Below are 72,089 nucleotides of genomic sequence, written 5' to 3'. Positions count from 1 at the left end.
GTTGTAAAAACGTCCCCTTTGCTTAGTCAGACGAGTGCCAAGAAGCTTTTACAAAAGTTATAACCGCATTTCTCAGTGATAAATGTTTCGTGCACTTTGATCCTAACAAATTCGTAGTGTGACAAGTTAACGCTTCTTCTTACGGAATCGGCGCAGTGGTTTCTCCCAGAATTAGTGATAAAGAAACGCCTATTGCTTTAGCATCAAATGCGCTGTCCAAAGCTCAGTGTAACTATTTACAAATTGAGAAAGAGGCTTTGGCTACTGTGTATGGTGTCACTAAATTCCACCACTGGTTGTATGGCAAATAATCCTACTTAGTAAAGGATCACAAGGCTTTGCAGTCCTTGTTTCATGTGACGAAACTGGTTCCTGTACAGACTGCCCAAAAATTGCAACGGTGGGCTTAGTTGTCTAAATACCAGAATGAGATTGTGTATCGTCTGATGCCTCAACACGGTAATACTGACGCATTTTCAAGTCTTGCAATTGGCCCTGACACAGACATTGACGCTTCCGTTGCATCTGCTCAGGATTCTGCATTGCTACAATCGTTTCCTCTGTACTATAGGACGATTGCACAGGCCACGAAAGGTGATCAGTCCGCTCCGCCACAAAGATTCTCTGCTTGGCCTAACAAGCTATCACGACGGCAACGTGTGCACATAGACTTTGCGGGATCTTTTTCGAACACTCGTTGGTTAATTGTGATAGACTCTTCTAGGAAGCATCCTTTTAATTAACTTTTCATAACTGGGATTCAAAGTCAGGTAAAACTTTTTTAAAGACATCATGTTTACGCCAGTGACAGTTAAACTTTTTATTTCCAATATTGCAATTTCGGCCTGATGCCATTATGAAGTGCAGACGTTTTGGCTTTAAGCCATGTCAACTTTATACACGCTGACGCATTTAAAGGTCGATGTCATTTGCTGTTATATACAATCGTTACCCTGCTAAGTAGACATGTGTGCTCGCACTACTTAGCAGCGTTACGAATGTATATAACAGCAAATGAGAACTGCCTATAAATCTGTCAGCGTGTATAAAGTTGACATGGCTTAAAGCCAAAACATCTGTACTTGATAATGTCCTAAGGCCTAAATGGCGATGTTGGAAATAAAAAGTTTAACAGTCACTGGCGTAAACATGTCTTTCAAAATAGTTTCATTTTGTTATGCCACTGAACTCGATGACGCCACATAGCATAGTTCAGGTGTTGTCCTCTATTTTTTGCCTCCAACGTTTGCGTGAAGTCATAGTGTCGGACAACGGCCCTCAGTTCACGTCAGATGAATTTGAAATATTCTGTGAACGCAATGGCATACAGCATCTATCTGTGCACCGTTCCATCCATAGTCAAACGGCGAAGCCGAACGTTTTGTCGGAACCGTCAAGCAGCAGATGGCTTAACTTCGCACCGCACACACCAGGGATCAAACATTGCAACTGTTTCTCGCCTCCTGACGTTAGCATCCGCATGATGGTCCATCGCCGGTGGCATTGCTTCACGGCCGCCGCCAGTGGACACTGCTCCACCTGCTGCGCCCTCCTCAGCATACTGCGCCGAAGAAAGGCCGCAAGTATATCGCCGCACCTCATGATATTGTGTTTTTCAGGATATATTTCGCGGCAGCAGACGGTGGGCGCCAGGCGAGATCCTTGTCGACTTGGCGCACTCATGTATCTCATTTCAGGCCCAGACGGACTGCAGCGCCGACATCGTAATCAAATGCACCACTATTATAGGTACGGTGATACGTCTGCGTGTCTCCCTTCAGATTCACGGATCCCGAGGACTGCACAGCCACAGAAGCCGCCAGAGGGTGTCATCACGACACCGCGCGAAGACCCCATGGAGACGGAGCATTCGCCTCCTCCGCCTCCTCTCGTCCTACCGATGGTGTTGTATCCGCCCTTGCCGTAGCAACCGACGCCTTCTACATCTTTTTATGGACCTCAGGAGGTGGACACATACCCGTCTGGTCGTTTTCTGGTGGACGTTTCCTCCAGAGCGAAGGCCGGATTGCGGTTACGACTGGAAGCCTGACGCCTCCTGCAGCCAGAGCTTCCAGATCCTTATATTAGATTAGATTAGTTTTTCATTCCATAGATTCGTGCTGAGGAGATCCTCGTGGATGTGGAACATGTCATTTTTTTTTACCTGAAATAACAATCCTAATAGTATGAATATACACTCCTGGAAATGGAAAAAAGAACACATTGACACCGGTGTGTCAGACCCACCATACTTGCTCCGGACACTGCGAGAGGGCTGTACAAGCAATGATCACACGCACGGCACAGCGGACACACCAGGAACCGCGGTGTTGGCCGTCGAATGGCGCTAGCTGCGCAGCATTTGTGCACCGCCGCCGTCAGTGTCAGCCAGTTTGCCGTGGCATACGGAGCTCCATCGCAGTCTTTAACACTGGTAGCATGCCGCGACAGCGTGGACGTGAACCGTATGTGCAGTTGACGGACTTTGAGCGAGGGCGTATAGTGGGCATGCGGGAGACCGGGTGGACGTACCGCCGAATTGCTCAACACGTGGGGCGTGAGGTCTCCACAGTACATCGATGTTGTCGCCAGTGGTCGGCGGAAGGTGCACGTGCCCGTCGACCTGGGACCAGACCGCAGCGACGCACGGATGCACGCCAAGACCGTAGGATCCTACGCAGTGCCGTAGGGGACCGCACCGCCACTTCCCCGCAAATTAGGGACACTGTTGCTCCTGGGGTATCGGCGAGGACCATTCGCAACCGTCTCCATGAAGCTGGGCTACGGTCCCGCACACCGTTAGGCCGTCTTCCGCTCACGCCCCAACATCGTGCAGCCCGCCTCCAGTGGTGTCGCGACAGGCGTGAATGGAGGGACGAATGGAGACGTGTCGTCTTCAGCGATGAGAGTCGCTTCTGCCTTGGTGCCAATGATGGTCGTATGCGTGTTTGGCGCCGTGCAGATGAGCGCCACAATCAGGACTGCATACGACCGAGGCACACAGGGCCAACACCCGGCATCATGGTGTGGGGAGCGATCTGCTACACTGGCCGTACACCACTGGTGATCGTCGAGGGGACACTGAATAGTGCACGGTACATCCAAACCGTCATCGAACCCATCGTTCTACCATTCCTAGACCGGCAAGGGAACTTGCTGTTCCAACAGGACAATGCACGTCCGCATGTATCCCGTGCCACCCAACGTGCTCTAGAAGGTGTAAGTCAACTACCCTGGCCAGCAAGATCTCCGGATCTGTCCCCCATTGAGCATGTTTGGGACTGGATGAAGCGTCGTCTCACGCGGTCTGCACGTCCAGCACGAACGCTGGTCCAACTGAGGCGCCAGGTGGAAATGGCATGGCAAGCCGTTCCACAGGACTACATCCAGCATCTCTACGATCGTCTCCATGGGAGAATAGCAGCCTGCATTGCTGCGAAGGTGGATATACACTGTACTAGTGCCGACATTGTGCATGCTCTGTTGCCTGTGTCTATGTGCCTGTGGTTCTGTCAGTGTGATCATGTGATGTATCTGACCCCAGGAATGTGTCAATAAAGTTTCCCCTTCCTGGGACAATGAATTCACGGTGTTCTTATTTCAATTTCCAGGAGTGTATAAAATACATCATTTGTTTTTATCAAAAAATTCGTCAATGGAGTAGAAGGAGTTGGCCACTAGTAAGTCTTTCAGGCTCCTTTTAAACTGATCTTTATTTGTAACTAAATTTTTTATGTTTACTGGCAAATTATTGAAGATGAGTGTTCCTGAGTAGTGGACCCCTTTTTGAACTAAAGTGCTTTTAAGTCCTTGTGCAGATCATTTTTGTACCTGGTATTGTATGTATGAACTGAGCTGTTTGTTGGAAAAAGAGATATATTATTTAGGACAAATTTCATTAATGAGTAAATATACTGAGAGGCAGTAGTTAGTATACCCAGTTTTTTGAAGAGGTTTCTACAGGACGTCCGTGAATTTACTCCACAAATAATACGTATTACACGCTTTTGGACTCTGAAAACTTTTGTTTGACTTGAAGAGTTACCCCAAAATATTATACCATACGACATTATGGAATGAAAGTAGGCAAAGTATACAAACTTTTTCATTTTTATGGCGCCTATGTCTGCTAACACTCGAATTGCAAATACAGATTTGTTAAGGCGTTTCTGCAGTTCTGTGGTGTGCTATTCCCAACTGAATTTATTATCAAGTTGTAATCCCGGGAATTTAAGACTGTCAACCTCTTCTATCTGCTCTTCTTCGTATTTTATGCATATGCTGGGTGGAAACCTCTTACAGGTTCTGAATTGCATATAGTGAGTCTTATCGAAGTTTAATGTCAGTGAGTTGGCTTTAAACCATTTATTAATATCCATGAAAATATCATTAGCAGATCTTTCTAGAACTACACTTGACATACTATTTATTGCAATACTTGTGTCATCTGCAAACAAAACGGACTCTGCTTCTGGCGGTGTAACTGATGAGAGATCGTTAATGTACACAAGAAAAAGCAATGGCCCTAAGATGGATCCTTGTGAGACACCACATGTAATTTCTTCTCATTCTGATAATGACTGATGACTTAATTCACTAGTCCCTTGCACTGACATCCTTTGTTTCCTGTCGGTGAGGTATGACTTGAACCATTTTGCAGCACTGCCTGTGACACCATAGAATTCTAATTTACTTAAAAGGATGTTGTGGTTCACACAATCAAATGCCTTTGACAAATCACAGAAAATACCTGCTGCTTGTAATTTGTTGTTTAATGCATTAAGTACATTTTCACTATAGGTGTAAATAGCCGTCTCGATATCAGAACCCTTTAGAAATCCAAACTGTGTTCTTGATAATATGTTATTTGTGGTCAGATGGTTGAGCAGCTGCCTGTACATTACTTTTTCTAAAATTTTTGAGAATGCTGGCAAAAGTGAAATCGGTCTGTAGTTTGATGGTATCTCTTTATCCCCTTTCTTGAACAGAGGCTTAACATCTGCATATTTTAGCCAGTCAGGAAATGTTACAGTTATAATTGACTTGTTACAAAAGTAACTTAGAATTGTACTACTCACAAGAACATGCCTTAATTAACTTTGTTGATATTTCATCGTACCCACTAGAATGCTTTGTTTTTTAAGATTTTATTATGGAAGTTATTTTTTTTTTTGGTGAAGTGAGTGATATATTCATGTACTTGAAGCTATGTGTGAAGGCTAGTTTCAGATATTCAAGGGCATTATTTACTGATCCTGAAAGTCCCATTCTCTCAGTGACGGATATAAAGTACTTGTTAAATAGATTTGCCACATTATGCCCATCAGTTACTAATGTGTCATCTACCCTTAGTGCTATTTGCTCCTGTTCCTTTCTGGTTCTACCAGTCTGCTCTTTCACTATATCCCATATTGTTTTTATTTTGTTCCATGACATTGCTATCTTCTTCTAGTAGTGCATTTGTTTGGACTCTGAATTACTTTTTTAAATGTTTTACAGTACTCCTTGTATTTAGCTAAATCATCAGCTTTGGAGCTATTCTTGGTCGACAGATACATTTTCATTTTTGTCTTACAGGAACTCTTTATTCCTTCTGTAGTCCATGGTGTTATTATAGACTTCTGTTTAATTTGAGTAACTTTTAGAGGAAAACAGTTTTCAAACATGGTACTGACATTTTTCATGAATGTGTTATATTTTTCATTCATGTCATGAGCACTATAAAAATCTTTCCAGTTCATATCTTTGAGCAGTTTTCTAAAACACTCAATTTTTGGTTGATTGACTACTCTCCTGTACCCAGATTTAGCAGTCTTGATAATCTGCTTTGAATTTACATCTAAAACAAGGAGCTGCATGTCATGATCTGATAGTCCATTTATAACAGGTTTTATGATATGATTTTGTTCCTTTGATTTGTCTATACAAATGTTATCAATGGCTATCCTTGAGGCTTTAGTGATCCTAATTGGAAAGTTTACAGTGTGAGTTAGATTGAAAGACAACATTACTAACTGCAGTAAATGTTTACTGGAAGATTGCATTAGAAAATCTGTATTAAAGTCACCAGCAATCAAAATTTCTTTGTTTCTTCCTGTTAAATAACCCAAAAGAGCTTCTAGATGATCTAAGAATAGATTATAATTTCCTGCAGGTGCTCGGCAAATAGTTATTATTATATAAGATCTGTTATGGAACTCTACTTCTGTTGCACATGCTTCTAGATGCTGCTCTAAACAGAATTTATTAATGTCAATGTTCTTGAATTTATGGCAGTTTTTGATAAATGTGGCAACTCCTCCTCCATCCATATCTACTCTGCAGAAGTAGGAAGCTAGCTGAAATCCTGAAATGTCTAACATATCTATATCAGTGGTCACTTGATGTTCAGAGAGGCAGATTATGTCAATTTGGTTAGATGAATTCATTTCATCGATAGAAATGAGTAGTTCATCAACTTTATTTCTAAGTCCCGGAATGTTCAGGTGTTATAAAGGTAACTGATACTGCATACTAATGGGATTGTAACTGCTTTGGCGAAGATGAACTGGCAGTTTCTGATTACTTTCTGTTAAACACTGTTTAAATGGAGGCTGTATGATAAAATCTAACTCCTGTTCATCTGTTTTCTCAAACTGAGTGTGTCTGCCAATCTCTCATAAAACTTGTTTTGTTTCCCCCTTCCCTATCCTAAAAAAGGCATCCCTCTGACACCTAAGGCCACTGGTATTTTACCACTTGTGCCATCCCCCCTTAAGTTTTCTCAGAGCATCCACACTCCTGTCTCCTTCGCCGTTTTCGAGCTCCCTATACGACGGTCCGTTGCGCAGTGGGGGGGGGGGGGGGGGTTGAAGAGAGATTAATATTACGGAAGTAAAGTCAAGCGCCCGCACGCCAGTCCGAAACGAGAGAGGGCTGTGAAGCAGACGTCAACCAACTGCCCTACTGCATATTGACCACCCGTCTCCCGTACGACAACTTGACGGCAGCGCCCTCTATGCTAAGAGGACATAAGCACCATGTGACTGGCCGCGGCACACTTCTACAGCAGCATCAAAATTAGGCACTTCAAGACCAGCGACTTAGGAATTGTATATACTGAAGAACATGGTTTCTTTTGTCCGCTTACGACACATCTGTTTAACACCAAGTTAAGTATTGTAATCATTTCTTTTTTTGTAATAAAATTCATTAAAATGAGTTGCTTGAATTGTTGTCTAGCGGCCGGCCGCGGTGGTCTCGCGGTTCTAGGCGCGCAGTCCGGAACCACGCGACTGCTACGGTCGCAGGTTCGAATCCTGCCTCGGGCATGGATGTGAGTGATGTCCTTAGGTTAGTTAGGTTTAACTAGTTGTAAGTGCTAGGGGTCTGATGACCTAAGATGTTAAGTCCCATAGTGCTCAGAGCCATTTGAACCATTTTTTTTTTGTTGTCTAGCGATCCGAGAAGCAGGTTTCCTAGACACCACATCTTTGACAACTACGCAGGATTCAATAGAAACGACCCCTTTCTTTGGGGCGTTGATTCCCAAACAATTGGCAGTCGAAAACAACAGTATTAGTGTGATGCCGGCCGTTATGGCCGAGCGGTTCTAGGATATTCGGTCCAGAACCTCGCTCCTGCTACTGTCGCAGGTTCGAATCCTGCCTCGGGCACGGATGTGTGTGATGTCCTTAGGTTAGTTAGGTTCAAGTAGTTCTACGTCTAGGGGACTAATGACCTCAGGTGTTAAATCCCATAGTGCTCAGTGTGTGATGATCAATAGGACGACGTTGTTGGCTAGCTTTAGTACTGCTGACGCTTTTGCGTCAGTACAGAGAGAGTCTGTAGTCACGATTGATCCAAATCTCAATCTTCTGCACCCTAAAAGGAAACAATTACAGCGTTTCGAAAAATTATCTTTTGTGTTGCACTGGGAAATTTTAATGTTTTAGTATTAAAGTTTTCGCCCATGAAGAATTAGTATTTGATTACAGTACAGTCACAAATGAGAGACACCAAACTTAGCACTTCCGACATGGAAAAGAAATTAGGACATCATACAGCAATGTATGTACCACACCCTGGTTGAATTCCAGTAAGTTTGTGTGTAATATTGACCTAGCCCGACGTGTATTCCAACATATTTGCTGCGAATCTCACATTCAGATTGAGGTCTATGTAGAATTTAGAGCGTACCTGTATCAGTACGCAAGTGGTTACATGCAGGTGGCTAGATGGCGACTGGGGTAAACCTGAGATTTTTCAGATCTCTGTTGTTGGAGAAAGACTTTAGGCAAAGGTAGTATAAGGACAAGTCAAACGAAAACGAGACTTGACAAAGAAGTAAAACTTCTACTATTTCAAAGGTAATCTTCGTAACTGTTAACAGATTTGGAAGAAAGACGATCAATATCTTAATAGAAAAATGTTTGCGGTTGGCCCTTCGAGGCATGCACCTTCTCGTCCGAAGCACATCAACGGTTATTAACGTCGTTCTTCAGATCGCCAAAGTACGAAAACTCATGTGAAGAGGTCAGGGTTGTATGGAAGATGCTCCACTCTCCATTCGAGTTTCATATATTTGCTGCCCTGAAGAAGGGAGTTTCTGACTGTCGATTCGCCTTGGACGAAGAGGTGCACTGGTAGGTACAAATACAGACACAAAGCGGGTTCAAATGGCTCTGAGCACTATGAGACCTAACATCTGAGGTCATCAGTCCCCTAAAACTTAGAACTACTTAAACCTAACTAACCTAAGGACATCACACGCAGCCATGCCCGAGGCAGGATTCGAACCTGCGACCGTAGCGGTCGCGCGGTTCCAGACTGAAGCGCCTAGAACAGCACAAACCGGGCATCGGGACAACTTGTTAGTGCATGTTACCTACATTTAGGATAAAGTAAGAACGGATGCACAAATCTATTGTTCTCTTTTTATTGACAGGTCCTTAATCTATTGTTCTGCTCAGTGTATTATGACCTTCTGGGTGTAATACATCCTTTTGATTGACCGGCCCTTAGCCTATGGTTCAGTTAAGTGGTTTTCCATGTAACCCTTACTCCTTCCACCCTATCAGAAAGTCGAAAACACTTATGATATCAAATTGACTAATTAATTAAACTGATCGACAAAAATAGCTCAATTGGGCCACTTCCGGTATTCACGAGCAACTTCAGGTTGTTCGAAGCGCCCCCCTCTCCCCCTTCCTTACCATTGTACCAGTTTGATTCACTAATTAATTAAATCGATGTATCTCAGCTTTTCTTCTCTTCCTCCCCCTTCTGTAAATATTGATTTATCGATTGCAGTGCATGGAATATTGTTTAAACAATTCAGGCAATGTATGCAATATTGTTTATTTAAAAAATTAACGGGATACTAGGTGGTGTATGTAATATATTTTATTTTAAGACTTTGTCAGAAAATCGATCGCAATGTGTGGGATACTTAAACAGTTGTGGCGCATTGTCCATTTACATCGCGTAAGAAAACACCTAATGAGCCCATCACAAAGCGCTAAAACATATCTGATAAACATTCTCCACTCTCGCCACCTGTGCAGGCCGCCCAGTACACACGGCCCAGGACCCGTGACGGCTGTCGGCGGCTCTACAGCTACGTGAACTACCGTGCTAATAACCGAACACAAGAACCTCTTTGACATTCATACCAGAGAAATTCCTGCCGCCGTCTCCCTGCTGTCTCAATAGGTCTGTATGCATGAACCTACCTGTCGGATACCAGAGCACGCGAGAGATGCCTTCCTTCCAAAGCAAATACCTGGATTATTTCGGCAAAGAAACACTGCTGAAGTTAATAAATAATTAATTTCCCATCACATGATCGTCATGTAGGGTATATAAGTCAGATGCGGTAGCTATTTCACACACACAAATTGGTGATGTCACAAAGCTACTAGCAGGCTGACTCAAAATACACATAAAGAAAAGATCGTTGCATAGAGAGAGAGAGAGAGAGAGAGAGAGAGAGAGAGAGAGAGCTGTTTTTTGCTTTGCAGATGACATAGGAACTAGTCTGGGATGTTACATTCCGCCATTGGCTGTAAGCTGCATCAGCCTTCCTGGCGCCCTTTCTTGTGCTGCATTACACGAACTGCTTCAAAAGTTATTAAATCTGGTGTCGCGTACCACATCTTGAAGATGTCATAAATGTTTCTTCAGAAGACGTGCCGTGGGAAATATTAGTTAAAGTTTAATATAGGTTTAAACAGTTTGCTTCTCACAGTTTAAAACTGATCGAAATAAAAAAGATCGATACTGCACAGTATTCTGGGTGCATAAACAACATTGTGGTTTTTTGACGAGAAATTAAATTAAATTATCCTAAATTGTTATTATTTGACGTCACCATTATAAACGGTAAGGTATGAAATGATAGTGGGAATTTCTAAATTCACCGTTATAGGGTTCCCAATCACTACAGTTCTGCTAAGTGTATTTACTTTTTTAAAGCGCTATAAAATTCCCATGTTTACTGATTCTCTCCACTACACCATGAGGAAGAAGGAGGGAGGAAAGGGTCTATCACGTGATTGAATATTAGCGACAACAAAAACTACCTATGCAAGACAGGGTCCACTGTCATATATTGATAAGCACTAAACACGAAAACTCCTAAACCATGATCCAATCCATAGTAATAAGTTGTCATGGTTGCATGGCAGAGATAGCTATCAATTGCGAATTAGGGTTTTACAGCACCATAGAATTCCTAGACTGATTCTTTCCGCTACATTCAGAGGAAGGAAGGCCTACTTTATGATAGGATAGAGACAACAGCAAATACTACTGCAAGATCGAGTCCACGGCGATGTATAGAGAGCACTAAACACGTCACACACTTAAACCACGATTCAATCCGTACTAATAAGTTTTCGTTGCTATATGTCAGATTGCTATCGATCGTGAATTTGACATCGATACTAGGTTTTTAAAGCGCTATATATCTCCTAAATTGTACTTGGAGCTACATTCGGAAGTAGGAAGGACAGGTTAGTGACATGACACCAACAAATACCACTGCAGCACAGGGTCCACTGCAACGTACTGAGAAGCACTAAACACGACACACTTAAACCACGGTCCAATCCGTAACAGTAGGGTAGGTGCCTGAGATCGCAAAAGCTCTCGCATATTGCTCGCAATTACCTCCTAGACGTCCACATACAGCGCGCCATTCCCATCATACACCACCGGCGTCGACGTTCAGAGGTCGATGAAAACCATCGCCGCAATCGCAGATTGGAGTGGTATGAATCGGATTTTATCAATACGTCCAGAGCAAACATCCATCATTTTGAATCTTCTCTCGTGCAACACACGCAAGTATTGATAAAATCCGATTCCTACCACTCCAGTCATCGCCAGATGCCCTTCATGGCTGGGGTTGATGCGCTATGGCAGACACGCGCATCCGCTTCTGTCGCGCTCAAACGGCACACTGGTCACTTCGCCAGCCATGTCTGCCGTGGGGAAGGTCAGACAGGTCGGCGCATTCTTTGTACCAGCCACAGGCTGATCAGATACGTTACTTCCGGCTGCCGACTCCTCATGACCATAGCTGCAGCCAGCCGTGGTGCACTGAAAAACAAACAAGTGCAGCTTGGACGTATACAATAGCTCTGAACAATATCAGCCCGACATTGACCCCTCAGTTTAAAAACTCGGCCTCACCCAGTCGGAGGCAGCGATGTTGTTGATCATACAACACGGACTTCTTTCGAGAAATGCCGATTTGCCCCTTTTACACATGTCGTTTTCGAGGACAGAGGAAATCGAGGCATTCATGCCTTTTGACCTCGCCGAAATATCCTTACTTTTTGTGAAAATAATGTAACAGTGAGAGGTATGTTACATTTCCTCTAAGTATTTTCTCGTCAGGTAGAAAAAAATAATTCCATGTCTGTTACATCACGCATTACACGACTAGAAAATTAAACTCATTTTTGGCTCATGATGGAGTGCTACCTCTGTCATAAGACGCCTCCTCACATTCGCACTCTCTCTTAAGATAACCAAATGCCTCACCACATACAAAGTCTCTTACGGAGAGATGGCGGAAGTCTCGCAGTTATATCTTTGTAAATCCTTATCTCTCATCTTTTTCCGTCTCAATGAAATTTTGCACACGTGCATACACGGAACCAATATGGTTGCAATGATTTTTACACAACTTTAAATAAATTTATGCTGTCTGAGAATTCTGAATTTTTTTGTTACGTTGGTATTTTAAGGTACACTTTTCACTATTTACAGGCAAATTTGTAATTTTTTTATATGGTAACGTATTCTCCACTATCAAATGTTCAATTAAGTGCAGGAAATACCAAAAATTAGTTACATGTGGTGACTTTAATATAAATTTTGTATATGATGGGGCAAGAAAAAGGCTCTTGGTAGATCTCATAAATTCGTATGATCTGATGCAGTCTTTTCCAACTAGGGTGCAGGGGAACAATAGCACAGCCATAAACAATATTTTTATTTATTCTTCATTACTAGATCGGGAATTCTGTCAGTAAAAGAGTGAATGGCCTTTCAGATCATGAAGCACAAGTTACACTGAAAGGCTTTTGTACTCAAACAAATGTCACATATAATTACCAACTAAGTAGGAAAGTTAATCCAACAGCATGAGAGAGTTTTTGAAACCTCGCCAGGGAACAAAAGTGGCAGGATGTTTATAGTGCCAATAACATAGATGTTAAATATAATGCTTTCCTTGACAGAATTCTCATTCTCTTTGAGAGTTGTTTTCCATTAGAAAGTTCTAAACGGGGTGCTAGCAGTAACAGATGGCCCGTGTGGCTTACTAGTAGGATAAGGATATCGTGTACATTAAAGTGGAAATTATATCAGAAGTAGTCACAATCAAACTGCAGTAGCCCATTACAAACAGTATTGTAAGGTGCTTAAAAATGTTAGCTGGAAGGCAAATAGTACAAGATACGCAAATAGAATAGGTAATTCACAGGATAAAATTAAAACCATATGTCATTTGTGAAGGAAGTGTCTGCTCAACTGCACAAGGTTGACGATATAAAGTGAGTTCGTAGTAAAAATATCTGTTATTGGTCAATCAGATATGTGTACAGTATTTAACGATAGTTTTCTGAGTATTGCTGGTGAATTGAATAAAAATTTACTTTCTACAGGGAATCATTGAATTTATTTGTTCATTATTAGGATCAAAATTATTATTAGTGGTCGGTACGCACTGATTGTCTGTAAATGGAGGATTGTCATCATTACACTGAGTGTTGCAAATATTATCGGTCAAATTATTCGAGTCGGCTATTTCACTCATTGCACATCGCGATATACTGTTAAGTTTTTCGCGGCATCTTCACTAATCAAAATAAAGCACAAATGAAACAAGGATAATGCAAAAATGCAACAAACACAATTTCAACAAAGAGCAACAAATTGCCGATGATCTGTGAAAGAAACTGTGACAAATTAGTAAATGCGTTGCGCCAGATGCAAACTACGTTTAAGTAAATTAGAGCAGATATATGACTACTTCTCAAGATTCACAAAGAAATACGATCCTGGCAGGATGTCGCCAAGTGTAACCTCTCCACAGAAATATTAAAAAAAAATGAACCAAGTGTAACCTCCCCAGAAAAATATTTTATTAAATAAAAATGAACCAGATGTAACCTCCCCCTCGGAAATTTGGCAGCGATGGTGAGTCAATTGGACTTGCCATGAGCAACAAATTTTTCCTAATTATTTAAGTTTACAGTCACAGAATATATATATATATATATATATATATATATATATATATATATATATATATATATATATATATATATATATAAGTGCAGAACATGAAATGAAATACCGAGCGAGGTGGCGCAGTGGTTAGCACACTGGACTCGCATTCGGGAGGACGACGGTTCAATCCCGTCTCCGGCCATCCTGATTTAGGTTTTCCGTGATTTCCCTAAATCGTTTCAGGCAAATGCCGGGATGGTTCCTTTGAAAGGGCACGGCCGATTTCCTTCCCAATCCTTCCCTAACCCGAGCTTGCGCTCCGTCTCTAATGACCTCGTTGTCGACGGGACGTTAAACACTAACCACCACCATGAAATGAAATGAAATATAGCGCACATGCACTGAGTACAGAACATATCAAGCAATGACAAAATGTAACAACAATGAGTACAAAACATATTAACAAATGGCAAAAGTGCACACGCACTGTAGTTCAGAATATATCAGCAAATCACAAAACGTATACACAATGAATACAAATCAAAAGTGCACACGCACTGTAGTGTTTTTTTACTATTTTACAAGTACTAGGATAGGAAAGGGAAGGATTGCATCATGGTTGTAGCACATTAGGTTGCACGCAGCTGCACTGAAAGTCCATATCTTTCTACAGAAGCACAACGCCAAGTGAGACAATCTGAAGTTCTTTTCCCTGAAGTATTTATCAGTGTAGCCAAGACACTGAAACGTCGTAGTAATATTCCATGTTATCATTTTAGTAGTACATTAGGTACACCAAACAGTGGGACCATAACATCTCCATCGCTCAAGGTGGACAGCATGTCGTGTCAACACCACGTTCTTGTAAGGTACACCAACGTAGAATCAGTGCAAAAACCCAATATAGTGCTCCATGAGCATGAGGATATACAGGACAAACGGATATTGCAGTAATTCCGGGTAATTAGGTTAGAAGGTGAAAGACATTAAGTCACATACTAGTCTTCGTTGAGAATTACACTAGTCTATCAACTAATTTGAGTAATTCATGGCACTCATCGCCCAGTTATTGAACATTTCTGTACCATGTATGAAGTATTACAGAATAATGTTCATAAGTTAACTGTTTACAGAGAACATTGGCACTCATTGACCAGTTACAAACCATCAGAAGTCATCATTCAAAACAGTAGTTAATGAGTGTAGCATCAAGCTACTGGTATTCATTTATATAGCATGAAAGTGACAAAATATAAATTTAAGATATAAGAAACAGTGGCATTCATTGGCTAGCTAGTATTGAATATTAGAAAACATTTTTCATCATTCAAGTGACATATGCCATATTTAAAAATAATTATTGGCACTCAGTGGCCAGTTACAAATAATCAGAAGAAATCAGTGAAAACAGGAGTTAGAGTGTAGAGCATGCATGCATTATTACAAAATATTATTCACTATACGCAGAACTCATCATTTAAGTGACATAAGACATAATTAAAATGTAACATACTGTAACTATTAATCAAGTCTGTGATTGAAAAAAAAATCATTCAGGATTACTCATAACTCTTTTAAATTGGTATCATTATTTGGGACTTGTAATACATTGTTTTTGTGCTGGCAATGCATTGCGTTGGGATCGATAATTAATTTCTGGGGCATAACAATATTTGCTTTTGACTTATTGCTGCAAATGAGAGTATATGTGATCACATTCATGAATGACACAGGTTTAATGACCAACTGCTTATAGCACATTAATTTCATGAATAATTTCTCCTGCAAAAAATACAAAATATATTATTAAACTGAAAGAAGAAACGCATATTATGCTGAAAAGTAATGAACTTCGATTTAACAGGTAATGAAATATGTATTAAATATATATGTTCTCTAGCTGTCCTTTCCAAAACTTTCAGTCATCATACCATGCGACATAAGACATACTGTCAAAACGAACTGCAACAAATACTTAAATAACTACATAGCATTAACACATAAACTTCAACATTATCCTCGTCTGCAAAGAAAAACTTCATTATCATTACTATCATCACCTGCAAAGAAAAACTTCATTATCCATATCAACATAATTCCATCATTATCACCACCTGTAAAGAAAAACTTCATTATACATAGTAGCATATTCATCACTATTCATCATCATTCATTATCATCTGCAAAAAAAAGTCACTTCATTATTCATTATACAACTATTCATAGTATAGAGTTCCTTATTTCTAGCATATTTCACCACTAAAACTAAGATGTGTAGGTCTGTCTGACAGCCTGCATCAATCGCCTCGTATTCTGAAAGAAAAAATTGGTTAAGACTGCTATCACACGATGTGTATAGTAAATTCTTGTTAATGCTTGTTAATTCTGATCCATTTATTCTTCGTGGCGAGGTATTGCATCTTCTTTCGTTCATTCCGAAGGTGAAATTCCCATTTCTGTTTAATTTATTTCTTTTACACGTTATTTCTTACTGAAAATGATGAACAATGATTAATGTCTTGAATTTAAATCATATACCCATTAAATAAAAGCTGGTTTGTAGTGATATAATTAAGCATACAGCATAGGATGACAGAAAACGTAATATGTCAAAAAAAACATAGACAGTGTTCAGATGCAAAAAGTACACAGAGTATCACAATGTAGCAGCAAAAAAAATGTAAAATAGTCACGATGTTGAGATATGATAAGGCAAAATGTCAAAGTCAACTGGTGTTTGCTATATCTTAAATATTTCATAGTGCATACAAACAAAACAGGAAAACAATCATATATACATGAAGAATAGAAAAGGTGCACGGTCTGATGTATAACGACAAGAAAAGCGACCTGCTAACCTTACCTTGCCGGGCACTTGCCAAGAAAAAAAATACGATAATGATAAGTAAGTGTTCATGTGAATATAATTGCATAAGTGGTCATAAAAAAAATCAGGAAATAGCATTACAGTGTGATAAATCATAAAGTATGTTCATTCAATAAAGGGTTTGATGTTGGAGATATGGTGATTGCCTTTGGTTGTTCTGGTTCTCAGAGTTTCGACGTGTACTACATTGGGGTGAGGAATGCTGCGAATTCGATATGGACCTCCATATAGAAGCTCAAATTTACTACATCTATTAGACAAATAATGTGTGCGTATTAATATCTTCTGTCCAATGTGAAAGTCACGGCGTGTACAAACCTGTTTTTGCTGTCTTCTCCGGCGCTCTGCGGCACGTTTGATGTTGTTCAGCGCAATGTCAATTTCATGGTGTCGTAGTCGACGAGATGCAGGAAAGGTTACTAATTCTTTAATTTTGCCAGGTGGTTCAACATTTTTCAGTATAACAGACGGAGATAGCATAGTAGATTCATTTGGTATGGAATTAATTACTTCCTGGAATGAGAGTATGTGTGTGCCCCAATCAATATGTCTTTCATGGCAGTATATTCTACACAGTTTTCCAATTTCTTTCATTAATCGTTCACAAGGGTTCGAAGAAGCATGGTACCTGGATATATAGATCGGAGAAGTGTAACATACGTCTCCATGTAGCAGATCGAAACTGTGGTCCATTGTCGGAAATTACTTTCAATACGTGCCCTACATGAAACAGAAAATGTTTTACAAATGCTTTTAAAACAGTTTTAGCAGTAGCTTTGCGTAACGGAGTGAAGGTAACAAATTTTGAAGTGCATACAACAGCGACAAAGATGTAGCAGAAACCTCTATTAGTTCTGGGAATCGGACGAAAAATGTCTACAGCGGCCATGTGTCTCAATTTAACAGGTACAATGGGATGTAATAGAGGATTATGTGAAGTCGTATCTGACTTAGCTTTCTGGCAGATTTTACATGACGCTAAAACCCGTTGAATACGTTTCTCCATGTTGGTAAAATAACAGTTCTGTCTCAGTATAAGAAAACATTTTCTGGCTCCGTAATGTGCGTAACTTAAATGAGTATACCAGATAAATTTGTTAACAAGTTCGTCAGGAATGCATAATAACCAATTGTTGCTGTCAGGGTGAGAGCGGTGAAACAATGTTATTGCGTACAGTGTAATGGTGTCTAATGGTAACATTATTCCTATCTTGCCAAAGGTGTTTAATTTATTTCCATACGTTGTCTTTACTTTGCTCTTGTGCTATGTCTTGTAAAGACGACGAAATGAAATTTTCTAATGCAACTTGTTGAATGTACATGACGCTGAAATTTGCTTTGCAGAAGTTGGTTGCGATGTCTTGCTGATTATTGCTGAGAGAACGGGACAGTGCGTCTGCTACAATATTTTGTGTACCAGGAATGTGAACAATTGTAAAATTAAATTCTTGTAAATAAAGTTTCCATCTGCTTAATCTGTCGTGTGTAAATGTAGCGGAAAGTAAAAACTGTATCGCTCTATGGTCTGTGTAAACGGTCGTATGTCTTCCATAAAGGAAATGCCGAAATCTCGTAAATGCCCAAACAACACATAGTGTTTCAAGTTCTGTAACAGAATAATTGCGTTCAGCAGGTGACAGAATGCGACTCGCAAGGGCTATGTTTTTAATTACTGTAGTGCCATCTTCTTCAACTTCCTAAAATTGTGTACGCCTAAAGCGGTGTTAGAACTATCGGTCGCAATGGAAAAATTTCTAGTAAGATCTGGGTGTGATAAAAGTGGTGCATTCAACAAAGCATGTTTCAAATAACATTCTCGTGAACAAGATTCTGCGTGTCAAAAGTGTCGTTTACGTTACTGGAAGATGCAACCTGTACTGCATCTAGTCAAATTCTGTCTGACGTGCTATTATTTTTGGGAGGATGCTGTGGCATTCCACTATTTGTACTGTTCTGTTATTTCTTCCTGACGTATTACATTCGGAATGATATCTACTGTCTGGTTCATTCATGATAATTTATTGTTGCGGATGATTTTGCTGCTTGTAAGGCCGACTGTTGTTAAACGTACGCTGAAAATTGTGCTCATTACATTTACGTCTGTCATGATAGTCATTTCTATATGGCGCATTGCGATAGGAATTGAAATGGTGTGTTTTCTGTACGTACTTATTTCCTTGTTGCTGTGAATTTCTATTTGTTGGGGCCGACGCTATACCCGTACGCGGCGAAACATTAAAGCTTGGTTGACCTTGTACATTACATTGTTGGTTAGGTATGCTAACCGGTTGGTTTCGTTGCTGTTGTTGGCAAAAAACTCTATTGTTACCAAAATGTGATTCCTGTTGCTGATAATTTTGACTATACTGATAATTAAAATTTTGTCTGTCATTAAAGTTCTGGTGGTTGTCGTTCCTGAACCGTCTATTACCTTTGCTATTGAAATTGCGTGGCTGATCGTAATTGCTGTACGTTTATTGACCTTGATTATTATACGAAAAGTTTTTGTTTATAAAGGAATAATCCGATTGCAGCACTTCCAAAAGTTGTAACAGATTTCTGAATGCCGAAATATTTTCTTCCTGCTGACCCGTTAAAAGTGACACTCTTAAAGATCGTGGTAATTTAGAAATACATAACTGAATAAGCTCAGATTCACTGTATGGTTCACTTAAGTACTGGTTTTGTTGGACCACGTGTTCAAAAAACTGCGTGCAGTGGACAAATTTGAATTCTCATAATTCGGTAAACTAATTAATTGATCCTTGATTCCTCGCTGTGTCGTCTTCGACCAATACGCTGACAGAAAAGCATTCTGAAATCCTTCTACCGAGTAGCATTGTCTCGCGATCAGTCTCATACGAGTTGCCGGTTCGCCTTCCAAAAAACTGCAAATAAATTCAAGTTTATGTGTTACGGGCCAAGTCGGTGGAAAAGCAAAGCTAAATTGTTGTATCCAATACAATGGGTGAATCTGTGTTCTGTCATTTTTAAATACTTGAAATTTTCTCACGGATAGAAAATGTTTGTAATCAGAATTATCGTCTCTGTACGTCTGAACAGGTTCAGGATTGTATGAGAATCTATTTGCCTGTGATTGTTCGGAATCTAAGTCACGTACTCTCTGTAAATTACCTAAATTATACTGGCTGTCTGAGTGTGACAAATGTTCGGAATGTGCCGTATGCTGTGACGTGTTATTGACCGAAACATTTTTCATCTCTGTCACTTCTTGCTGTAAAGTTGACAATTTTCTACGTAACGTATTATTGGACGAATCTATCTCACTGATCGTCTGCTGTAAATTTTGGAATTGAGGTGTTTGATTAAACGAACTCGGTGAAGTATCGTCTGATTTGCTGTCGTTATTACTTTCAATAACGTCAATACGACTGGCCAATTCATCATATTTTTCAGTCAGTATTTTTACCTGATCATCGTTTTTAGTGTCACAAGCATTAATTTGTTTTTGTATTTTACGTGTGGTTTCGTTCAATTTTTTAACGTCTGCTTTGATGACATCGGAATCCTATATTAGTTCTAATTGTTCAAGTCTGTCGGTCACTGTCTGAAAGTCTACTGTGTGTGTATATGTTTTTGATTTAAGATCGGATATTTCATCACGCAATTCGGTTTTCAACTGTTTGATGGTATTAATTTCCCGAATGAGATTTTCACTCTGCAGCGGAGTGTGCGCTGATATGAAACTTCCTGGCAGATTAAAACTGTGTGCTCGACCGAGACTCGAACTCGGGACCTTTGCCTTTCGCGGGCAAGTGCTCTACCAACTGAGCTACCGAAGCACGACTCACGCCCGGTACTCGCAGCTTTACTTCTGCCAGTACCTCGTCTCCTACTGTTGCACTTGCCCGCGAAAGGCAAAGGTCCCGAGTTCGAGTCTCGGTCGGGCACACAGTTTTAATCTGCCAGGAAGTTTCAGTATTAATTTCGTCTGATACTGTAGCAATATTGTTGTCTACGTATGTTTTTGCTTTCGTAAACAATTTACGCTTATATTCCTGTCTCTGTGCAGTAATTGTTTCCATGACTTGTCGTTTTACTTTATTTTGTTCCTGTATGAATTTACGGTAATGCGTTTCATTGTTTTGTAGTTGGTGACTAAAACGTTCGTTAATTTGACTGTTCTGTTGGTCAAATTTCGCGTCTACTTTTGCATCCAGTGTGCGCGAAAGTTCTGCTGACATTAATTTAAACTCGTCGCGTAACTGTGTTGCGTTTTCAGAGCATTGTTTAGCGACTGCACTAATTTAAAAAAAAAGGCTCTGAGCACTATGGGACTCAACTGCTGAGGTCATTAGTCCCCTAGAACTTAGAACTAGTTAAACCTAACTAACCTAAGGACAACACAAACATCCATGCCCGAGGCAGGATTCGAACGTGCGACAGTAGCGGTCTTGCGGTTCCAGACTGCAGCGCCTTTAACCGCACGGCCACTTCGGCCGGCTGAACTAATTTCGTCTCTAAGTGATTCAGTTGTAGCTGCTTGCATATTCCTTAATTCTTGAGCAACAGATCTGATTTCTTCACTACTTTTCCTAGCACAAGCCTTAATTTCTGTGGTGTCACCGCCAGACACCACACTTGCTAGGTGGTAGCTTAAATCGGCCGCGGTCCATTAGTACATGTCGGACCCGCGTGTCGACACTGTCAGTGATCAGATCGAGCGCCACCACACGGCAGGTCTCGAGAGACTTACTAGCACTCGCCCCAGTTGTACGACGACGTTGCTAGCGACTACACTGACGAAGCCTTTCTCTCATTTGCCGAGAGACAGTTAGAATAGCCTTCAGCTAAGTCCATGGCTACGACCTAGCAAGGCGCCATTTGTACCGTTGCATGTATCTCAAGATAGTCTCACTTGTATCATCAAGAATGCTGTATAGCAAAGGACAATATAAGAGTTAAGTGTTCTAGTAGCTACGTTCTTTTCTTTATCACATTCATTACGAATCCTGTTCCAGACTTAACGCCAGACGGCGTGAGTTGACGCGTGCCCTTTCGGCTACTTCACTGTGGACTGGCTGCCTTAACAGTCCACTACAATTTCCTCACGTAATTGTTCTTTAGTATCATGACATTGCGCGGCAATGGCTGTAATCTGTTCACGAAGCTGTCTGTTCTGTTCACTAAGTTGTTGTTTGAGATTTTCATTATTTTCACTAAGTTGTTTGTGATTGCTGTCTTGCTTATCATTCGACTGTTGAAGACTTTCACTACGTCGTTTGAAATTTTCACTCTGTTGTAGCAATACTGCCGTAATTTGATCCAAGCCAATATTACCTACTCTGTTCTCTGTGCTATGTGATGGTGTATGTGCATTTGTCACGTTTTCTGTAACCATTTGGTCATTCTGTAATTCTTGAAAGGGTTTGCCAAACGGATGTGCACTGTTAGTCACTACCTCGGAATCAAATAAATCTGCCGTACTTTGAGTACACTGTTCATTTTCGTTAGAAAAATTTATCTGTTCACAATTCAAATTTTGCAAATCGGGTAACGTTCATTGTAACAGAACGTCCCGCGTCTTCAATTGTCGTTAAATTAACAGAGGACACAATTGAATTTATTTGTTCATCATTAGGATTAAAATTATTACTAGTGGTCGGTACGCACTGATTGTCTGTAATGGAGAATTGTCATCATTACACTGCGTGTCGCCAATATTATCGGTAAATTATTTGAGTCGGCTATTTCACTCATTGCACATCGCGATATACTGTTAACAGTTTTTCGCCGCATTTTCACTAATCAAAATTAAGCACAAATGAAACAATGATAATGCAAAAATGCAACAAACACAATTACAACAAAGAGCAACAAATTGCCGATGATCTGTGAAAGAAACTGTGACAAATTAGTAAATGCTTTGCGCCAGATGCAAACTACGTTTAAGTAAATAAGAGCAGATACATGACTACTTCTCAGAAGATTCACAATGAAATACGATCCTGGCAGGATGTCGCCAAGTGTAACCTCCCCACAGAAATATTTAAAAAAATATGATGCAAGTGTAACCTCCCCACAAAAATATTTTATTAAATAAAAATGAACCAGATGAAACCTCCCCCCGGAAATAAGAATTAAATGAATTTTAAATATTGTAACCTCTGAACAAAATTGATTCCCATTTATAGTCTCCGTGCAGAAATGCATTCACATTTAATGTAACCACAAAATTCTTTTCTCATTTAATGTTAAGTTCGAAACAGAAAAATTCCTAAACACCAAAATAATTAAAAAAAAATTCAGTAACCTGGTAAATTTTATGACGACAGCAGCGCTGCGCCACCGCCCTGTATTCTGATTAAAAGCAAAAATTCTTACCTGAATAAAAACTGCAAATATATCTGCTCTTACATAAAAAAATTTCGGCACAGCTCCATGCAATGCTGGCCTATGCTTTGTGATTCATAAAAGGAAAGATAATCCATTGAATAAAATCTTTAAATTGAAATGAATGCTTTTTTTAAAAAAATTACTTGATATTATAAAAATTATTATTGGGGCATTTTTTAAAAGAAATTGAATGACAGTTGACATACATTATTAGATATGCGCAAGGCTGCTTCTTTACCTTCTACAATAATACTCATCGTCCAGAGTCCCGACCAGAGCAGACTGCACACAAGCGCAGACATGCGCCGACAACCGCCGACTACTGCCGAATCACGTAGACTACTGCACACTAATGCAGACTGATGCCGACTAGCGACAAGCAACAACTAACTACATACTGCTCTCTGGTCAGAGACTCTCCTAAGTCTTGCCTGTTGCAGGCAGCACATACATCGCATACCTCTTACAATATAACTTTCTTGGCAAATGCCTTTCTGAGATTGATATCTGAAATACTCCTCTGCGATACAGATAGGGGGGAGATCGAGTCAGCAATTAAATCAGTGAAGACTAAGGACGCTCGTGGTTATGATGGAATGCCTAGTAGAATATTAAAGTTCTGTGCTGCACATGTTAGCCTGTATTTAGCCATATTTGTAATTTTTCCTTTAGGAATGGTCAGTTTCCTGAACGATTAAAGTACTCAGAAGTAAGGCCGTTTTATAAAAAGGGAGTAAGGGATACTGCAGATAATTTTAGACTTATTTCTATGCCATCAGTGTTTACTAAAGTTATAGAAATTGCTGTTTATGTAAAGATAATTCATAATTTTATATCACACGTTTTGCTATTAAATGTACAGTTCGGCTTTAGAAGTCGTTTAACAACTGAATATGGTATACTCGTATTCTCCTTACTCTGTGAGATACTGAATGGTTTAAACAAAATGTTTCGAACGCTAAGCATATTTTTTGATTTAACTAAGGCGTTTGATTGTGTTGATCACAAAATATTGCTCCAGAAGTTGGGCCATTACAGAATACGGGGAGCAGCCCACAATTGGTTCACTTCTTACTTTAACAACAGACACCGGAAGTTCATGATTCACAATTTTGAGAATGGCTGTGATGTGGGGTCTGAGTGGTGTAAGGTCAAGTGGGAGGTACCCCAAGGATCAACGTTGGGGGCATTCCTGTTCCTTATTTATTTAAATGATATGCCCTCTAGAACTACGAGTAACTCTAAAATATTTCTGTTTGCTGATGACACTAGCTTGGTAGCAAAGGATGTTGTGTGCAACATTGGCACGGTTTCAAACAGTGCAGTTCACGGCTTGTAGAAAATATACCAAAGCTAAATCACAGTAAGACCCAGTTTTTATAGTTTCTAACACGCAATTCAACAAAACCTGAAGTTTTAATTTCATAAAAGGGGCCTATGATTAGTGAAACTGAACAGTTCCAATTTGTAGGTGTTCAGATAGATAGTAAATGTCGTGGAAAGCCCATGTTCAGGATCTTGTTCAAAGACTTAATGCTGCCATTTTTACTATTCTAACGGTATCTGAAGTGAGTGATCACTCGACACGAAAATTAGTCTACTTTCCGTATTTTCATTCGCTTATGTCATATGGTATTATATTTTGGGGTAACTTTTCCCATTTTAAAAGGATATCTTTTGGCTCAGAAACGGGTGGTTCGGGCAATAAGTGTGTAAGTTCACGAACCTCTAGTCTACCCCTGTCCACGAGTATGGGGATTTTTTACATTCGCCTCTCAATACATGTATACACCTTCCTGTCATTTCTTGTTAACAGTATTAGCTTATTCCCAAGAATAAGCAACTTTCACTCAGTTAATACTGGCAAAAGGCATACCTGCATTTGGATCGGACTTCCTTAACTCTAGCGCAGAAAGGCATGCAGTATAGTGCTGCATCCATTTTCAATAAGTTACCACTCTAATTCAAAAATCTTAGCACTAACACGCGAGCTTTCAAATCGAAACTGAAGAGTTTCCTCATGGGTCACTCCTTCTATTCTGTCGACGAGTTCCTTGAAAAATTTAGCTGACTCTTGTTGTATTGTTGATTGCGTTCACCTAAACTTATGGACTGACTTTTTCCGGGTTCATAAGCATTTCATTTCTGTCTGTTAATACTTTTATGTTGCAATTTCATGTACTGACACGTTACGTAAGCATGGAGATTTGCTCCTCAATTTGGTCCCACGGAACTTGACGTGTAAATAAATAAACAAATAAACTGTTTTGTAAATTATTTCCTTTATTTTCTGTGATATTTTGAATTTCAACATTTTTACGGACAAATTTTCCATATGTTAACAACCATAATACTGTTTATAATGTCTAGATTAAAATTTTGTTCCACTTCAATATTCCTTCCATGTAAAAGAATACGTGTCCCAAATTTCATCGAAATCCTTTGAATAGTTTTTGACCTATGTGGTCCTAAAAGGAGAAAACCTTAATTTGCGAACGTGACATATTGTGGATACGCCACACGTTACAAACGGAGCTATGTTGGGAGGCGTATCCACAATATCCCATGTCCAGGCTAGGGCTTGAAGGTTGATCCACCACACTGTATCTGGAGTGATGTTGGGATGCAAATCCACACTCGAACATGAACTCGTATCTACTCTGGGTAATGAGAGCCATCTGCGACACATGAACAGACGCAGACACACAGAAAACAGAGAAAATGCACCGCAACTGTAGCATACGTTGTTGGTGGTGACTGAATGCTTTCGAGAGCAGCGCTATACTGTGATATCCGCCCAGAAAAATAGCGCATTTGCGCTAGGTGTTGGCAACTGTGCTACATTTACAAGCAATTTTAGAATATGGAACGAGAAGTGATGTCATGATTGCATGGGTAGAAGTGATACAAAATTGATAGAATTACGAAAAATGACGGAAAATACGAATAAATTGAGAAAAAAGACGCCGAAATTTGGGGACATTGAGAGAGTACTTGCATGCCTTCTGCTTGATGTAGGACAACTCTTGTGTGTGGTAGCAAGAAGGATATGAGAAAACGAGGAGATGGAAGCACCGGCACCCGGGGGAACTGTCATTTTTCATCGACAGTGATGAGACGGTTGGAATAGAATGTATAACATGGATGACCACCAAATGTAGAGTAATAAACTTATATATGTTGGATTACAGGCCCAGGTGTGACCCCAAAGATATCGGCCATCACCTTACAAGGTTTTATAAAGTGTCCTTAGCTAAAGAGCGTTGTATTACAAGCTGCGGTGACTGCAGTGTATAACTAAACAATAGATCGCGTGTTTGACACTGTGCGGGACTGTTTAGGTGTTTTAAACCCTAACAAACAGCATTTACAATGTGCCTCTCTGTAATCCCCGTCAATCACAACCTTGCGGTGTCCGCTACCAAACAGTTGCTATATGGGAACATTCTAGTGTATGTCTACTAAGGTAATAGTGATACATTCAAATTGAATGCTGTCTTTGATGCCTTCCTGGAAAATTGAGCTAACTGCCTCTAAACTTAGAGATCTGTGTTAAAGAACTATAGGAAGTAGATGGAGTGATAGGTTGAGAGGGAAATGTTGTTGCATTTCATTTATCATGCTTTTAATCATCTTTTTTTCCATTGTACTCTCCAGGTGCATCAGTTGTATGGTATAGCCTGCGAGTGACTCGTATACAATTGTATGTCGTGTGTGTGACTTAGAGCACTATCTAATTGCGACCGTTAGCAGAAAATATCTCCAATTCAGTCATCAGAGGACTTCCAGCTCATGTGTGATGAAACATGTCCATCGATGGAAAACCTGTTTCACTATCCTCCTCTAGTCTAACAAAGAAGTATGTGAAATAGCCTGTTTCTCAGCCACAAATTGAACATAAATCGACTTTTCAGTACCATATGGGTACGAAACGACTGTTAAATAAACTTTCCATGTTCTTCCTGTCGTAAATGCTTGCTAGCGGATCATCGGGGAGAGGGCAAGTCTTAGAATTTTCTAGTTCCCTGGTGTATAAGACGCTTAGATGTTTTTGTAGAATATCAAACAGCATAAGGGTCTGTCAGCAGCATGAACACATAAATATGGAAAACTGTGGAAAACATATCGAAGATGACATAAAATCGATAAAATTCGAGGAAAATCCGGTGTAATCACTAAAAATTTGTGTGAGATACGTAAAAATTCAAGGAAATACGATGAAATATGTAAAATCGCGAAAACCTAGTTAAATTACGCAAATTGAATGAGAATACATAGAATTAGAGACAAATATCATGAAAAAAGTACTGAGCAAAACCAATAAAGTAGCGTGTTCTGGAGGAGGAGATGCTACATGTAAACGTCTTTACAGTGGAGAGATGTGACATTCTAGAGATGTGACATCAAGGTGAAACGGCAGTATTATCCCAATCATGAGTAATACACCCTAACGCAGGACCATGACTTCTGTGAACAAGAAGGGGGTTACCAGGGGCAGTGGTACACTGCGGTAAGACTGTTAAATCTCCTCTCTCTACTGATCGTAATGCCTATTCCTCATATGTCCCTGTTTGTTCCTATGCTGTCGATGACCATTTTACAGGGCTGTTGTGAACACATCATAATTTACGAACTGTAACTAGGCATGCACTTCATAAACAGCAGATGTAGTGCATCTCTGGAAATCTATGTAGTGTTTGTCTTCCAAAGAATAGATGTTTACGTTAGAGTGCTGGCTATGAGTTTTACCACTTTACAGTATGTCACCATAGTTTATCGTAGAGAAACTTGTATGGAGAACGTATGTCATGCGCTGTGAATATATTCCTTGCAGTAGGATAATAACAACGTTACATTTGGCACCAACAATAGGTCAAAAGCCATAGGAATGTACGTGTTTATGTCCCACGATCATTTCTCTCTTTCCAATACCTTGTTGGTACTGTCCGTAGACACTAGAACAACACTTCAGAATTGATAGAGCAGTTAATTTACGTAAAATGCTTCAAACATCTGTCTGGAGCTCCATCAAGCATTAATCACAAATTTCTTCTTTATAACCGCGCGTTATATCACCACAAAACTCTCATATCTACAACACACCGATAAGTGGTGTTAACCTCCTTGACATGCTCGCGTCTTGAGAGATCTAATGCTCTTGGATGCTCACAGTGAGTAAAATTGTTGAAGAACAGTGTTTACTGAATGGCAGTTATGGACTCGGCTCACTCTGTTCCTTCAAGGGACATGCAATATAGCGGTATACTTCTAGTCAGCTGCAATTTAAATCGGCGACAGTATTGCAAGGAGCGATCGTCAATGAAAATGCGAGGAAATATTCCAAGCTCTAACTTTATCCTAAGAATGCGAGAATGCTTAGTGAATCCCATCCGCAAAGGGAACGATAGGCAATCGTAATCGTAAACTACGATCTATTAGCAAAGTGCTAGAAATATATAAATTGCAGTGTGGTATCCTTTGGTGTATATGTTGGAGAATTAGCAATGAATGGACATACTGTATAGTCATTTGTCTGCATTCACAATCTAGTGCATGGTACTTGCAAAGCAGTGGAGTGGTGGTTTAGCAATGACACAGAGATTAGGAACATTCAACCATGTAATTGGTCAGTGTTGAAATTACACAAAAAGTTTGTCAAATTGCTAAAATTCATCACACTATCAAATGTGGTGCTTATTACATTTCATCAACGGTGTCTTTTCCATCCTATCTGTCCACTGGTTCGCTGTTGATTACAACATAACAACTGACTGACATCATTTGCATGAGATGGAGAGAGAATCTTCGTGGAGGTGTAACACCTTCTGGGAGTAGTCAGCACCGAAACGGTGATGGTATACATCAGTATCAGAAATCAATCGAAATGGAACACTGAGCCATCTGCTACTCTGTTACTGTGAAAGACGAGTTTAAATGCATAGGTCATCAGTCACCTTCAGATAGCAGTAAACGCTCCAGAATTCTGCAAAACTCTTCCACTTTCCTTATGTTGTCACAGTCTTTTGTTCCAATCACCACATGTGTTTGTCGTGGGAAGAGTAGCAAAATGATTTACACCATGCGATGTCCAGTTTTCTGTGAGAGCCAATGGAAGAAAACATGTTAGTGTCAGTTTTTGGCCTGACACAGACGCTGAACTCATGGTGGAAAAAAAAACAAAATGTATAGTGGTGCACAAAGCTGTGTTAATACACTGCTTGGACATGTTATGGTGGAAAAAACAATGTATCAGACAATAAAACAGGGACCCTCTCTTACGACTGATATTCTATGAGAGATGGTCCTCTTACAGTACAGGAGATGAAACTTGACACTGTTCTTTGCTAGCGACATCGATCACAGGCCACGTGCTCCAATGGATCAAGACCTGTTTATTTAAAAGGATCACCACCTATGCTCAAAGCAAGAAAATAGACAGTACTTGTTCTCAATGTACTGGAAGACAGAGATGGGGTAAAATCTTTTCGAGTCACTGTCCGAAGAAGTTAACAGAGCTTTTATAGTTTGTACTTTCTTTCTCTGTTGGGTGGTACAAAATAATGATAATAGAGAAAACGTTTGGGTGACAGACATGAATGCTCCATGAGGGATGCAGATCTCTTTAGGACTTCAACACCTGTATGTAGTTCACCTGTATGTAGTTTGTAGGCACACAGAAATGAAGTAGCAAAACACTCATTATTCTTCCAGTCCTTCTTCCAGCTCCCTGTTTTTCGCACTACCTTGTGTTACAGGAGAAGCTTCACTTGGCGCTGGCCTTACATATCATACACCATTGAAGGAGCTACGACAAAAAGTTCCCATTTTCCACCAAGTGGTCAAAACATGGTCCTGTCACATTAACTCAGCTCATCCTGTTTCTCCAGGGGTTGCAGAAGGTCTTAGATATTGCACTCTCTGAGTTCTGCTCAGTTCTGCTCACTTCTGACTTAAATTGGGACGATCACATGGTCGAAGCTACAAGGAGGGCAGCGCAGAGACTGAGGAACAGTCACACGATGCAGAGGGACAGTCTAATGCCACATCAGAGTTTTGCTACAGCAGATAGCGTCGAAAAAGGTGACTCGTTTCGAGATATGGAAGTGCCACAAATATGTTTTGCAAGTGGCTGTAATTATTAAAAGACTTCTCCATGGGCTCCAATGCAAGTATGTGGTTGAATGGAAAGACCTGATTCCCAATTGAAAATAGCATTTCTACCAGAAAGCGTAATGCTATCAGCACTCTTTGTGTGTGTGTGTGTGTGTGTGTGTGTGTGTGTGTGTTTGTCTATAGAACCAAGACAGCTTTTTAAGCAGGTAATGGTAACATAATCGTTATGATCATGTTTTAAATAGAACGCTCCTTATGCGAAATGTATGTTGCCAGTGGTAGAATCCTTCTGTGGTCAGCTTCACTGTCGGTTCTCAGTAGTGTCCCTTGAAAAGAATATCGCCTTCCCTCCAGGGATTCCCATTTGCACTACCTGGTGAGTGAAATCCGACTACAGAAAAAGAAAAATTACTCGAGATGCAAAGTGACTCTCATGATAAATTTAATTAACTAGCCTTTCAATTTTATATCACTAAAATGCTGCCTGATGGATGGAGGTGATGACTAGGGCATCACGGACATGACGCTGGACTTGGCGTTGTGGCGGAGATATCTTTTAACGATATTGGAATCTCTGACCTACACAGGGAGAGACGACCATCGAAATAAAATCAGATGTTTTACCGAATTTACCGGAAGTGAGGGGGCGTCCAGTGACAGCGGTAGATCTTAGCACGCCATCATGAACCAGAAATGATTTTAATATTCTAGTCCTGTGATGCATGACGTAACAGATACGGAAAGATTTTTTCCCACCTGATGAGAACCTACTTAAAGGAAATGTAGCCTATGCATTACTGTTACATAATTTTCACATAAAATAACGATACTTCCGCGGTGTCAATAAGCGTGATGGCCTCTATTTCTTCTATCTACGAAAATAACTTGAATAAGAAAGGGAAATATACATTTTGTGTAAGGAATCCGAGTTGTATGATCCACGATATCACTTCCTTGGGTTGGGTAAAATGGAGTTTCTGAAACTGGGGTAAGGGGAGTTGACAGTGTTAGGTTGGAGGCGTTCAGAACTGGTGTTCACAGCTGCACCTGTTTGGATGTTTTAAATGTTTGCACTGGACGTATTGGTAACATTCGAATTCCTACCACTGCAATTACCCCCGAATGCCCTTCATGGCTGGGGGTGGCGCACGCTGGCATACATGTGCTTCCACAACTGCTGCTGCAGTTTTCACCATTCTCTGAACATAGGTGCCGGTGATACATGAGGGAAGGAGAACACTGTATGCTGACGTCCAGGAGGTGAATGCATGGGATGTGCGAGTGTTTCAGCGATCTTAGGCATCTACCCTCGGAATCTACTGCTGTGGACTGGATCGTGGTTTAAGTTTGCCGTGTTTAGAGCTTCTCAATACATTGCAGTGGACTCTGCCTTCCAGCGGTATTTGCTGTTGTCTCTATCCTATCAGGCAGTAGAACCTTCCTCTTCCTCCTTCATCCGAATTTAGTGGAGAGAACCAAATTAGGAATTCTATAGAGCCGTAAAGACATAGTCGCGACGCCAAATTCCCTGTAGAGAGCTATCTCTGACATCCAACCACGACAACCTATTACTATGAACTCTATTATGATATAGGTGTGAAGTGTTTGGTGCTTCTCAATCCTTGGTAGTGGACTGTGTCTTGCACAGATATTTTCTGATGTTATTGCTACTATCCCATCTCGTGGTAGACCCATTCCGCTCTCTTTCGTCATCCTGGTGTAGCGTAGAGAACCGGTCGACTTAGGAATTCTATAGCAGTTTGGAAATGAAAATACGCTTAGTAGATCTGTAGCGGTTGGGAACTCTATAAAGGTGACGATATAAGTTCACGTCGAAATTTGAAATTCCAGCTATCATTTCACACATTGCAGCTTCCTATCGTGACGTCTAATAGTATTAGGTTTGGATTATTTAATGAAACTTCTCGTCAAAAAATACCACACTGTAATTTACACACGCAAACTACTGTGCAGTGCCGATTGTTTTTTATTTGGAGTAGTTTTAAACTGTGTGAAGGAAATTGTTTGAACGCTATATTGATAATGTAATCAATATTTCCCATGGCACGTCTTCTGAAGCAACATCTGTGATATCTTCTAGATGGTATACCCCGCACCAGATTTAATAACTCCTGAAGTAGTTTATGAAATGTGGCACAGGAAAGTGCGCCAGGAATGCTGCGGCAGCTTAGAGCCAATGGCGGAATGAAATATCCCATTCTAGTTCCTGCGTCGATAACAGTCGAATTTATTACATAGCGCAATAGACCAATTAACAATCCACTCTTTGAAAGCTGCAGATACTTTCATATTCGCTTGCGAGCACACAAACATCGGAAGAACGTTGTTTTTTGAGTGCACTATGCAGGTATACTCTTCCACGCAGTTTCTCCAGTTGATTTCAAAGGTAAATAACCTGGGAGTTGATAGCAATCACTTACTACATTATGAAAAAAACCATCATTGGCCAGCACTTTGCGTTTCGACTCACACTGTAAACAGCACACGACTGATATTCAGTATCAACGCCACCTTTTGTGAATTGTAGAAGGGGACTATTTCTGGTTAATTTATCTGTCCAGATTCGAGATCAAGGCACTGTCATTGTGGAACGAACATACAAGAATCAGATTTATGCGTCGGTGCGGTATGTGGAACTAAAATCGTCCCGTCATTAAAGGTAAAAGTATTGCTGTATTATGAATTTTATAATAATCCCGACGAACAGCACTTTCAAAGAAATTTAGGGCTTGCTGCCGGTCGTCATTTAATTCACTGCACGATATTTGGCCAGGGCACCTGCCAGTCTTCTTCAGGTGATCCATTTAAGACTGATGAAGACTTGCTCCGTTCCGGACATGCGGCAAAACTCAAGCTGACGGACGGAGCACGCTTTACGTCGGCAGAGCGCCCGCTGGCGGAACCGCGAAATTGAGCCTTCCTCTGTGTTACCGCTGGCCGCAACCACTGGCGTGCTCTGTCGTCTTTTGCTTAAAATAACCAGAACCCTCTGTAAATTTCAAGTGAAAGTGATTTTGTGTCCACCATCTAAGATTGCACGCCTTTTGGGATTGATCAAAGACGGCTCGATATTGAAGTAGGGCGGAATTTACAGAATATCTTGTCAATGTTGTATGGCTAACACAAAACAAACCACCCGCACCGGGATAGAACGCTACACTGAACATCAATGTTCCACTCACCTTTTTCAGTCAATCAAGTTCGCTATTGTCGAACGCCGTATTTTAACTAGACATTCAATTGAGAGTGATAAACTGTGATTCTGGTCTCAGCTATTAGCTATATCATTTTGGGACTCCATCAGGGAATTATTCGTGGAAATACGCATGGCGGAGAATCTGATGAAGCATACAGGGACTACCAATGGGACAGGCGGTGGAAGCCAATCGTCCTCACGATTTGTTCTAATCGAAGACGACAAGTGCGCCAATGCCGCGGCAAGCCGTAACACAGAGGACAAGTAAGTTCCGCTCTTCCAACAGCGAAGCCACTGCCGCCGTAAAGTGTGGTCCGTCTGTCAACTGAAATTTTGGTTCATGCACGGAATACTCCTAGCGCGCTATCAAGGTCGGAATGCAGCAAGTCGTCGTCAGCCTTCGATGGCTCACCTGAAGGTAACTAGCAGGTGCCCAATCGAAATATCGTGTAATTAATTAAACGACGACCGGCTGCTAGCCCGAAATTTGTTTCTATACACTGCTGTATCTTGTCTTCACTTCTACATCAATAAAATCCGATGGCCACTAACTTTAATTTTTTCTAAAAGTTCCGACATACTACAGCATTTTTGTCTTTTAATGGCCGATGAGATATAAATCAGTAAACCAGTTAGCAGCAATGACATAGCGCCCGAATCCAAATACAGATTTAGCCATTCTCTTGACAGGTTCACTTGGTTTGGTCCTGAAACGGATAAGACCTGCGGGCTGTAGTCCAACATAGATCAATATGTTGACTATTCTGTATTTCTGTATTTGTTGGTTTTGTGGGTATGGCCTGCCAAAAAAAACACATCTACCACGAAAACTTAAAGTTTTTCGTCTACTGAACGTTATCCCTGGCGCAGTAGCTTTTCAGGAAATTTTGCACGACCCTTAACGAAAACTTCACGAGTAGTGTCATGTTCGTTCCGTAGGGCTCTTGTAGTTTGGGCGCTAAAAGGAAGACAACGTATCAGACCCTTCAGCCCTTTGAGATTCATCAAGAGACTGAATTTTTCAAAGCTGTCGCCTTGTGTGCCCGAAAGATCCTTGTTCAGTTACAGCACTCACTCTCTCTCTCTCTCCCTCTCTCTCTCTCTCTCTCTCTCTAGAAACGATCCTTGGTAGTGTAAATATTTTGGTTTGAATATTTCACGACTGTTTCAAGGATGTCGTCAGTGATTAAATTATTAGAACATTCAACTGCACTTTTAATGTTCTTAGCGTTTCCTAGGACTGCAGGAAGGTGAGTAATAATGTTGTCAGATCCCTTGCGACGTGTTTTCCCAGGTGGCGTTTTGGCCGACGTGATGTTCTTATCTCTCCTCAGATAAAAGTTTCTTGCCTTGTTGTATCTTCCTTCTTCATCTTCAGCAGTATCCTCACAATTTTGCTCCCTTACACCTCATATTGTCACTCAGTCACTCTCATCAACAAGATCCTCAGACAGCATGGGTCCTCCTCGTCCTTGCACGTCAGCAAGCCCTGTATTTCTTTGAGATCACGTGAGTTAGATAAATAGTTATAATTCTGAGCCATAACTGTGGAGAATGAGTGTAAAAGAGAGAACAGAAGGATAATTACATATTCAGTTGCAATGTACCTGAAAGTCCGAGCTCAGTATACTACATATTTTCACAAGATATTCACAAAATTCATGTTACTCATCCACCAAGTAAGCAAAACAACGATTCTAATGAGAAAGATGCAGAAATACACACCTCTGTAAATGGGACGTAATCGGGCGCAACGAGCGTGAGACGCCACGAATGTCACATTTGCTGTGCACCAAGGTCGCGCGAAAACAAACGGAGGGGGCTCAAGATAGCAATTTGCTTAGGGCGTGAAATCTCACACCACCTGATTGGGGAGAACTGTGCGTACTACGCCGAATGTGCCCGACAGAGGGTTAAGACGGTGACGTGAATGTGGTTTTTCTAAAAAATTTACAGTAACGAGAATAGACAGTTTTAATTTCATTGTGAGAAATTCAATTTATGGGATTGTCGGATAGAGTATAGTCTGTTGGATGGTAAATCCTGTCTGTAGGAGTCCTTACTGGCGGCCTCCAGTGCTGCCAACATGTGGGAGTGCGTCGCCAGGAATCTGCCGCCATCGTGTCGCTAATGACTCGTGAGGATGCTAGGCCGCCGCGTCTCATTAGGCGGGGATTCCCGCACAGTGTGGGGAGGATTCCCACAATCCAGGCAGAGCGCTGCCCTCCACTGACCCGAGGCCGGGCGGCCTGCACGACTTACCACAACCGCACGCCGTTCACCAACATATCCCATATCTCACCTCACTCATTTTTTTATTAACTTCTAAATATGTGTCAACGGAGAGGCGGCTATTGCAGGCCTAGTAACAATTTAACGATGGCTGAAATTCGACTCTTGTCATTTTTTTAAAAAACTGCTGAAATCGTCTACATTGTGTGTACCTGTAAGTGAATATAGTATTTTATATACAACTAACACTTATGAATTATGCAATAAAAGCTTTCAAAGGCGGTTGTCTCAGTTGCTGTTGCATCTTCCGAGAAGTATGGTCGTGGCCCATCCAACATTGAACTACGGTGGATATCTTCTGACGTCTTCCTCGTTCCATGCCGTCAGGCCAACGGGCGACCGCGAGGTTGCAGAGTGACATCAATGCCGTTGAAGGGGACATGAAGAATTCTTGCCAAAAATAAAACTTAACTGTGTAACTGCCGACTGTCATGTGTGGGAGCTGCTGTCCATATATCATCAAGATTTAGGGCCTCGTTAAAACTGTTGCCGTTATTTGTGCATTTCGAAGGTTCCCCTGTATAGCCGTGGCTAGTAGTGCGTCACTCTAGATAAAATTTTGGTTACGCTGAACTTTACTTTTTTGTGTTCTGACAGATGAAAATCCTTCGCTAGAGCTTGTTTTTCTGCTTTTCATAGTCGATTAAGACATACGTGTTCCTTCAGAAAAGTGTTCACGATTTTCATTGTATTCCATTGGAGATCTCATCACACGTAAGTGGAACACGGTACACTCCGATTGCCAAGAGAAGAGAATTTTTATTCTTTGAAGGTATTTTACGGATGTTTTCTTTGTTGGTCTAAAACCCGTTCTGATGCAATGTTTTTGTACATTCTTAGCATTAATTACATTAACAGAAAAAAGCTATGAAACGTAGTGGTATACATAGCGCGATTCAGCTTCCCCTACCAATGTTGCTTTATGTTACCCGAAGTGCTCTAAATGGCCTTCAAAAAACAAACGGGCAAGATTTTTATATCCTCCCGCTTGCTACGACCAAATTATTTATCCTTAAGTTTCTCGTTGTTCTAATTTTTAATACTTCTTTCGTCTTTCTTAGATTTACTCTCAATCCATATTATGTGCTCACTAGACTGTCCAGTCCATACAGAACCTACAGTTCATCTTCACTTTCACTCAGGACAGAAATGTCATCAGCGAATCTTATTATTGATATCTTTTCACTTAGAATCTTAAATCCAGTCTTGAACATACCTTCCACTTCCGTCATTGCTTCTTCGATGCATGGATTAAACAGTAGGGGCCAAAGGGTGCAGCCCTGTTTTACGCCCTTTTTAATCAGAGTACTTCGTCCTTGGTCTTCCACTCTTATTATTCCCTTTTGGATCCTATACATTACCCGTCGCTCCCTGTAGTTTACCACTATTTCCTCAGAATTTCGAATATCTTGCACCATTTGACACGGTGAAACGCTATCTCCAGCTCGACAAATCCTATGAACGTGTCTTGTTTTTTTCTTTAGTCTTGCTTCCAATACCAACCGCAACGTAAGAACTGCCTCTCAGGTGCTTTCACCATTCCAAACCAAAAATGATCGTCATATGACCGATTCTCATTCTTCTTTTCCAGTCTTCTGTCTATTATTCTTACCAGCTGTCAAGCTGACTGTGCGATAGATCTCGCACTCGTCCGCCCTTGAAGGCTTCGAAATTGTGCTGAAGATGTTTCTCGGAAAATCAGATGGTATATCGCCAGACTCGTACATTCCACACATCAACGTCAATAGTCGTTTTGTTGTCGCTTCCCCAAAGAATTTTAGAATTTCTGGTGGAATGTTTTTAGCCCATCGCTGTTATTTCATCATAAGCGTTCTAAAGTTCTTTTAAATTCTTATTACAATATTGGATTCCCTATTCCGTCTATATCCTTTTTGATCTTCTGTCACGTCATCACACAAGTCTTCCCCATCAGAGAAGCCTTCACTTTACTCTTTCCACGTATCTGCTGTCTCCTCTGTATTTATTAATGGAATTCCGTTTGCATACTCAATATTACCATACTTGCTTCTAATTTCATCGAAGGTTGTTTTCCCTTTTCTACATGCTGAGTCAGACATCCGACAATCATGTATTTTTCGATTTCTTCACATTTTTCAAGCAGCCATTCCGCCATAGCTTCCATGCACTTGCTGTTTCTGTTATTACATTCTGTAATCCTGAATGTCTCTGAACATTAATGCACTTCCTTGTTTCATCGATCAAACTAAAAAGTTCTTCTGTAGTTTCCTTTTTCTTTACAGCTACCCTCTTTCACCTATGTTTTTCTTTCCAACTTCTGTGATTGTACTTTTTAGGAGCGTTCATTCCTCTTCAGTTAAACTGCCTACTGAACTATTGCTTATCTCTGTATCTATAGCCTCAGAGAACTTCAAACCTATCTCGACATTCCTTAGTACTTCCGGATCCTACTTTTATGCTTGTTGATTCTTCCCGACTAATCTCTTAAACTTCAGTCTACTCTTCATCACTACTAAATTGTGATCACTGCCCATATCTCCACCTGTGTATATCTTACAACCGGTAGCGGATTTCGGAATTACTGCCTGACCATGACGTAATACAACTGAAATCTTCCTGTGTCTTCCGGCTTTTTCGAAGCATATCTCCTCCTATTGTGATTCTTGAACAGTTGTTGTTGTTGTGGTCTTCCGTCCTGAGACTGGTTTCATGCGGCTCTCCATGCTACTCTATCCTGTGCAAGCTTCTTCATCTCCCAGTACCTACTGCAACCTACATCCTTCTGAATCTGCTTAGTGTATTGATCTCTTGGTCTCCCTCTACGATTTTTACCCTCCACGCTGCCCTCCAATGCTAAATTTGTGATCCCTTGATGCCTCAAAACATGTCCTACCAACCGATCCCTTCTTCTAGTCAAGTTGTGCCACAAATTTCTCTTCTCCCCAATCCTATTCAATACCTTCTCATTAGTTACGTGATCTACCCACCTTATCTTAAGCATTCTTCTGTAGCACCACATTTCGAAAGCTTCTATTCTCTTCTTGTCTAAACTATTTATCGTCCATGTTTCACTTCCATACATGGCTACACTCCATACAAATACTTTCAGAAACCACTTCCTGACACTTAAATTTATACTCGATGTTAACAAATTTCTCTTCTTCAGAAACGATTTCCTTGCCATTGCCAGTCTACATTTTATATCCTCTCTACTTCGACCATCATCAGTTATTTTACTCCCTAAATAGCAAAACTCCTTTACTACTTTAAGTGTCTCATTTCCTAATCTAATCCCCTCAGCATCACCCGATTTAATTTGACTACATTCCATTATCCTCGTTTTGCTTTTGTTGATGTTCATCTTATATGCTCCTTTCAAGACACTGTCCATTCCGTTCAACTGCTCTTCCAAGTCCTTTGCTGTCTCTGACAGAATTACAATGTCATCGGCGTACCTCAAAGTTTTTACTTCTTCTCCATGAATTTTAATACCTACTCCGAATTTTTCTTTTGTTTCCTTTACTGCTTGCTCAATATACAGATTGAATAACATCTGGGAGAGGCTACAACCCTGTCTCACTCCTTTCCCAACCACTGCTTCCCTTTCATGCCCCTCGACTGTTATAACTGCCATCTGGTTTCTGTACAAACTGTAAATAGCCTTTCGCTTCCTGTATTTTACCCCTGCCACCTTCAGAATTTGAAAGAGAGTATTCCAGTCAACATTGTCAAAAGCTTTCTCTAAGTCTACAAATGCTAGAAACGTAGGTTTGCCTTTCCTTAATCTTTCTTCTAAGATAAGTCGTTAGGTTTGTATTGCCTCACGTGTTCCAACATTTCTACGGAATCCAAACTGATCATCCCCGAGGTCCGCTTCTACTAGTTTTTCCATTAGTCTGTAAAGAATTCGTGTTAGTATTTTTCAGCTGTGACTTATTAAACTGATTGTTCGATAATTTTCACATCTGTCAACACCTGCTTTCTTTGGGATTGGAATTATTATATTCTTCTTGAAGTTTGTGGGTATTTCGCCTGTCCCATACATCTTGCTCACCAGATGGTAGAGTTTTGTCAGGACTGGCTCTCCCAAGGCCATCAGTAGTTCTAATGGAATGTTGTCTACTCCCGGTGCCTTGTTTCGACTCAGGTCTTTCAGTGCTCTGTCAAACTCTTCACGCAGTATCTTATCTCCCATTTCATCTTCATCTACATCCTCTTCCATTTCCATAATATTGTCCTCAAGTACATCGCCCTTGTATAAACCCTCTATATACTCCTTCCACCTTTCTGCCTTCCCTTCTTTGCTTAGAACTGGGTTGCCATCTGAGCTCTTGATATTCATACAAGTGGTTCTCTTCTCCCCAAAGGTCTCTTTAATTTTCCTGTAGGCAGTACCTATCTTACCCCTAGTGAGACAAGCCTCTACATCCTTACATTTGTCCTCTAGCCATCCCTGCTTACCCATTTTGCACTACCTGTCGATCTCATTTTTGAGACGTTTGTATTCCTTTTTGCCTGCTTCATTTACTGCATTTTTATATTTTCTCCTTTCATCAATTAAATTCAGTATTTCTTCTGTTACCCAAGGATTTCTATTAGCCCTCGTCTTTTTACCTACTTGATCCTCTGCTGCCTTCACTACTTCATCCCTCAGTGCTACCGATTCTTCTTCTACTGTATTTCTTTCCCCCATTCCTGTCAATTGTTCCCTTATGCTCTCCCTGAAACTCTCTACAACCTCTGGTTCTTTCAGTTTATCCAGGTCCCATCTCCTTAAATTCCCACCTTTTTGCAGTTTCTTCAGTTTCAATCTGCAGTTCATAACCAATATATTGTGGTCAGAATCCACATCTGCCCCTGGAAATGTCTTAAAATTTAAAACCTGGTTCCTAAATCTCTGTCTTACCATTATATAATCTGATACCTTTTAGTATACAACCTTCTTTTATGATTCTTGAACCAAGTGTTAGCTATGATTAAGTTATGCTCTGTGCAAAATTCTACAAGGCGGCTTCCTCTTTCATTTCTTCCCCCCAATCCATATTCACCTACTATGTTTCCTTCTCTCCCTTTTCCTACTGACGAGATCCAGTCACCCATGACTATTAAATTTTCGTCTCCCTTCACTACCTGAATAATTTCTTTTATCTCGTCATACATTTGATCAATTTCTTCATCATCTGCAGAGCTAGTTGGCGTATAAACTTGTACTACTGTAGTAGGCATGGGCTTTGTGTCTATCTTGGCCACAATAATGCGTTCACTATGCTGTTTGTAGTAGCTAACCCGCACTCCTATTTTTTTATTCATTATTAAACCTACTCCTGCATTACCCCTATTTGATTTTGTATTTATAACCCTGTAATCACCTGACCAAAAGTCTTGTTCCTCCTGCCACCGAACTTCACTAATTCCCACTATATCTAACTTTAACCAATCCATTTCCCTTTTTAAATTTTCTAACCTACCTGCCCGATTAAGGGATCTGACATTCCACGCTCCGATTCGTAGAACGCCAGTTTTCTTTCTCCTGATAACGACGTCCTCTTGAGTAGTCCCCGCCCGGAGATCCGAATGGGGGACTATTTTACCTCCGGAATATTTTACCCAAGAGGACGCCATCACCATTTAATCATACAGTAAAGCTGCATGTCCTCGGAAAAAATTACGGTTGTAGTTTCTCCTTGCTTTCAGCCGTTCGCAGTACCAGCACAGCAAGGCCGTTTTGGTTAATGTTACAAGGCCAGATCAGTCAATCATCCAGACTGTTGCCCCTGCAACTACAGAAAAGGCTGCTGCCCCTCTTCAGGAACCACATGTTTGTCTGGCCTCTCAACAGATACCCCTCCGTTGCGGTTGCACCTACGGTACGGCCATCTGTATCGCTGAGGCACGCAAGCCTCCCCACCAACGGCAAGGTCCATTGTTCATGGGGGGGGGGGGTCTTGAACAGAGTATTCGATAACAATAAATGAAAGTTAGTGCAGTACACATCTGCCGAGACGTAAATAATGGTTGAATTATTCGAACTCGACATGCAAATGGAGCATCTATATTTTACATTTGTATTTATTTGCATGTAGGACGAGGAATTTACTATGGATCTTCTATATACATACACACCTGAATAATTGGTACAGTAATTCTATTCTTAGTTATAGCAACTCAGTTTGTCTTTCTCTTCTCTCATTCCTAGTACCAAACCCATATTCTCCCGTAAACCTTTGTTCTACTCCTTCCCCCGCAACCGTATTCCAGTCCGCCATGACTATTAGATTTTAATCTCAATTTGCGTAGTGACTTGGCTGTTCAACATACTCTACTTTCCCTGTCTCTTTATCTTCAGCTTGCGACGTTGGCATGTATACCAGAGCTATCGATGTCGCTGTTGGTTTGCTGTCCATTCTAATTTGTACTACTCTATTGCTGAAATATTCACAGCAACACACTCTCTGCTCTACCTTTCTATTGATAACGAATCTATTCACCGTTGTAACATTTTCTGCTGCTGTATATTACCCTATACTCATCTGACCAGCATTCATTGTTTTCCTTGCACTTCACTCACCACTGCTAAATCCAGATTAAGCTTTAGCATTTGGCTTTTCAGATTTTCTTGCTTTCCTACCACGTTCAAATGCTTTTGTCAGTCCTCTCCCAGAAATCCTATTGATGAACTAACCCGGAATCTTTTGCTAATGGAGATATCATCAAGACACCTTTTCAGTTACAGGCAACGTGTCCTGTGGATGCATGTTATGTGCCTCTGACGGATTTGATTCCATTGCCTTCTGCATCCTCACGCCGTTGATCATTGCTGATTCTTCCGCCTTTAGGAGCAGTTCCCCGCCGCCAAAGACAAGAGAGTATCGTGCACCTCTGTCCACTCCTGCGCCTTCTTTGAAATGGCCGTAGGCAGAATGAGGGCGAATTCGTATACTGTAAGTTTTCGGCCGCCCTGTTGTTGACTTGCATTCAAATTAAAAGTGTCGGCGTGTACCGAAAACGGGGCCGAGGCTGCTCTGATTGCAAATCAAACACTATTCTCCTCGACCACGGGTTTTTATGTGCATGAATTCGCAGAGCAAATTTTTACTAGACTTTCTTTTTTGGTGTATATACACAGATTATTTTCTTGCGAGTGTTCAATGGTTTTAGTTGCCATGTCATTATTTTTTTTTACTGGAAGCTTATATTACTAACACAAAGTGGTAAACTAAAAATTTTAATACCACACATCCAAATTGAATTATCGGTTTTTCATTCTATATGTAATATTTCATTATCTTTCTGAGAGTTCTACATATAATATTTTTAATTCAATAATTTTTTTCTGTATAGGACAAGTACGGGAAGTGGGGACTAGTAGCAGGTGAAGAAAAGCCGTATACACACGCACACAAACACACACACTATATACAGTATACACTGGGACCTTTAGTGTTCATACAATATATACACACACAATTATGACAATCATTTCATCAAACAATTCTGCAAACTCATCTCCTATGTACAGACCAATCACCTAGTCACACACAGAGTCACTCATTATGTGGTGTGAATACTAGAGGGTTCTGACCCTGTCTCTCACATATGAACCACTTGTTGTCATCATGCGATTCGCCTTCTTTTAGCTTCAGTGCGTACCTCATGGACACGAGATGGACTGAATACCTGTTACTCCATCTGTAGAGTAGCGCCAACCCCCTGGACTTAACACCTCTCTTATTCTTCTATGGAGACAGTCTTTGAGACCGCATGATGCACACCCGGAGCCTGCCTTTGGATGGCTCCTGCAGCTATGCAGAATAGATACTAGCCTTCCAAAAAGATTGTCGACCGCATATCCAGACATGTGGAATTCGTGATTTTATCTAATTACTTTATACATATCGCAGCCTCCTAACTAGTAGATAATACCATCAACATACGCGTAAAGAATCTTGAGATCGACGAAGTCTGGCTCATTGTGGAAAGGGTTCATGTGGAGTTTGGGGAGATCCAAACCATACAAGCGACTACAGTCAGGCTGCGTGAACTGCACTGAAACCTTGAACGTCTGGCACCATAACGCTCATTTGATTGAGAAACTAAGTGAGTTTCGAGATATTCTCGAAAGTTCTCCATTGTTGTTCATGAATTTGAATTGTTCAATGTTGAAAAGCGTGTGAATTCCTATGGGACCAAACTCCTGAGGTCATCGGTCCCTAGACTTACACACTACTTAAATTAAATTAAACTAACGTATGCTAAGAACAACACACACACACCCATGCCCGACGCAGGATTCGAAGCTCGTGCGGGAGCGACAGCGCCGTTCACGACATAGCGCCTCAAACAACGCGGCCACTCCGCGCGGCTTGAATTGTCCATTATTTTTTAAAAGAAATCTTTCAAAGTTCCACATTGCCAAAGGTCTCTCTTTTGTATTCACTTCAGTTTACTCGTTAAAACAGAAACGCTGCTTCAAGGAGATGCTGCTGTTGATTCTACCAAGTCTCATACCTACTTCAGACATTACTGGAGGTTTCTGTAGTGCAGAATAGATCGCTGACTGTCTCCCAGCATTGAAATGGAATAATTTGACGGGATTACGCAATCCAGCTGCAGTGGCAAGTCGCTGTGCATGGCTTCCAGACGGGTGCGATATGGTAGTTTTACCTCCAGAACATATTTCTTAGTAATATCCACAGCCAATTCATTGCACTGCTGATTTCGTTCAGTCTGGCCATTTCCTGTTCAAGCATATATCGAAACCATCCGCACAGTAGAATTTGTCGCATAGAGTACCTGTAGATGTTTTTTATGTCCAAGTAAAAGATTTCACTTAAATCGTCAGTTGTCTTGTTCGTCTCATCTCTTACCAGCGGGTTATTCGCCTGTGCACACACTGGCAAAGCCCTCTTTGAATCACGCGTTCAAAGAAGAGCAGCACGTGGATATCGATTAACAGTTTGATGCGTCCTACGAAAGCCCTGGAGCGGTGCAATAGAAGATACAATCCAGTGGGTATTCCCCAGGCATACGCTCTAAGACTTCTCGAAACTATTTGTGATCAGGTGTACATTCGTGTCCATGTACAATCCATTTTAGGAAACCAGGGATGTAGAACTCCTGCCAAATATTCACTGCATGCTTATACTCCACATCAGTTAAGACAGTGCCGTTAGTTTATTGGAGAATACTGTAAAGTTGGATAATGTGATTTCGACGAGTCTCTTCTTCGAATCCAGATATTCGATGGAAAGACACTTTGAGATATAACAAACTGAAACTTTACATCGACGGGATGTGGGGCTCTGGAGTAGTCCATACCCTCCTGATGCACAGTCTCAGCATGTTTCTGAAGGGAAGTGTGCATGAAGCAAATCCAGGAAACGTAGATATACTTATGGCGTGATTTGCTTGGAAAATAAAATGTCCTTTTCTATGAGGAATGACACTAGCATTATTGTCTTCAAAGCCGAGATCATCAAAGTGCTCAAGAAGGAAGTGAGTATCATATCCACCGAAATTCTGAAACAGACACGCATGTGCGCAGCAGTTTGTACTTCAAGTTTTGTGTGTTGTGACCTGCGCTGTGGAACTTCCACACTAAGTGACAGTGGTGTCTGCCTGGAGTTTCCGATTGTCTATCCAACGTAGATCACAAATATGTCAACGTCAAATAACCATACAAATGACAGTCAACTGCCTGTTTGTACTAGTGGCATCATTCTCCAGCGAATAGGCGATGCGGACATTGTTGCATTAAACCAACTTCCCTCGTAAGTTTTTCGACCACAAAGAGCAACACTCACACAGCTTTTACCCCAACATGTGATTCGTTTATTGTAGTTGGAGTAATTTGAGCGCACAAGCTGATATGCTGTCAGATATAATAAATGTCGTTCTGCGAAGGTTGTATGGGAGGCATTGAGATTGTTTTCACAAAGTGACACAGGAATTAGGATGCTGCCGAAGTTGGCGTATACAACGAAGTTACATCGCTTCTGGTGGTGAGCTTTCTTAAACATTGAGAGAGCGCAATTCACTCTCTCACATTCACCACATTCAAGGGTACAATATAATGTTGATTTTTCATCCCATACATTGTGTTTGTGAGACGACGGGAAGTTATCAGCATGAGCAGGTATTGCTGGGATCGTGCACATTGTTAACCCATGTGGGATCTGTATTGTGCCTCTCCATCGAATAGTATTTTTCTGGAGTTGAGAACACGTCAGCAGTTTGGTCATTCAGGAATACATGTTGCAGTGGACATTTGGGGCTTGAAAACCATATACAGCTACTAGGGGAAGGACCATCTCGAAGCACTTACTGGGGACAGAATGCGAGGCCCTAGAATTTCTCCCACATTGTACAGAAAACGAGTTCGGTCAACGAAGCGGTAAAAACAGCCTACCGGGACCCACCCGTTAGTCGACTCTTGTCACAGCAGAGGCGAAGTGCACGAGAGAAATCTAGGATTTTCAGACTATGCGTTACGATAGCGTCGTAAATGCCCTTTATGAGCAGGGATTTCTGCCCTGGTAGCTGAGTGGTCAGCGCAACGGATTGTCATACCTAATGGCCCGGGTTCGATTCCCTGCTGGATTGATGATTTTCTCCGCTCAGGGACTGGGTGTTGTGTTGTCCGTATCATCATCATTTCATCCCCATCGACACGCAAGTCGCCGAAGTGGCGTCAACTCGAAAAACTTGCACTAAGTGAACGGCCTACCCGACGGGAGGCCCTAGCCACACGACATTTCCATTTCCATGAGCAGAGATAGCAGCAATAAAAATTCCATGTTTCCATGTTCACCGTGGACAGGATGAGGGAGCCGAACCGTCAGGTAATGTTTGTCCCTCAGCTTGTAGTATTTGGGAAACATCAAGCCTTCAAATCAATTTTGCGAGGAATGCAATATTTATGACGGATCGGAAAATATCTATTTTGGGACGCAAAATCACTTCTCATGGTCTTGTGAATGGCGTAAAACCCTTGTGTGGGTGACAGCAGGATTGCATTTGTTTAGTTTACCGATGTTTGATGGAAAGAGAGGAGTGTAGAAACTTTGTCTTCTGATTCAGCCTCCGATGTAGAGAGGATTCTAGTTGTACTTTTGTTGTGAGTGGGTTGTACTTGTTACAGTTGTTCTGGTCGGGACTTTACACTAGCACTGGTCTTGACTGATGATCCTGTGGAGAGGACTTAGCTTACTGTCAATTAAGACCCTAGCCATCGCAGACAACTCACTGTGCTGACGACAGTCTTGGTTCAAATGGCTCTGAGCACTATGGGACTCAACTGCTGAGATCATTAGTCCCCTAGAACTTAGAACTAGTTAAACCTAACTAACCTAAGGACATCACAAACACCCATGCCCGAGGCAGGATTCGAACCTGCGACCGTAGCGGTCTTGCGGTTCCAGACTGCAGCGACAGTCTTGTTCATAACGGGTCTGCTGCTATGACGTTTGAGCTCCATGTGTACACTGCTGTATAAATGAGTGAAATTGGTCCATGGTATGACCAGTGAACGGAAGTGTCACATGCTGCAATCCGCCGAGATTTGAGGGCTTAGTTAGAGAGTAATTGTGATCTGTCTAACAGATCGCCAGCCGGAACTATGCATATTTCGTGCCTGCGACAGGGAATCTTAGGCGCCGCACATGCCTATTCTGTAGACACTTGAACCACGAATCACGACCGTATCCTGAGACAGCGCCGCACGTTGAGAAAAGCGGTTGTACTGCTGCTCTGGCTTGTTAGGGCGAACACGATTACGATCTCGTCGCTTGCTCTCAGCTGAACCAGAGCAGTATAACCTCTGTATAGAATAAACCCATCAAGGTCTCTTCAGTCTTGGAAAATTTCAGGTCGTGTCATTCACCCTTAGTCTCTGTCTACCAGCCGCCACACAGGTTTGTTAACTGTTCGTTGGGCGTTTACGCTGCCATCACATCATGTTTTATTTTTGTCAACACGCTTAGCATGTACTTTTGTCAAATTTTTAATCAACACGCTTAAGCCTTTACTTTTATAAAACATCAATCCCGTGTTGATACATTAATAATACAACAATAATTGACAAAAATAATAAAGAACCAGCATTTCATTAACGTTATTAGAGAATTCAAGTTCATTTAGAATCTGATAACTGTGATAACCTCTAATACAACCTATCAATAGCAAACACAGGTGAAGGACAAAATATGTTTAGCAGACGTATGGGGCAGGTAGTGAAGTGGAAGGCTTTCTAGTTAAAGTGATTCCTGTCAGGGCGGTAACTCAGAGTCGCCTGTCTCCACCCAAAACATACCGCAAATTCAGTGTTGTCTTGCAATTTGGCGACTGCTGCCAGATTCCTGAACTGATGGCACTCTCTGTGACCATCAGATGGGATTTCCGTAGCTAGACTTCCGTTTTCACATGTCGAAATTCAGTTGTTGCACTGAGGTAAATTAGTTTCCCCTAACCGTAAGAATTGTGGGCGCTAAATGTCTTTATGGTTTGTAAAATTTGGTGTTTGTTGCTGGTTTGTATTTTTTAAACTTTTTTTTTTTGTTTTCATTTCTACGTCACTGTTTGGTTGTTGCTGACGGAGAACGGAGTTGTGTTAACGTGTGAGATGATAGATTATCCGTGGCTATTACATTTACCGTACCGAGCGAGGTGGCGCAGTGGTTAGCACACTGGACTCGCATTCGGGAGGACGACGGTTCAATCCCGTCTCCGGCCATCCTGATTTAGGTTTTCCGTGATTTCCCTAAGTCGTTTCAGGCAAATGACGGGATGGTTCCTTTGAAAGGGCACGGCCGATTTCCTTCCCAATCCTTCCCTAACCCGAGCTTGCGCTCCGTCTCTAATGACCTCGTTGTCGACGGGACGTTAAACACTAACCACCACCACCACCGTAGGTTAGTGTTGATTTTATTTGATATGTGCTGGCAGGGACTTAGAATTGGTGGCTCACAGAAGCAAATTTCGTGGTAGAATTGTGTAGCACTGCGATGAGAACCAGTCGAAACCTCTCGTGAGCGGAAGCCTGAATGAATGCTCGCTGGAAGCAAGCCACGTTTGCTCCAAAGCAGCTAGAATATTTATGTGTTGTCACAAATCGATCAATGTCAGGCCATTAGCATTGATCAGGAGGACGTTGCGGAAAGGTGTCAGTCGCATGTAGTAGCTGACCTTGCGAATATGTCGAGCGCAGAATTTTCTGATATGACGAGGTACTTCAGTGAGACCACGAGAGGGAAGGTGAAACCGCATCAGCGCAGGCATGGGTAGACGTACACTTAATAAAACCGGGAGATCATACTCCCGATCAATATGTCACAGAGCGATAGAGTCGCGTTCGTCGAGTCCTGGAGGTATTAGCGGAGGATTTGAGGCCCTCATACAATTCATGCAGTAAGTAGAGAAGAAGAGGTAGAGAGAGGGGAGGTAGCCACGAAGGCGATGAAGGAATAGTCAATAAAGAGATAAAGGAGATACGGTAGCTGAAGAGCGTCATGAAAGTGTAAAGCAGGTTTGGGGGGAATCCGCCGGTATTAAAGAAGAGGTAGAACGTGTCAGGGAAACATCGACAAAATCGTAAAAGGTCGCCAACGAGGCAGAATTCGATGCCAGAGTAGCAAATTAGTAGCCCTAGGTGCAAGCAACGACGCTTTGTTTGCTTGAGAACAAGTGAAACACGACAATATTGAGCTGTGAAAAACAAAAAATAGTTCTCGCCACGCTCCGAAAACGTGGAAGAAGAATCGTCCTGGAAATGCAAGAAACAATTAGCGAGAACGTGAAGAGCAAAGAGCAGATCGAGAGCAAATAGGCAGAAATATCAGAGGTTAAAGAAGAGCAGAATCGGATCACTGTAGAGCAAAATGAGCAGGCGAACGACGTCCAGCAGCACGTCAGCGAGTTTCTCTGGGTGATCAGATAAGGTGAGAAGAGCGCGTATTACGACATTTCGAAGCGCAGCATGAGGCTACTTCACCTGCTCAAAGGCGAATGTCGCAGTAGAATACGACAGAGCGAGCGCTGTCGGTGACGCAAAGCATGGCAGAAATCGAATCAGAACACCATTGTGTACGTATTCGGGGAACGGAAACATTACTTCGTGAATCTGACGATACAAGAGGTGGCATTTACAGTGCACAAAGATCGTCTGGACATCGATTTATGGTGACGCACCCCGCAGAAAAGAAGGATAGCTCGTTCGCAGGAAATTTCGAACAGTTCGACCACAGACATTTCATACGCACTCAAAATTTCCAAGTGTATAAAGAGAATAACAATACATTGCATCCGAAAAGGTTTGACCACAATACGACAAATGGCGACTGGAATCGTGGTCACTGAAATATAAGCTTGAATTTATCTGTTGGAGGGATTGACTACGAAGTATATGGGCAGTCTTGCTGAGATTGGCCGCTCATATAAAGAGTACAGGGAAACATTCCTCAAAGCTAATCGTCGCCAGACACAGGAATTAATCAAGCAGGAGATTATACTGGACAAAGGTCTACAAGCATCACGATTCCGTAGTCCAGTGAAGTTCTTTGTGTCGCTAATTAAGAAGAATCTGATTTTGGGTTAGCCATACAACCCCAAGGAATTCATGAGACACTGTTACGTCAAATTATTTCTGTTCTTCCAACAACTCCTCATCGGAAGGTGCAACTATTTCACTCAAATATTCACGAGCGCGCTACGCGAATTGGACTATGTCAACGAGGTACAAAACGCAAGAGACAGAAAGAGAAACAATGACCACAGCTGGCAAGGATCGTCAGAGAGGAACGACAACAGAAGAAGTAGGGTAAATTATCGATCACAAGAAAACAACAACTGCCAAAAAGAAAAGTCGATGGCAGTAGGAAAACCAATAAGATCATAATATCCAGATTAGCCTACCCAACCCTTCACAGGGGAAACAAAGCAGAAGTTTAAATAGAAACTAATGCTCGGCTGCTGCTGATACAGCTCAGAAAACGGTCGAGGGAACAATCGGAATGACCAACACCAACATATTACAATGTGAAGACACAAGAGAGCATTTACCTGAGGAAAAACAAGTCGTGACATCAACGGACATTATATTATTCACGTCACCCTGGGCAACATCAGCCTGTTCGAAATTTCGCCGCGCGGGGTAGCCATGCGGTCTTAGGCGCCTTGCCACGGTTTGCGCGGCTTCCGACGTCGGAGGTTCGAGTCCTCCCTCAGGCAAAGATGACTGTGTTGTACTTAGCGTAAGTTAGTTTAAGTTAGGTTAAGTAGTGTGTAAGCATAGGGACCGATGACCTCAGCAATTTGGTCCCATAGAACTTACCACTAATTTCCAATTTTTTTCTGGAATTGTGGGCCTTGGATACCACATTTCAAATCACCCATGGCCAGCACTCACACTGAAGCAAACGAAAATCATTGAGAGGAAAGCACACGGAGATGCGGATACAAACCAAGTTGATGTTCAGCCGCTAAGGGCACACCTTGGAAGCGAACTTTCTGGTCGTCCCTTCGCTGGAAATAAAAATAGTATTGAGCATGGATCTCCTGAACCTACGTCAGGCCGTATTAGACGTGAGAAACGAAGGAAAAAAAAAAAAAAGAAAACGCAATGTTGGTGCAAATTCCTGCTGAATGCTTCACACTAAATTACACCACAAAGCGGGAGGAAGATAGTGATCGATTGTAGCGTGATGAGCGTTGTCGAAAAATGCAAGAAGATGAACTAACTCGTGGGGAGTTGGGCAGTGATGTTGATGTTAGGAAACCTAGAAAACATTCCAATAAATGGGAAGGAAAACCAGGAAGGAATGGTACTTGAAAACGAGGGTGTATTTCCGCCGGAAACAGGAGTTGTCCTTTATTTTGAACATGCCGCCACAAAATTTTCTTAGAGATCCTGAGGGTGCTAGACGATGACATCAATGAGCCAGCAACCTCCAAGTACAACAATGCTCTAAAGGTAGTAGAAAAGTCCGACGGCTAAATCCGTTAGGTGCTGGTTTCACGCCAAATTAATACCATCACAGAACCAGAAACACACAATACCGTGAAGCTGGAGGAACTCCTACAACACTTCCATGGCTTAACAGTATTCTAGCCCCTCGACTATGGTCCATTTTCTGACAAATTGCACTCGACACAGACTGCAGGACGTACACAGCATCCCTTGGCTTCCGTAGATGTTACCAATTCAAACGGCTACCATTCGTGTTAAACGTGTCCTCAGTCGCCTTCATTATGGGTCTTACTTGGTGGTTGAAATGTGGTAATTACGGCGTCTTAATTCATCCGTGTGGGAAACCAGGAAGGGCTGGACCAGCGGAGATTTTATGTAATTCATTCACTGGTAGAAAACAATAGAAAACAATTACACAATTTTTAAACTAATTAAAAGCCCAAGTAATGAGACTCATTTAAAATTCAGTTCCAGTTTAAATGATATACAGACAATTTAGGATTAACTTCAACCCAAGATGGCTCCATATTCTTTAAAGCGAGACACGCCCTGTGTAATACACAGAATGAAATAAGGGTAAAGTCGTATTAAAGGCGGATGTAAATTTAAACAATACTACCAGAACAGATCATAAGGGTTTTAATTACCAAATGGGGAGAATGAAACATGGTTTCAACTTGACTGATAAAAGAACTGCAACCATACTTAGAACAATGAAAAACAATTTAACACCAGTATCTACACAGGATAGTTTTGAGCCCAGAGACACATCATTTGAAGATTTTACACATTTTCCAATAACACAAGAATAACTGGGATGCCAATGTACATCAAAATTTGCTTAAGGTAATGGCCACAAGCTAACAGATACAGATTGAGAGTTATTTCAGGTATAAACTTAACTCGACCATGAACATTAAGTAATCCGGATGCGGTTGGAGAAAACAGCGCGAAAGACGCGAAAGCTGCCGAGTATATGCCCTCCAAATGACGTAAACACCCGGCTAAGTAGGTCGACAGAGTGTGCAAGCAGGACCCTGTCCTGGGTAACATGTACCAGCACCGAGGTACAAAAGATTGTTAATGACAGTTCCCAGCAGGACAAATAACTTTAATTAGAATTCCAACAGACAGGCGTGCATCAAATAAATGCTTCTATTGTAGAATTAATGAATCTGAACTCCTACCAAAAGCCGTGACAACCAAAAGATTTAAGCAACCAGCTACAAATATTTAGAAATATTATTTCAGCAATAAAATAGTAATATCAGAGATCCTTTCTTTAGTAAACGATGACAGCAGCCACAAGGACCCTCGCTTGACATTCAAAGCTCATCCGTACACACTGTAGTCCATAGCGGTTCGGAAAGAACAAATGCATCTTGGAAGGATTAAAATATATGAGCTACTTAAATGTTAATACACGCACTACATAATCTCTTAGACACCATAGACCTTTAGCATTAGTTTCAACGAAACCAGAACAACAAAAGCAAATTTTAAATAGGCCAGTAAAATAGCAAACTTGAATCAGATTCTGACATGAAAAATTAAACATCCGTGGAAACTGGTAATACTAGATACTTCAACGAAAAAAGTACGTGACCAACAATTAAATTTAAAAATATGAAGAATTAATGGGAGGAGGTCAAGAACAAGTAACGCATACACAAAAGCATACCGCCAAACTGCTAAATAAGCTTTCTGCTGGAACACGGCGCTTTACGCTAGCTGAAGGTTCACGGGCACCACGGGTATATAAGGTTAAAATATAAAACAAATTATAATATCAGCCGACGAATCAGTCTAAAATATCTACGTAATCTTGCCCTTCAGATGTCATGGAGACATAGGCGACCGTACCCAACAAACAGAAGGAAGACTGACCAAAATGAGAATGACCACTTCCCTTACAGCTCTGCGTCCTTCTGGTAAACCACAGCACAAGCCACTACGGTACTCAATAAATTACATGCCATAACATGACCCCAATGTTGGTGGCCCAACAACATTAAACACCCTGGAAAGCTGCCCAGCAAACCGTCCACTACGCCCGGAGCCGCCACACGAGAGGGACCTGCGCTCCAAAAACAACTTCTTGGTCAAATATCATAAGAATAGTGATATCGATACGTTGTGAGAAAGGCACCATGACGCAGTGGTATCCTGAGGAATTCCATGAAACAAAAAATCACCACTTACTGATACGATCTCTTAATTGCGGAACCGACGTGGAGGGGACACAACGTGATATTAAGGGAAATACTACATACCTTCAAGGAGTGCAGGGAAACTCCCAACGTCAGGAAGTTGTGAAGCGGGGCCTCACGACTAAAATTCCTCTGCCGTATCATCACCGAATATGGAGTCTTGCCAGATCCGGACAAGAGCGAGGCGGAAGCAAATCTTTATGCCCCAACAGCTAAGAAACAAATCTGTGGAGTTTTCGGTGTCGCAAATTTCTACAAGAGACTCATTCACGTGAAGAAAGTAGCAGCGCCCCTATTATGCCAGCATACCGGGAAGGAGGCGCCGAGGGTCTGGGACGATGTCGGCGAAGGCGAGTTCCAGACCCGAAAAATCGCGCTCATTGCTGCATCGATTTTGTATCACCCCAACCTAACGGAGGAATTTAGCATGGCAACGGACACCTCGTATTGTCGTCTGGGAGCGGAAATCTTCCATAAATATCATCCAGGGGGGAATATGATGCATAAGACCATTGCTTTAGGAAGCCGTGTCCTCAGTAAATGCGAGAGACACTACTCGGTAACAGAGTTGGAAACATTAGCCGTCGTGTCTGGCTTTGAAAATTTTTGATTCTTCCTGTATGGGAGAATAGTAAGAGTCTTCACCAATCACAAAGCCTTGGAGATCCTACTCACAATGAAGCTCCGCAATAAGAGACTCACAGGATGGGCACTCTTGCTGCAGAAGAACAATTTTCCTGTTAGGCCCGTACCAGGAGAGTAGAGTGTCATCGAGGATGTGCTCTCATGTTCACCTGTGGGATTAGATAGAAGTGATGCAAACACACTAGAGGAATAACTTTAGAGCCTATATTATATTCAAAAGGTGGCGCTTGAATTGTTTCACCGCGAGCTTTAGGCTATCAGCGGGGAGCAACACAACGACCCAGCTCTGCTTCGTTTGAAGAAATGGTTAAAGGACAGGACGGAAACTAAGACCAGGCAGTTCTACTTAGTGCAGAAGGAAATCTTGTTCTTTCACAGTGAACGAGAAGGAGTTCTTTGGCGTGTTGGTATTCTAGATGAAGTTGTGAACACGGTTGTCTGGCATACTCATTTTAGCTAAGCACATTTTAGTGTCAGGATATACTACCTGAAATTTCTTACATTAACTATTTAATAACATGGACGGACGAATTCGGAAGGTTTTGGCGGTGTGTAAAGCCTGCCAGAAATCAAAGAATGATAGAGTGACAATGGAGGCACCACTGCATCCCATACTTCCAACCAAACCAGAATTTTTCGCTGCAACTGATGTAATGTGCCAACATATGCACACAGGTAGATGCTACAGTTACATCCAGGTAGTAGTGGAGCTGACATCTATGTATGTCACCTTAACCCCAATGAAAAACGTAACAGCACAGACTGTGTACACAGCCTTCCTCGAACATTTCAAAAATGGTTCAAATGGCTCTGAGCACTATGGGACTCAAAATCTGTGGTCATAAGTCCCCTAGAACTGAGAACTACTTAAACATAACTAACCTAAGGACATCACATACATCCATGCCCGAGGCAGGATTCGAACCTGCGACCGTAGCAGTCGCGCGATTCCTTACTGAGCGCCTAGAACCGCTAGACCACCGCGGCCGTCTAGAACATTCCCATCACCCAGGTTGGCCATGTACATAGATTTATCTCTGATAATGGACCCCAGTTCTGATCATAGAAATGGAGAACCATTTTAAGGAAACATCCATACGGCATCCCCAATCGTCCCCGGCAGAAAGGATAGAGAAAAGCCCGGGAACCTCTTTGCAATGATATCAAGGATATATCTGTGTATTCTTCATATCTGTCGTGTGAAAACATTTATAGAATTGGTGTTTATAGTAATTCAGTTAGGTCAGAGTCAGTTTGGACATAGATCTCCAGTGGATTAGCAAATTATACACTCCTGGAAATTGAAATAAGAACACCGTGAATTCATTGTCCCAGGAAGGGGAAACTTTATTGACACATTCCTGGGGTCAGATACATCACATGATCATACTGACAGAACCACAGGCACATAGACACAGGCAACAGAGCATGCACAATGTCGGCACTAGTACAGTGTATATCCACCTTTCGCAGCAATGCAGGCTGCTATTCTCCCATGGAGACGATCGTAGAGATGCTGGATGTAGTCCTGTGGAACGGCTTGCCATGCCATTTCCACCTGGCGCCTCAGTTGGACCAGCGTTCGTGCTGGACGTGCAGACCGCGTGAGACGACGCTTCATCCAGTCCCAAACATGCTCAATGGGGGACAGATCCGGAGATCTCGCTGGCCAGGGTAGTTGACGTACACCTTCTAGAGCACGTTGGGTGGCACGGGATACATGCGGACGTGCATTGTCCTGTTGGAACAGCAAGTTCCCTTGCCGGTCTAGGAATGGTAGAACGATGGGTTCGATGACGGTTTGGATGTACCGTGCACTATTCAGTGTCCCCTCGACGATCACCAGTGGTGTACGGCCAGTGTAGGAGATCGCTCCCCACACCATGATGCCGGGAGTTGGCCCTGTGTGCCTCGGTCGTATGCAGTCCTGATTGTGGCGCTCACCTGCACGGCGCCAAACACGCATACGACCATCATTGGCACCAAGGCAGAAGCGACTCTCATCGCTGAAGACGACACGTGTCCATTCGTCCCTCCATTCACGCCTGTCGCGACACCACTGGAGGCGGGCTGCACGATGTTGGGGCGTGAGCGGAAGACGGCCTAACGGTGTGCGGGACCGTAGCCCAGCTTCATGGAGACGGTTGCGAATGGTCCTCGCCGATACCCCAGGAGCAACAGTGTCCCTAATTTGCTGGGAAGTGGCGGTGCGGTCCCCTACGGCACTGCGTAGGATCCTACGGTCTTGGCGTGCATCCGTGCGTCGCTGCGGTCCGGTCCCAGGTCGACGGGCACGTGCACCTTCCGCCGACCACTGGCGACAACATCGATGTACTGTGGAGACCTCACGCCCCACGTGTTGAGCAATTCGGCGGTACGTCCACCCGGCCTCCCGCATGCCCACTATACGCCCTCGCTCAAAGTCCGTCAACTGCTCATACGGTTCACGTCCACGCTGTCGCGGCATGCTACCAGTGTTAAAGACTGCGATGGAGCTCCGTATGCCACGGCAAACTGGCTGACACTGACGGCGGCGGTGCACAAATGCTGCGCAGCTAGCGCCATTCGACGGCCAACACCGCGGTTCCTGGTGTGTCCGCTGTGCCGTGCGTGTGATCATTGCTTGTACAGCCCTCTCGCAGTGTCCGGAGGAAGTATGGTGGGTCTGACACACCGGTGTCAATGTGTTCTTTTTTCTATTTCCAGGAGTGTAGGTGATATTGTGTATTGTCTACATTTTTCGTTTATATAATTTCTTGAATTGATATATCTGTAATATCCACCTGTTAGCTTATGGTTCGACTCCTTGAGGAATTTGGCCAAGTGAGTAGTGTGGCTGTTACATCACCACATCAATGCATTCACTGACTGCTGGAAAACTAGAGTCAGGGTTGTATATAAATTCCTCATAAGTGACAGCTCTTAGTATTAACTGACACCTGTCTATGGCATGATTGACTGAACTGTGCCCAGGATCAAACCTACATTTGCCTTCGTGACAAATGGCCATTATATCTGTTGACCGCACTGTTGTTTTCCATTATCTCCATACAAGGAGTATAAGAATGTTAATCAAGAAACGACTGCCTTATGAACATCAAATTCAGTTGTATAGTTTCTTAGCAGTGTCTTCCATAATATCACTAGGACCTGTGAGAGTATTCCTGACCCCTTTCCGCCGTATCTTACGCACTTACCAAAAGGTGAGTGTACGTTGCTTTCTACTGTTTTGCGCTGACGAGATTGCGGCCATACCACTTCACATGTTTGTCTCGATTTTCGGGTGTGTTATGAGTGGATTAGCCACCCACACGTTAGGTTCTTGGAGATGCTTAGTTTGCTGGGATTCTGAAAAAGGCTCTGAGCACTATGGGACTCAACTGCTGAGGTCATTAGTCCCCTAGAACTTGGAACTATTTAAACCTAACTAACCTAAGGACATCACAAACATCCATGCCCGAGGCAGGATTCGAACCTGCGACCGTAGCGGTCTTGCGGTTCCAGACTGCAGCGCCTTTAACCGCACGGCCACGTCGGCCGGCTGGGATTCTGAGTCATCGCCAGTCATGACATGAAGCCTTTCTAGAGATCTCTGTTTTTTGCTGGCACCTAGAGAGCGCTGCAGCATTGAGCATGTACAGTGCGAGTCACGGTGGTGTGGCGTACCTCAGATTCAGGAAAATGAGGTCAGTGCCAATTAGGGACTGCTGGTGAGGACGGAGAAGTAAATTTAACTTTTTGTACTCTATTGCAGGGGCGATTCAACAGGTGGAAATTGGAAGCGTTCTTGTAACATGTGGAGCAACAAGCGAGCGGAAAATAACGACATTTTTAAGTTTCAAATGTGTGAATACAGGAGCATGGGTGAAGAGAAAGAGTATCTATGCAGACTAATGGGGGTATGGTGTCAGACCACCTTGGCATTGAGCGACTAAGCTCCTGGAAATGCGAAGAACAGGAGAAGTATACATAGCGTAGTCGTAATCTAAGAGTAGACAGGACTGACAGGTGTAGGGTAAAGAGAATAGTTAATACTAAGTGTTTTGTGGTAGGAGCATGCTGGGTGAAGAGTGGATGCAGTGCCAGGCTAACATAGGGGTAAGGCATGATGGGAAATAGTACTAACATAACTCTCACACACAGACCAGTAACACTTCACTCCACATACTTAGAACAAGCATAAATGGTAAGGATGAAATGCATACTTTTTTTTGTTATTCAGGTCACACAAGCAAGTATATGGTGCCTCTCAATGTATTCCTTCATAGAACTTATTTTTGGGTTGTTATCTTGGACAAAGGGACTATGTATGTAGAACTTAGTGAAACATTGGCATTGAAATGTACTACGAGTACTGTGCAGATTTTGGGAGTTGTCAAACCCACCATCTACGCACCCTGCAACGTGTCATTAGGCAACACCCTGCGGCCAGCGACAGCAGCCATGTGACAGACTGAAGGAGAATGCCAAAGGTGGAGCAGCACGGGTACCTAGTGAGAAGATTGCCTTAGCCAGCGCTGAATGTGTGCTGGGACAGCTGCAGGTCTGCGTGCCGCCTAAGCATCCCAGCATAAGTGAAGGTCACTACGCCACACACCAGCCTGCCATAAACCAGCTAAGCCGGCCGAAGTGGCCGTGCGGTTAAAGGCGCTGCAGTCTGGAACCGCAAGACCGCTACGGTCGCAGGTTCAAATCCTGCCTCGGGCATGGATGTTTGTGATGTCCTTAGGTTAGTTAGGTTTAACTAGTTCTAAGTTCTAGGGGACTAATGACATCAGCAGTTGAGTCCCATAGTGCTCAGAGCCAGAGCCATAAACCAGCTGGAGATGGTCCTCCGGACAAGCACATCCCTCAACAGCGTGTCGGACGGGCCAGGCGCCAAGTAAATGGCAGCCAAAAGCAATCACCCACTGAGTGGTTGTGAATGGGGCACGGGATTGGGTGCTCGTCCCTGACATCGTGACACGCCTTCAAAGGACCTAGAGGCGAGCTGGCACCGAAACAAGGCCCAGAGATATTTACCAGGTGGGCACAGACCCTCTACAGATAGCGTAGAACTATGCCGCCATGATCCAGATGATGTGCTCCAGCAGTTGTGTACAACAACGCACATTGATATAGGTCACAGTGGAGACATTATGAGTTACCCGCTGGCTCAGAGAAAGAAACCCTCTTTAGGAGATGGGCTGCACGCAAAATGCAGTGCTGTCTCACCATGTGATCCGGAAGGAGACGCACTCATTCAGTTACAGGATCGAGAGACGAAACAGGGGCTGAGACGTCAGTACCTGAGTTGGAGATGTTGGGAGCTGTGCAACCGCACTGGTGTCTCATTCCCTCTCATCAGATGTCCTGTCAGCTGTGCTCAGCACACGCCAGACAGCCAATTTTGACAGGTCAAAATGATGTCAACAGCCCAGCAGACTCACTGATGCTGCCAGTGGGACCAGAGCTATCTGCTGCTGCTACTATGTCAAGTGATGAGTGAAGGGCAGTGACAGAGGACGAATCACTCCCTCAGCATTCACCATATTCAAGGAAACAATTTAGTGATGATTTTTCACCCAATATGTAATGTTTGTGAGACGACAGTAAATTTTCAGCATTGATGGAAGCGTGTAAATTGTTAATCCATGTGGTGTCTTTATGGTGTCGATCCTTTGAACAATATTTTTCTTGAGTTGAGAACAAACCGGTAGTCTGCTCATTTAACATTAAATCTTGCAGTGAACTTTTGGGGCGCGAAAGCATCTATAATCCGTGCAGCTCTAATCCGTTCATCATAAGAATAAACCGGTTGTAAACAAACACAAACGCAATGATTAGTCAGAAGCCGTAGCACACGTACACTGGTATTGTTACGCTCTTGCAAGTAGGCCCCACTTACGTATTAGATATCTTATTACTAAGTTAGCTAAATGAAATTTAAAGATATTTAAATGGCTTAACAGCCATCAACGTTTTTCTCTGCAGCGTTGTAATCTGCCGCCCTGTTAGTGTGCAGTATGAAAATGGCTGAGGCAGCTTTCTGTTTTGTAGTGAAACAGGCGAGTTGAACACAGTTAAAAAGTGCTGAGAAACAGGCTGCTCTTATCGTTTCTCATAAATGTACAGAGGTAATCGCCTTTGAAGTTTTCCCCGCGTTGTATAAACTGCAATTGAAAACGTAAACATCATTGAACGTGTAGCATAGTTGGTACAGTAACGGCTTGTGGGCAACATATGAATGTTCATGCGTAGAATCAAATCACCCAAGTATCAATTTTTTTCTCGTTCAATTTGAAGTACCTACATGTCGTAATTATAAAACTTATCATTTTCTATGAATAAAGCACGTCTTGTTGTTTCTAATTACATATTGGATGCGAAATTTCTGTTTTCATTTCAAATACAAATTGTTAACTATCGATGTTTTATGGAAGACCGTTCCGCTTCATAAATTTTTTTTGAAATTAAGATAACATAACAGCTTAATTTTTAAGGCAGAAATGAAAACCTAAATCCTTTTTATCTGGATTATGTCCATTGTCTTATACCACAGAGGTAAATAAGTATCGAGAAACATGAAAAACAATTTTCACAGCATCGAGCATATCATACAAATGCTGCATTTTTACGTTTGATACGGTACCATCACAATATGAACCCAACAGAAATTACCTGGAGCCTAGCTGCAGGATTTGGCACGAGAAGTAAACAGACAGTTAAGCTGCCAGACGTACTGGATCTAAAGCATGCAGCCGAACGCTGGTGGGATATAGTACGGCTCGTCATACAAGAAGAAGAGAAAATGATGCGCCTAGTTGGCTGCGTGGATTATGTTGTTCATAGGCTCATTATCAACGAAGGTAGGTGACACTTCCAGAACTGAAATGCATTTTTCGAATTCGGATAAGAAAGGAGCTAAGAGATTACCAGACGACTGGCAGTAAGTAATACCTTCCGTGGCTTCAATATTGAACTAAATTGTAAAATCCCTCAATACTCTCTTACTTACACACAGCTTATGCACAAGAATTACCCTATTGTTAGGTCGGCAGTTTTCATCATTCGTCTTTTTAATTACAATAGTAAGTAAGCTAAAAACGATAACGTGTTGCGGCGTTCGTCTAGACGTCTAAGGAGCGTATTATGGGAGATTTGCAGTCTATTGTTTTATCCTGCTTACAAATTACGTGTGATATACAGCTGGCCACGTCACTGCAGCTGACCGGCCAATGCTGTCCAAGTTAAATGCGCTGGTAAAGCTGTTGTCCCGTACTATCGCTAGGTCGATGTGCGCGTAACGCACACGTACCCATGTTATCGTAATTGACAATAATCGAGACAGCTTGGCTGCACTTAAAACCATAAATTCCCAGAAGAGGTATATGTGTATTTCCGCGGCTCAATGATTGTTCCACAAGATTTCGGGCGTGCAGCAGCATAGATTTCACTCCTTCTTCTTCTAATGTGCCGGCTGTATACCATATAGCAAGCTTCAGAGTGAGCCGAGGTGACTGACGCTCCCGCACTAGCTCTGTCCTTTCGAACACGAGGACCGCGCCTCTGTGCATGCAGCCACAGGTACACAAGGCCCCAGCAACGTTGGTCGGCGGCAAAGAGGTATAACGTATGCATGAAATTAGATCTATGGCTGCGCGGTCTATCAACGAGGTGATATCGATATATCACTGCGACTATCGCTGTCACGAAGTCTTTGCGAGTTTAGTACAGAAAGTGCCAGATTCTATGATATGTCCACGTTGAAGCCGCTATCTGTATTAATTAAACTTCTCGCCAACTGGAATTTCAGTTGCTTCTTTCACCAGTGAGTTCCAGAAAGACGAAGCCGAGGCTAAAATTTCGACGTTATCGTACAGCGCAAAGTGTCCAGTGCCAATAAAGTTCTCTGCCACCACCGGTGTATTAGGTTGTAAGAGCCGGGTATACCTGCGGTGCTCTGTGCATCTCTCACGGACTGTACACGTCGTCTGTCCGATGTATGAACTGCCGCACTCACATGGGATCTTGTAAGCCCAGGATTACGAAGCACCAAATCATCTAGGGGAACCCAGGAGTGCTGCTGTGTTTGGTGAAGGACGAAAGATCACTTTCATTTTGTGTTTGTTGAGGATACGTCCTATCTTTGACTACAGGCTTTCTGGGTATGGCACCAAGTCACTGGATTTAAAAGTTTTCGTGTCTTCTCCTGCATTCCTTATGCCCACAGTTAGTGTCATTCGTAGTGCCTTACATATCTGCTGTGGAGAGTACCCGCTGGCTTCAAAAACTCATCTCAAGTGTAGCAGCTCGTCCTCCAGACTGACCTCGTCAACAACGACGTCTGCTCTGTGTACCATAGTACTGAGAACACTCATCATCTACAAAGGATGGTGGCTGCTGTTATCACATGAATATAAAGCCATATGACACAGTTTCAGATATACTGTTTGTCCCAAAGTGCCACCGTACTTGCGTCGTACTAAAACATCCAAAACTGGAAGGCACTCATTTTCTTCGCTTTCCATCGTGAACTGAATTTGTCTAAGGATGGAATTCAGATGATTTAAGGAATCTTTATATTTATCTTCATCACGGGGCCACACTACAAACGTATTTTCAACATATCTCCAAAACATTGTAGGCCTCAAGCTACACTGTGTGATCAAAAGTATCCATGTTGTTGTTGTGATCTTCAGTCCTGAGACTGGTTTGATGCAGCTCTCCATGCTACTCTATCCTGTGCAAGCTTCTTCATCTCCCAGTACCTACTGCAACCTACATCCTTCTGAATCTGCTTAGTGTATTCATCTCTTGGTCTCCCCCAACGATTTTTACCCTCCACGATGCCCTCCAATACTAAATTGGTGATCCCTTGATGCCTCAAAACATGTCCTACCAACCGATCCCTTCTTCTGGTCAAGTTGTGCCACAACCTCCTCTTCTCCCCAATCCTATTCAGTACCTCCTCATTAGTTATGTAATCTACCCATCTAATCTTCAGCATTCTTCTGTAGCACCACATTTCGAAAGCTACTATTCTCTTCTTGTCCAAACTATTTACCGTCCATGTTTCACTTCCATACATGGCTACACTCCATACAAATACTTTCAGAAATGACTTCCTGACACTTAAATCTATACTCGATGTTAACAAATTTCTCTTCTTCAGAAACGCTTTCCTTGCCATTGCCAGTCTACATTTTATATCCTCTCTACTTCGACCATCATCGGTTACTTTGCTCCCCAAATAGCAAAACTCCTTTACTACTTTAAGTATCTCATTTCCTAATCTAATACCCTCAACATCACCCGACTTAATTCGACTACATTCCATTATCCTCGTTTTGCTTTTGTTGATGTTCATCTTATATCCTCCCTTCAAGACACCATCCATTCCGTTCAACTGCTCTTCCAAGTCCTTTGCTGTCTCTGACAGAATTACAATGTCATCGGCGAACCTCAAAGTTTTTATTCCTTCTCCATGGATTTTAATACCTACTCCGAATTTTTCTTTTGTTTCCTTTACTGCTTGCTCAATATACAGATTGAATAACATCGGGGAGAGGCTACAACCCTGTCTTACACCCTTCCCAACCGCTGCTTTCCTTTCATGTCCCTCGACTCTTACAACTGCCATCTGGTTTCTGTACAAATTGTAAATAGCCTTTCGCTCCCTGTATTTTACCCCTGCCACCTTTAGAATTTGAAAGAGAGTATTCCAGTCAACATTGTAAAAAGCTTTCTCTAAGTCTACAAATGCTAGAAACGTAGGTTTGCCTTTCCTTAATCTTTCTTCTAAGGTAAGTCGTAAGGTCAGTATTGCCTCACGTGTTCCAGTATTTCTACGGAATCCAAACTGATCTTCCCCGAGGCCGGCTTCTACTAGTTTTCCCATTCGTCTGTAAAGAATTCGTGTTAGTATTTTGCAGCTGTGGCTTATTAAACTGATTGTCCGGTAATTTTCACATCTGTCAACACCTGCTTTCTTTGGGATTGGAATTATTATATTCTTCTTGAAGTCTGAGGGTATTTCACCTGTTTCATACATCTTGCTCACCAGATGGTAGAGTTTTGTCAGGACTGGCTCTTCCAAGGCCGTCAGTAGGTCCAATGGAATGTTGTCTACTCCGGGGGCCTTGTTTCGACTCAGGTCTTTCAGTGCTCTGTCAAACTCTTCACGCAGTATCGTATATCCCATTTCATCTTCATCTACATTGCCCTTGTATAGACCCTCTATATACTCCTTCCACCTTTCTGCTTTCCCTTCTTTCCTTAGAACTGGGTTTCCATCGGAGCTCTTGATGTTCATACAAGTGGTTCTCTTAACTCCAAAGGTCTCTTTAATTTTCCTGTAGGCAGTATCTATCTTACCCCTAGTGAGAAAAGCCTCTACATCCTTACATTTGTCCTCTAGCCATCCCTGCTTAGCCATTTTGCACTTCCTGTCGATCTCATTTTTGAGACCTTTGTATTCCTTTTTGCCTGCTTCATTTACTGCATTTTTATATTTTCTCCTTTCATCAATTAAATTCAATATTTCTTCTGTTACCCAAGGATTTCTACCAGCCCTCGTCTTTTTACCTATTTGAAAAGTATCCAGACACCACCAAAAACATACGTTATTCATAATAGCTGCATTGTGCTGCCATCTACTGCCAGGTACTCCATATCAGCGACCTCAGTAGTCATTAAACATCGTGACAGAGCGGAACTCATGAACTTCGAACTCGGTAAGGTGACTGGGTGTCACTTGTGACATACATCTGTCTGCAAGATTTCCACACTCCTAAATATCCCTAGGTTCATTGTTTCCGATGTGATGGTGAGGCTTAAACGTGAAGGGGCACGTACAGCACAAAAGCGTACAGGCCGACCTCGTCTGTTGAAGAGATTTGTAACGCGTAATAGGCAGACCATCACACAGGAATTCCAAACTGTATCTGTATCCACTGCAAGTACTATGACAGTTAGGCGATAGGTCAGAAAACTGGTATTTCATGGTCGAGCGGATGCTCATAAGCCACACATCACACCGTTAAATGCCAAACGACGCCTCGCTTGGTGAAAGGAGCGCAAACATTAGACGATTGAACAATGGAAAACCGCTGTATGGAGTGACTAATCACAGTACACAATGTGGCAATCCGATGGAACCGTGTGGGATGGCGAATGCCTGGTGGACGTCATCTGCTAGCGTGTGTAGTGCCAACAGCAAAATTCAGAGGCGGTGGCGTTATGATGTGGTCATGTTTTTTATGGAGGGTTCTTGCACCCCTTGTTGTTTGGCATGCCGCTATCACAGCATAGGCGTATATTGATGTTTTAAGCACCTTCTTGCTTCCCACTGTTGAAGAGCAATTCGGGGATAGCGATTACAGCTTTCAACACGATCGAGCGCCTGTTCATAATGGACTGCCTGTAGCGGAGTGGTTACACGACAATAACATCCCTGTAATGGACTGGCCTGCACAGAATCCTGACCTGAATCCTACAGGACATGTTTGGGATGTTTTGGAACACCGACTTCGGGCCAAGCCTCACCGTCCAACATCGATACCTCTCCGCAGTACAGCACTCCGAAAGAAAGGGCTGCCATTCCCCAAGAAACCTTCCAGCACCTGACTGAACGTATGCCTGCGAGAGTGGAAGCTATCATCAAGGCTAAGGGGGGCCAACACCATACTGAATTCCAGCATTACCGATATAGGGCGCCATGAACTTGTAAGTCATTTTCACCCAGTTTTCCGGGTACTTTTGATCACATAGTGTAGCAGATTCCAGCGCCCTCTCCTCGATGTCCTCCATTGAGTCTGTTTCTTTCCAGCTAATAAATATAATACTACTGTTTTAATGTCTCGTGACACCTATAATGATGAAATGAACAGTTTTCCGAGTTACAACAGATACCGAAAAATCAGTAAAGACGCCACCAACCAGTTGCTGAGGAGGGCTATTTCGCTTCTGAACGCGTTCCCCCTTTCCCTCGGAACCTGTGCGGCGATTGAAACCAAGTAGTGCGACTCCTACTAGGCTTTCAAAGATCCTGGAGAGTGCTGTTCTCTCCGTCCGACACCGAGTAACATTGTCTCTCCCACCTATGACTGTGGTAAACACTTAGCGTCGTCATTAAGACCCCTGGTGGGAAAATGCGCTCATCATATACGTAACTCTGAGGACTTCTTTGGCAAACTAAAAGTACTCAAACTGAACAGTTCTGATATGTTAGTCAGTTTCGGTATAGTGTTGTTGTTCATATAGGTTCCTCTTTCAGAATCATTATTTCTCATTGGCAGGACATCTGATAAGGAGATTTCAGTTTTGTTCGTACGTCTTTTGACTTCGACATACTTTTTACTCAGTAAGGAATTTTGTGGACAGACTGACAGTGTCGTTATGGGTTGTCCTTTGCCAGCCTGAGGAGAAGCGCTGCACTCTTCTATCTTGAAGCCCACGGTTATTTTGGAGGTATGTTGATGATGTGGTGCTGCAGACGAATGTTGAAAATTAGATAGACTGATAAGGTAAGGAATGTGGAGGTTCTTTGCAGGATCGGAGAGGAAAGGAATATGTGGAACACACTGACGAGGAGAAGGGACAGGATGATAGGACATCTGTTGAGACCTCAGGCAATGACTTCCATGGTACTAGAGGGAGCTGCAGAGGGAGAAAGCTGTACAGGAAGACAGAGATTGGAATACATTCCGCAAATAACTGAGGACGTATATTGCAAGTGCTACTCTGAGATGAAGAGGCTGGCGCAGGGAGATGAATTTGTGGAGGCTCGCATCCATTAAATTAGTTAGAAGGCTCAAAAAAAAAAAAAAAAAAAAAAGAGAGAGAGAGAGAGAGATAAGAAAAATGTACGGAGCTTATTTGTGATCTCTAACACTTACCTGCCAAAGGGGTGGGCGTGGGGTGGAAAGTGTACCCTACTATACATGCATCAATTCTCAGAGTTTATTCGTTCAATATTTCAGAATGGGAGAACTTAGTGACTTGCTGCAACCCGTACTCATAATTTTAAATCTTTACAAGACTTTTTCTCCCTGACAAATAAGTATCGCTTACTACATTTTCGTTGTTCATGCAGTAAACCTGCCACCTGAAGCGTGACGTTTAAATTAATTACTTCTTTGCTGCTTACTGTATTTGCGACAAATTTTTCAGACATTGTTCACATATACCATTCAATGTGTCAGCAAAATTATATCATTGTATGACACATAGTTCAGGAGATAATACATCACAAATACTGAGATGCTTGAAAAAGTGCCGTATCTTATACGAGTATACCTTTTAAATTTATTACTTCTTTGCTGCTACCTCTATTCGCGGCACATTCCACATATAGATACTATATCTGCCACAGGATGTACCTAGAAATATGTCATTTTATGACACACTTTTCAAGAGATATGACGTCTTAAACACTGAGAAGCGTGAAGAACTGTCGCATCATGCACGACGTTTTATTTATTACGTCTTTACTACAATTTTTTTCGCAATACATGTCGCACACATTAGCCATATATACCACTGGATTTACCTGCGACATTATATAATTGTACCGCGCATACTTCAAGAGGTACGTTATAAACTGAAGTGTTGGCAGAAGTGCCAACACCGTGTTGTTTGAGGAAGCCAAAATGCACGCTATAAGCTCACGCAGGATGGCGTGAGGTCTGGAACAGTTAAAAGGAAATGAGAACTTAGAAAATGGACGCAGTTGCTGTAATACTTAACTTTAATCCACATTTGTAGAACATTGCTCTTGATGATACATTAATAGAATCTCAATATCAATTGAATACGGCGCCTTGCTTGGTCGTAGCAAATGTAGCTGAAGGCTATGCTAACTATCGTCTCGGCAAATGAGAGCGTATTTGTCAGTGAACCTTTCCTTGCAAAGTCGGCTGTACAACTGGGGCGAGTGCTAGTACGTCTCTCTAGACCTGCCGTGTGGTGGCTGCGCTCGGTCTGCGATCACTGACAGTGGCGACACGCGGGTCCGACGTATACTAATGGACCGCGGCCGATTTAAAGGCTACCACCTAGCAAGTGTGGTGTCTGGCGGTGACACCACATAAACATTGGGCTGAGTGAATATGAATGTGTAGTGCGAAATTCGCTAGAGATACAGGTAAAATATACGTACAAATATCGGTGAAATATGTTAAATATAGCTGGCCGGAGTGGCAGAGTGGTTCTAGGCGCTACAGTCTGGAACCGCGCGACTGCTACGGTCGCAGGTTCGAATCCTGCCTCGGGCATGGATGTGTGAGATGTCCTTAGGTTAGTTAGGTTTAAGTAGTTCTAAGTTCTAGGGGACTGATGACCTCTGATGTTAAGTCCCATAGTGCTCAGAGCCATTTTTTTGTTAAATATATATGAAATATATTTCAAATATGCTTACTTAAGCAAAGCCGATGGTACAAAGCTAATCCTGAACCTCTCACGATTTCAAACAAATTTAGTACACGTAATAGTTACGATCTGGAAGAAAGTACTATGGAGATAATAATCACCAGCGTCCTATTGGATAGAGGGTGGTGATGTGGAGAATGAAGGGGGGTGGAGGAATTCGACGGACGGGTGCAGATATGTGGGAAAAGCTGATGGACAGAGAGAGGCGGAGGGAAAATGAACAGAGAGCTGCGAGAGGAGGCGATGGACAGGGAAAGGAAGGATGAGGAGAGGGACAGGCACAAGGAGAGGAAAATATAGGAGACAGAGACAAGAGGAAGATATGAAAAAGAGAAACGGGGAGCAGAAAATGGTAAGAGGACAAGAGAAAGAGGAGATGCTCTGAGAGAGAGGAGAGGATCAGATCGACACAGAAAAGAAAGAGGGGTGGACAGGAGAGTTTGGAGCAGGAGAGTGAATTATAGGAAAAGCGGAGCAGATGTACAGAGGGGGAAGAACTAGGTGGACACAGTTGGCAGGAGATGATGAACGGGAAGAATGGGGAGGAGCAAATGGACAAAGAGAGGGGGATAGGACAGAGAGAGAGGCAGGAGGAGATGGAGGAGAGTGGGAGGGGGAATAGGAGGATAGAGAGAGAGGGAGGCGGAGGTGAACACAGGGGGCGTTAAGGGAGAGATGGACAGGGAGAAGGGAACGGAGGAGATCGACTAGTAGAAGACTGGAATAAACATACGCACATACAACGCTGAGTACTCAGCTAGTCGACTTATAAAATCAAATGACACTGCGCCACACACATATCAGATTTCACTGCACTGTATAAATTTATTCATTATGTCTTTTCTTAAAACTTGCAAATTCACCTTACTGATTTTCCTTACTATTAATTCAGAAAATGTGTTTAAAAATCGTATTTTCCAGCAAAATTCCACTTTAGGCCCTTCTTTTCTGTGAACTATTAAATTCCTTTTAGGCTTTTGAGTACGATGTATTCCTTTTTACATCGTATTAGGTAAAAGTTTCCAATTTGTCCTCTTCTAATAATGACAAGTTTATCTGTAGAATCTCTCAGGGGAGTACTATGTCTAATATATTGAAAAGAAGAGGGAACGTGATGCGAGGGCGTATTAAGACGTCGGGAAACTACTTCCATAGCACCTGAGGGATCTGCAAACGATGAAAAAAGTGCTAAAAGGCTGTTATTAGAATATATATAACTGAACGTTGAGTTTAAGTTCTACTCTGAGATGAAAACGTTGGAACTCAAAGAGCAATTAGCGACATGCCTGTCAAACTAGTAATAATACTGGTAGCTCCGCAAAGCTCTCTCATCAAACTCTACTCCATAGCTTCCCCCCCCTCCCCCCCACCCTACATACAGACACACTAGAATACGAAAAACAGTTATGTAAAGGACATGTGACACCTTGTGTTGACGTTCTAATGAAATGACTGCTATTTGGTTTTCGATGTTAGACACTGTGTCTTGCGCACACACAGAGGAGTAAAGAAAATAGACTAGTGCATGGTAGTGACGTACGTTGTCTTGGCAGAACCATACTCACTGTATGTGTGAATCTCTGATATGGCATACAAGTCGAAAGTTGCTATCCTCAAGCACTTGAGATCGTGATCCTCATCATCAGCTTAAGCATCCACAGAGTATACCCTACTCATTCACAATGGTGGAGGTTTGATAAAAGTACTGACAGCACAACTTAATGTTTCATGTGCTTTGTAAATATGTTTCGAAATTTTAGGAGGATCTAGAGACAGGCGGATATCATCCTGCACGCTATGATAGTACTTTTGGCCAAGATAAAGTGCTCGTACAAGTTACTCCGAAGTTAGTCATAGTTCTCAGGTCAACTCTCTAGTGGCAGGGAGGGGGCGGAAGGCGGGGGAACGGAACTGTTGGCGAAATTCAGAACTAGTTAACTTCTGGTGAGAAAAGAAATATATCTGAGAATTCTTTAGATGCCCGGTAACACTTAAGATGAGTTTGTATTCATCTGAACTATAGATGTGTTGATATCATCAGCCATCATAATTCGGTAAAAAAAATGTAAGACTAACGATTATCGACACAAAAACTGCATTACATGAGAAGAGATCGAATCAAGGTCACTGCAATTGATATTAAAAAATGGTGAACCCAGGACTCACCTCTAAAGCCACTATCGTCGTAGTTTGTCTCTAGAACGACGTATCGGTCCCTCAGATAAACCGCTGCTTTATGTTTCTCAAGTGACCTTGAAGTCTCTTAAACGGACTACATGAATACATTAGCTATATCATTGCTATGGACAGTGTTACAAAGGTGACGATATGCAATGCTTCTCTGGAACATATTAATATTATGACTTCACTTTATTTTAAGGCAAATTTCAAGCTTTTCGTTGCCATAATTAGTGCTTGGTGTACGTTATGGTATTTACGAAAAGTGATGACAAAGTTTTCAATCAACCAACCATTGTTTTTAAATAGCTGACCATGTGTGATGTCCACGTTCGTTAAAATCAAAAAATATGACGCTCAGTGAATAAAATTACGCTGATTATACTGTCAAGGAAACTACATTCTTTTCTTAAGGAGAACGAAACTGAAATCCCGATGAAACAGATTCATTCAACTTAGTGTACGTCGTGTTAACAAAGAAATAAATTTTTGTTATTCAAAAAGGAAAATCATACACTGTGCTAAGGAATTTATCGTTTCATCATTTTAACCTAGGTTTATTCTTTCCACAGGGAGTGAATCTGACGCTTCTGTTGAACTTGTTACCAAACATTTCAGTAAGAAGCAGACACTAGGCTTAGTTCTTAAATCATACAATCGTACGTATCCTATAACAAATGATTCTGTAGCATGTGCACATGCGCATATATGCCGAGCGGAGCCATCAGAGGTGAAACCAGGTGCATGGCCGCGTTAACGGCTTCAGTAATGTGCTACTAAAGGCACCGCCAACTGACATCCGCGATTACTGCTATTGACTAAACTACCAGAGCATCCTTTCCAACATACCAGTAACACGTTGAACGTACAACAACACAACGAAGGTGTTACATCATAAACTGGTATGTAAAGTAACTCTACGTAAACCAGTTAAATTGTATTTGCCGTATGCGCTATGTGGTTGTACAGTAAAATCAGTGTTTCCGGTTACAGATGCCGGTAGTGTTCACGGACGTGTCTACCTCCGAGTCGCAAATAGTCACCTTGTGGAAGAATGCCTTCAACAACAGTGTGAGATCGTGTAAGTAAAATTAAATTTTTTCTTATTGGTAAATG

The sequence above is a fragment of the Schistocerca nitens genome, chromosome 8 (genome assembly GCF_023898315.1).
Source record: "Schistocerca nitens isolate TAMUIC-IGC-003100 chromosome 8, iqSchNite1.1, whole genome shotgun sequence".
NCBI lineage: Eukaryota > Metazoa > Arthropoda > Insecta > Orthoptera > Acrididae > Schistocerca > Schistocerca nitens.
The sequence above is the reverse complement of the archived record's forward strand: the minus strand, read 5'-3'. Positions refer to the sequence as shown.